Here is a 72,089-nt window from a genome sequence, read left to right as displayed (position 1 = left end):
TTTTGAACTGTGGTGTTGGAGAAGACTCTTGAGAGTCTGTTGGTCTGCCAGAAGATCCAATCAGTCCATTCTGAAGGAGATCAGCCCTGGGTATTCTTTGGAAGGATTTGATGCTGAGCCTAAAACTCCAATACTTTGGCCACCTCATATGAGAAGTTGACTCATTGGAAAAGACTCTGATGCTGGGAGGGATTGGGGGCAGGACGAGAAGGGGACGACAGAGGATGAGATGGCTGGATGGCATCACCGACTCGATGGACATGAGTTTGGGTGAACCCGGGGAGTTGGTGATGGACAGGGAGGCCTGGTGTGCTGCAATTCATGGGGTTGCAAAGATTTGGACACGACTGAGCAACTGAAATGAACTGAACTGAAAGATTGTCCAGGAATATGAATAGTCACTTCTTTTTGAATATGTCTACATTGTTAAGATGATTATGACATCAGATCTCGTTTTTTTTTTTTTTTTCCTTAGAATTCTGGTGTAACTTCTTCAGATCTTATTGAGTAACTTTTATTTGTCCTTTTGTGCATATATGTATATATACATACATATATGGCGTCCCTATATGAAGGGAAAGAGTCGGACACGACTGAGCGACTGAACTAACTGACTGATTGGTTCCCTGGTGGCTCAGAGGATTAAGGGTCTGCCTGCAATGCAGGGACCCGGGCTTGATCCCTGGGTTGGGAAGATTCCCTGGAGAAGGAAATGGCAACCCACTCCAGTATTCTTCCCTGGAGAATCCCATGGACAGAGGAGCCTGGAGGGCTACAGTCCACGGGGTCGCAAAGAGTTGGATACGACTGAGCAACTTCACACACACATATATGTGTATAATATATATAAATATATGTACACTTCTTTAATAATAATAATGTGTATTTTAGAAGTTGGGAATAATAATCTTGATATTTTCAATGCTGTAAGCATTTTATCCTGGGGTCCAGCCCCGGTTGGATCCAGGGATTCCCTCAGGATGACGGCGTTGGCGATTAAGGGATAGCAAAGGCTGAGTGATTATTAGATGCTCAATAATAACTGGTTTACGTGGGAAATCAATAAAGTTCGTGACACCAAACTTGCTCTGACCACGGAGGCCACAGGCACCCTCTCGAATAGCGGAAGGTGCCCCCACCTTAGGCACCTTCTCGAGTGGGTCTTAGAAGCCCAGGCAAATAAGTGGTCACAGAAGACCCCCGTGCTCCAAATTATTTTGGCATGAAGGAAGAACAGAATAGAAAAGGAGGAAAAGGAAACAAGAGAGAATGACAAGGGGAGACCAAGCTTTGGTGAGCAAGGCCCATAGCTTTATTTTCAACAGGGGCTTTTATACCATAAGTTGCACATAGAGGATAATAGGGGGCGTGAAATCATGCAAAGTCAGCAGTCTTTGATCCTTATTGAAACCAGGCTTTCTTTTTTGCAAATTTATCGTATGCAAATAGTTTAGGTGATTTACATCATCTTTTGGCCAGAAGGCCTATTAACATTTTATGACTCTGACAAAGGTTTGTCAACTGTAAGACTTATTTTCTCTAAGAGTAATTATTTTAAGTTTTGGCGCCATCCTCTGAAGGTGTTAGATAAAGTTGCATTCCTATAGGGCAGTGGTGCAGTGGGTTTACAACAAAGGAAAGAATTTATTACCTTAAGGGTCTAAAGTTGCTAACACAAAGGCCACTACTTATTTTTTCTATATACCAACTATATTAATTAATACACATTCAAGGATACAATACAGGGGATGTGGAAACTTGGCAACAAACACTAGCTCATCAATGAAATCTTTTACTAGTTTTATTCTGACAGTTTCTAACTCTCTGAGAGGCTCTAAGCTATTTGAATATCTTAGGCTTCCTGTGCCTCTTGCAGCTGGGAGACTGTAAACAATCGTATGCATAGCTCTAGGAGTCCAGGTAAACTTGTCAGGCAAGTTAGAGAGCTATCTGAGGGGTTTAGATTTAAACACTCCTATTATGCTCAAAAACTTTATTAACTAGAACTGTAAGTTAACTCCTTTTCAGAGAGAGCGAGATGGTGGTGGGGGACAGCCCCCGTAAAGTCAGAGGTGAGAGCAGAAAGCAGTAAAGTAGGCAGACTCTGGTTTTTGGGGGTAGATGCTCGAGAATATCCATGGGGACTCCTGAGGCTGGATCCCGACTTTGGGTATGCTGAGTCTCCTTCCTCATGACCTTTCCCACAGGCGGAGTTCCTCACGCTGGCTCCCGACAGTTTTATCTAGTACTTCTCACAAAACCTTAATTACTTTATATGCTTCCCGTTGAAGATACCAAGGAAGTAACAGTTCCTTAGAGATGTCATTAATCTTTTTTATTAAAAAAAATGAAGTATATCTGCTATAAAATTATTTGTACAAAATGTACTTTTAAGAGGAGAATTTTGAAAAATATAACTCTTTTAACTTGATCCTGACCCTCAAATTTTTATCTGTGCAAACCTGAACAACAGGACTGTCCCACTTCATGTATGTCCAGTGATGAGAATAGATCTCTATAGTTAATATTTCTGGAATTACATGTTACTCATATGTTTGAATATCCTTATAATAAGGAAATATATACCTCCTAAACTTTGTCAGTAAGTCTAAGGTTCAGTATGCGTTTGAAATGTACCAACTGGTGACTCATCTCTCAGGCTATGCTGAACTCAAATTTGCTATATTTTTATCTCTATGACAAAAGAATAAAGTGGTAAGTGTAAACAATAAGAGCAGATAGAGAAAAATTTCAAATTTGGTCAAAATTTTCTCCTTATAATTTTTATTTCCTAATTTTTACTAAGTTAATAATTTTCACTTACTAATTTATGTATTTTAATTTGAAAATAACTTGCATATTTTCAGTCTTTTTTCAAATTTTTCCTTAGTTTAATTCTATCTCTAAAAACTCTTCTTAATGTTCTACTTTTGCATAATGTTTTGCTTTTCCTTTCTCTTTTTTCTACTTCTTAAGCCTTCTACAGTTTCCTGAACACATATTTGCATATTTCTATCTGATCCTATATCCTGCATTCTTATTTTTACTTTTTCTTACATGTACTTTCAGATTTGTAACACAGAAGAAAACATTAGTTTCTTATAACATATATTGAAAATTTCACTGTATTTCTGCTAATTTTGTTTCAGAATTCCAAAAGGGGAATTTTGAGAATGGTAACAGAAATAGAGAAAGTACATGACAATAAGTGCAGCAAATAAGTACATTCCCAATTTATCATATTGACTTATCAGAAGTTGGATTTCATTAGCCATGCAAGTAAAGGAAATGAGTATCAGGCATTTGACTTGATTAATTGATTAAAATGGTATAGATATGTTAGCCCTGTTCATTGATGGTGGCTAGGACCGTGTGTGTGAATGTGTGCATGTGTGTGTGTATGTTAAATGCATAAGAAGGGCTGATATACATGTAATGACAGGTATCATTTTGCTTTAATAATGCAAAGTGTTCAATTAAACAGGTATTGGCATTCATACCAACCCTTGCAATAAAAACAACAGAGGAAAAAGCATTTTTGTATGCTTTAAAATGTGCATTTAAGTTCCCTTCAACTTATTCATGTATTATCAATCAACATGTATTTCCATCATCCAGGCTATTTTAGAATTGTGAATTAAGATTGAATCATCTGTTATAGACGCTGGAAATGCAAACTACCGCTCCTTCTGGCATAACCATTTTTAAAACACAAATGTGAATTGTGTTACTCTATCTGAAACATAATTGTGCTAAATTTTCTTTGAACATTAGTTACCAATATTATTTTTTTCACTTAAACCATTTTCTTTTTTTCCTACATAGAACTGGAAAAGTAGAGGATATTAATGGAAAATTATACAAGAGTGACTGTTTATTCTAGCAGGTTTGACTGATGACCCATGATTGAAAGTCATATTATTTATCTTTCTACTTATCTCCTACTTGCTGAGCATCACTGGCAATACCATCATCATCATACTCATCCTAGTGAATCTTCACCTCAAGATACCCATGCATTTTTTCCTTCAGAATTTTTCCTTCTTAGAAATTTCCTATACTACTGCATGCATCCCTAATTTGCGAGTTATGATGGCAACTGGGGACAAAAACATTTCCTATAGTAGATGTGTTTCTCAAGTATTCTTTGTCTTCCTTCCTGAAGTTTCTGAGTTTTACTTGCTAGCAGCTATATTCTATGACCACTATGTTGCCATCTGTAAGCCCCTGCATTACACAACCATCATAAACAGTAAAATCTGCATTCAGCTTGTCTTCTGTTGTTGGATTGCTGGCTGCTTTACCACCTTTGTGCTTTCCTCTTAGATCTAAAACTATTTTTGGGCCTCCGATGTTGTTGAGCATTTCTACTGTGACACAACTGCCCTCATGCAGATCTCCTGCTCAGACACACATATAATTGAGACAGTGGGATTCATTTCTGATGCAATGACTCTTGTGGTCACATTAGTAATGGTGATAATATCATATACCTATATTGCAAGAGCAAGTCTAAAAATTCCTTCATCGAATCAGAGGAAAAAAGCTTTTACAACATGTTCTGCTCACATGATTGTGATATCTCTTTCCTATGGCAGCTACATTTTCATATATGTAAAACCTTCAGTCCAAGAAAGACTATTTTTTCCCAAGGGAATTGCAGTGCTCAATACCTTTGTTGCCCCACTTTTGAATCCTTTCATCTACAGCTTACAGAACCAAGTGAAAATGGCCTTCATGAATATGATACGCAGGGTTATTTCTTTCTCATAGAAATGAATATTATATTTCACTTTATATAAATGAAATAAAGAGTGGGGTCTATAGTAATAACATTGTATCCAATTATAGCTTCTGATACATGTTTTCTCTTTTATTTCCATTCATCTTTGTACCTTTCAAGCTTTATTTTTTCAAAAATCTTTGTTACAACACAGCTTTTTCCTATGTTCTTCAATAGATTAAAAAAAAATCACTTTCTTTTCTTTTATAAGCTGAAAGACGTATACCTAAGTTTTCAAACCATCTACTTGTCTATGAATTCTATTTAGTCAAGAATACAATAATTTTTATTTAGATTATATTTAATGTAGCATGCAATGTAAATGTTATTGCTATCCTTTATTTGTACTTAGTTATAGCCTACTTAAGCTAATATTTCTTTATATTCCTTTGTAATACTAACAATATATTTGTACATAGTCCATTTAATTTAATGAAAGAAAATTGTTGCAGAGATTAACCTGTAGTGTTGATGGTCAGGCTAGAGATTTTTTTTAAATGATTGTTATTTTAAAATAATTTTCATAGAAACTAGTTGCTTAGTTTGTGTTTGAGAATTGGTAGCATTTACAAGTATTTAAATTGTAGATGAAAATGTATTATTTTACTAGCCTATTTTAAAAGTTAATAATAAAACATAATGAATATAACACATTAATACTATAACAATATATAAAATAAATATAAATAATAATATTAAATAACAACATATTAATAAAACATAATAATAAAACATATTTGGTGTTTCCATATATAAAAAGACACCTTTCAGTAACTTGGGATACTTCTGAAACTTATTGAAAGGTGCATGTAAATAACTGTTAAATAAAGAAAACAACGCTAGCCAATGTATTTTCAGATTATCATAAGTGTCAATATATAGTTACATAGCTATATCTTCTCTCAGGGAAACCAAGATGACAGAATAATGGTTTTTTTTTTAAGGATTTTTGAATTCTTAGTCATAAAGTGAGTGGAATTTGGGGAACTCAAATCAATTTGTGTGTCATGACCAAAGTTTGGAGATATTAAATAGAGTAAAAAGGGTTTTCCCAAGTACACATCATTTTCATGATTTTTTCTAGAAATGTTTGTGCATTTGACTATAATATCTTTTTCATTTCCTTTTAGTATTTTGATTTTGAATAAATTTTTTTGATTTGAATAAAATATGTTTGAAAAATGCTGTCTTATGACAGACCAGAAAAATATATAGCCAGGGAGAAAAATACATATAGTATATAAGTGACAGGACAATTTTACAGGTTTTGGTACAACCAGTTAATGAACTATATCTTAAAAGATATGTGTCAGGAATATGATTTCAGGGATAACATTTTAAAAATTGGTTATCATTTTACTTCATCATTTCATTTTGAGAATATATATCTAATGATCTTGAAACACTATTTAACATTTAGAAATTTTAAGAGCACAGAATATGAAAAAAACATGTAACATATTGGGACAATCTTATACAAGTAAAACCTAAGGCTCTCTCACTGTTCTTTTTAGTTTTGATTCTGTTATGTGTGAGTCAGGAAGAATTTGCTTAAAAAACACTATCCAAGTTAAACCAGTAACTTATCATGGAGCTATTCTGAAATGTTTCACTTATATATTTTTAAATGTCTGTCATTTACTACTTATATTGCACAGATGTTCTACAATTCAGGGTCTAGCACTTCTAAAATACAACTTCCTCATTCCTATTCTGCCCACTCCCAGGAAGATTGGTTATGTTATCTGTCTTCTCTGCCATTTTGCTTAGTCTGTATCATATCGCATTTCTTTATATCTAATAGACCCACAACTGATGGCATCTGAATTTGAATCTCCAGATAGTTTAATAGTGCTTTAAAAAAAAAATCTGTTCTTGAACAAGTAACACAGTTTCTTCAATACAGGGTCAGCTGAGCTTCTACCTGAAGTACTGAAATGCTTTACTTTGAAATGCATTCAGCTTTTCTGCTGGACAGCAAATATGATATTAAAATAAGACCTCTGTTTTGTTGAGAACTCAGTAAAGGCACTGGTAGGGATTTTATATATAATTCTAGAAATAACAATATGGTATAATAGTTAGAATTTCACATAAGAGCAAAAAGATAGTTCAGTAAGTATAAGATAAGTTCATTTTGAAGGGGACAGAGCTAAAAAATAGAACCATACATGTCAATGTATGGGAAAACCCACCACAATATTGTAAAGTAATTAGCCTCCAATTTCAATAAATAAATTAGTTTAAAAAATAAAATAAAAGGTGTTGATGATGGAAAAAAATAGAATCATGAAAACAAATTTAGAAAGATTTTAGTTTTCAGTACTCCTTTAAAGGAGTACTAAATTATGTAATGATTAGTAAGTGATTACTAGTAGTAATGATTAGAAGTAGTGATTAGTGAAAGTTGCTCAGTAATATCTGACTCTTTGCGACCCCATCGACCATACTCCATGGAATTCTCCAGGCCAGAATACTGGACTGACTGAGCCACCAGGCAAGTCCAGTGATTAGTAAGAGGAGAAATATAATACATGGAGGCGGACCAAGAAAAGTGGGAAAATATTACTGAAATTACTTTCCACAGATGCTTAAATTAAGACCTTAGAGAAAACAGTTAAATAAGTACCAGCTTCCCAGGTGGCCCAGTGGTAAAAGAATCCACTTGCTAAGCAGGAGATGTGGATTTGAACCTGGGGTTGGGAAGATCCCCAGGAGAAGGAAATGGCAATCCACTCCAGTATTCTTGCCTGGTAAATCCCATGGACTGAGGAGCTTGGAGGGCTACCACTACATGGGATCACAAAGAGTTGGACACGACTTAGAGACTAAACAAGTACATCATAAAAATACTGGATATAGAGTATCTGTAATAGAAAATCAAGCTGTTAAAAATAACATGAAAATATTCAGTTCAGTTCAGTTAAGTCGCTCAGTCGAGTCCGACTATTTGCGACCCCATGAATCGCAGCATGCCAGGCTTCCCTGTCCATCACCAACTCCCGGAGTTCACTCAAACTCAGGTCCATCGAGTCTGTGATGCCATCCAGCCATCTCATCCTCTGTTGTCCCCTTTTCCTCCTGCCCCCAATCCCTCCCAGCATCAGAGTCTTTTCCAGTGAATCAACTCTTCGCATGAGGTGGCCAGAGTACTGGAGTTTCTGCTTTAGCATCATTCCTTCCAAAGAACACCGAGGGCTGATCTCCTGTAGAATGGACTGGAAAGTATTATGTCTAGTAAAATTGATAACTCAACAGTTTTCAACCATTTTAACTTCCAGGATTTCTCAGTTAAAACATTTAGTAAATGTCTGTGTGAATAAATCTAACCAGTTTATAAATGGCAAAATACTCAAGTGTACAAAACAGTAGAACTAAAGAGTTAAAGGAAATGTAGATATTTCCAAAAATAATACAATAAGGGCCATAAGAAGTTATAGAAGACTGCTGCCTCTTGGAGAAATGACCAACATATTAATGACAAAAAATACCTAACTCAGGTTTCGAAAATCACTTGGATATACAGGCCTACTTCCTATGGTTTGTACAACAATAAATGAGTTGAAGGAATTACAAATTATAAATAGTACACATATTTTCCCATGTATCATAAGGAAGATGATAAAGGAAAGCATTTTTGGTTTCTGTTTCACTCAGTTTTCTTAAAGTTCTGTCCTTTTATATGATACAGATTTTGAAAGCATAAACTCATCAATCGGACTAAAGATAAAACAATATAATAAATATATCTGCAGGCTAATACATTTAGCAAAAAATAAGATACTTATTAAAAAATAATAAATGAGATTTTCTGTGTTAAATAAATGAACACTGTTTGGCGGTTATAAGTTAAATTCAGATACTGATGGAAAAATAAAATGTGAAAAGTATGAAGTGAAGTGAAAGTCGTTTAGTCATTTCCGACTCTTTGCGACCGCATGGACTATGCAGTCCATGGAATTCTCCAGGCCAGAATACTGGAGTGAGTAGCCATTCCCTTCTCCAGGGGATCTTCCCAACCCAGGGATCAAACCCAGGTTTCCCGCATTGCAGGCAGATTCTTTACTAACTGAGCCACCAGGGAAGCCCATGAAAAATATAAATAACTTTGTGTAGAAATATGTGTAGAAATCACATGTATTCCATGTGTAGAAATAACATGGACTTAAAAGTCTATTATTGAGAGGAGCCCTTTGGACCATAGATTATATTTGACTTTACTATTTCAAATGTGCTTCCGTAATTTTTTCCTAGATATCACTATAAGTGACTAACATGTTCTTTAAAATAACTCTTTAAAATATTCATAGAGTAAGGAATCAAATTGCAAACAATAAGGTAATTTATGTATTGGCAACTAGAGCTATACAAGTTCTTAAAGAGGTGAATATCTGTTAGAATATAGCGATCTCTAGGTCTGTCTGTTATATGACTTCAGCTCTTATGTGACATTTTATGCAGGGAAAAATACTGCCTCGTGGCTAAGATTCTGCAAATATGCCTTTCTTTGGTTGTCAACCTCAAAAAAAAAAAAAACACAAAACACACTTCTATTGCCACTTTAATTATCTTTAGTGTGTAGTTTTGTTAAGATTCATAAAAGGGAAATAAGAATCAATCATGGAAATAGAGTTCATTTGACTTGGACTGATAGCTTAAACTTCACTGAAAATTGTTATTTTCCTGTTTCTGTTTCACAAATAAGTGACTGAGAATAATTCTTGAGATAAATCAAGAATTTATCCTCTTTACAATGTTGAATCCCTACCTAAAATTTTTGATGTAATTTTTCGTCCAAAATTCCTCTTTTTGAAATATATATTCCTAAAGTTTTTTTAGTATTTATTTATTTTTTTCCTTTTATTATTATTTTTTTTTTTTTTACTTTACAATATAGTATTGGTTTTGCCATACAATTTGGAAGATCCCCCAAAGTGGGAAAAATTAATTAGCTACACTCTAGGAAATTGTTTAGTCTTTCAACACAGTTAACTACTACTAGAGTTAACTACTGTGATGAAAGACTGAACAATTCCTCAGTTCAGTTCAGTTCAGTTCAGTTCAGTCACTCAGTCATGTCCGACTCTTTGTAACACCATGAATCACAGCATGCAAGGCCTCCCTGTCCATCACCAACTCCTGGAGTTCACTCAGACTCACATCCATCAAGTCAGTGATGCCATCCAGCCATCTCATCCTCTGTCATCCCTTTCTCCTCCTGCCCCCAATCCCTCCCAGCATCAGAGTCTTTTCCAATGAGTCAACTCTTCACATGAGGTGGCCAAAGTACTGGAGCTTCAGCTTTAGCATCATTCCTTCCAAAGAAGTCCCAGGGTTGATCTCCTTCAGAATGGACTGGTTGGATCTGCTTGCAGTCCAAGGGACTCTCAAGAGTCTTCTCCAACACCACAGTTCAAAAGCATCGATTCTTCAGCCCTCAGCATTCTTCACAGTCCAACTCTCACATCCATACATGACCACAGGAAATACCATAGCCTTGACTAGATGGACCTTTGTTGGCAAAGTAATGCCTCTGTTTTTGAATATGCTATCTAGGTTGGTCATAACTTTCCTTCCAAAGAGTAAGCATCTTTTAATTTCATGGCTGCAATCACCATCTGCAGTGATTTTGGAACCCCCCAAAATAAAAAATCTGATGAACAAAGTTAGTGGAGGTGATGGAATTCCAATTGAGCTATTTCAAATCCTGAAAGATGATGCTGTGAAAGTGCTGCACTCAATATGCCAGCAAATTTGGAAAACTCACCAGTGGCCACAGGACTGGAAAAGGGCAGTTTTCATTCCAGTTTCAAAGAAAGGCAATGCCAAAGAATGCTCAAACTACCGCACAATTGCACTCATTTCACATGCTAGTAAAGTAATGCTCAAAATTCTCCAAGCCAGGCTTCAGCAATATGTGAACCGTGAACTTCCTGATGTTTAAGCTGGTTTTAGAAAAGGCAGAGGAACCAGAGATCAAAGTGGCAACATCTGCTAGATCATGGAAAAAGCAAGAGAGTTCCAGAAAAACATCTATTTCTGCTTTATTGACTATGCCAAAGCCTTTGACTGTGTGGATCACAATAAACTGTGAGAAATTCTGAAAGAGATGGGAATACCAGACGACCTGACCTGCCTCTTGAGAAATCTGTATGCAGGTCAGGAAGCAACAGTTAGAACTGGACATGGAACAACAGACTGGTTCCAAATAGGAAAAGGAGTACGTCAAGGCTGTATATTGTCACCCTGCTTATTTAACTTATGTGCAGAGTACATCATGAGAAAATCTGGACTGGAAGAAACACAAGCTGCAATCAAGACTGCTGGGAGAAATATCAATAACCTCAGATATGTGGATGACACCACCCTTATGGCAGAAAGTGAAGAGGAACTGAAAGCCTGTTGATGAAAGTGAAAGTGCGGAGTGAAAAAGCTGGCTTAAAGTTCAACATTCAGAAAATGAAGATCATGGCATCCGGTCCCATCACTTCATGGGAAATAGATGGGGAAACAGTGGAAACAGAGTGTAGCTAATTAATTTCCCCACTTTGGGGGATCTTCCACATTTTATATTCCTATGTTCTATGGCTACTTTGTTGTGATTCAGACTCTTTCATTGCCTGATCAATATGTACAGCAAAATGTGCTATCAGCTTGTACTTGGCTCCTGGGAACTGGATTACTAAATTAATCTTTTGATAATTTGAGCACAGATCATAATTATTTTGATGGTATTTGGGTATCCAGTTTTTCCTGTAGTATTGGGTTGGCCAAACATTTCATTCAGATTTTTCTACTGGATGTAACATCACAGAAATACAGACATATCGAGCCAAAATTTCAGAATCAATTATTCTGGAACTCTGGACACAAGCAAATGTTTCCAACAACCAAGTGAGTGTTGAATAAAGAAAATTCAACTGAAAACCATAGGAGAGATTTGCAGCATTTTTATTTTCCCTTGTTCAGCCCCATCTCTGGGTTTGCATTGGTCCTGATGGTGTCAACCCCATGTTCACTGTGTGGGACCTTGTTTACTAAGTTGAAGTAAAGTAGAACAGACCTTATTCTCACTTCTGCATTTTATGATTTTAATAGCTTAATTAATGTGTGGCTTGCTGTGATTTTCCTTATTCTAAATAACATCCATGTATGTTTCTAATTCCATATTTATGAATTTTGCTCTCAGAATTTTGTTATTGCTGCCTTAAAGAATGGCACTCTAATATTAGGAAGTTCAAATATCCCCCAAACATGTAACTACACGTGGAAAGAGGAGAAAGGTAAAAGTACTCTTCATGTATATGGGGAACAGGCATTTCAATACAAGAGTTGTACATCGAACCTAGAAACAATCCATGCTGACATGGCTGGAAGCAAAAAGTGTTCCAGAACAGATGATGCTGAGGAAAGGGAAAATGAAGATGGAAGATTGCCTAATGTATTTATTATTTTTGAGCATATAGTCGCACTTCTGGATTCTAGACTGAGTTGGGAATACTGAAAAATACGTAAATACTTATGCAATTATTTTAATGTAAATTGATCCCTGTGGGTACAAAATATTGTTAAATAGAGAAAAAGCATGTAGACAAAGATGTTGCTCAGCTTGAAAAATAATTTCATTGTCAAAATAGTGTAAATTAAGATAAAACTGATGATCATTATAAAAGTATGAAAAATATAATAAAAATGAGAAATATTAATAGAAATTATTTTTGTGGTGGTGATTTAGTCTCTACATTGTCTCAGACTCTTTGCAACCCCATGGGCTGTAGCCTGCCAGGCTCCTCTGTCTATGGGATTACCCAGGCAAGAATACTGGGAAGTCTCCTCTGTCTCCTGCATTGCAAGTAGATTATTTACCCACTGAGCCACTGGGGAAGCCAACAAGAATACTGGAGCGAGTTTCCATTTCCTTCTCCAGGGCATGTTCCCAACCTAGGGGAGGAGTAAGGATATAAGAAAATAAATAACTAATTTTTCATACTAGAAATCCAATAGCCTAAACTGAAAATGTCATTTAAGAAACAGTAATAAATATCAAGGGGGACAAAAGCTAATACTGGAAGTCTCCAGAGAATAAGTGTTAATCATAGGTGAGGGATGAAGCAGGAGGCTACTAATTTTCATTGGCAGAGTTCCAGAATTTTTCACTTTTTGAACTTTGCATATATATATCTTTAATTTTTTTTTAAAAAGCAATTTTATTACAGTGGTATTTCAGGTTGAAAAAATAACACAATATTTAAACCACTTTTCAAATATTTTTAAAATTTTATTTATTTATTTGGCTGTACCAAGTCTTAGTGATGGCACGTGGGATCTTTGGTTTTTGTTGTGACATGCAAACACTTGGTTGTACCATGTGAATTTTTTTTTTTTTTTTGAAGCATAGGTCATTACAGAGTATTGAGTAGAATTCGGTGTGCCATCTCCTCTAAATTCTCCCCGTTCTTACTGCCCAGACTTCCTGTTGCTATGTTTGGTCATATGTAGTGAATTTGCCTTATTTTTTGTTCTGTTCTATCTTCATCAAAATTTTTGAATAAACTTCATCAACTCTCCTATCAAGATAATTTCATTTTTTAATTCATCACATATATTAATTCAGTTACTACTTAGTACCAAGGTTATTCCAGATGCTAAAATTATATGGATGAAAAATATAATAGACAAGACTATGATGCAACTGGAATTTTGTAGGAGAACCAGATTTAAAAAGTGAAGAAATGACATGTAGAAATAAATATTGATAGAATTATAAGCAATAAATGTCTATACATAAAATCCATGAGAAGAGAAATGTCTCCTCACAAATGGTCACTTTGCAAATTGATTTTTTGATGGAGATATATTGGGTTGCTCAAAAAGTGGATTCAGGCTTTTCCATGAAAATGTTAAGGAAAAATCTGAATGAACTTTTTGGCCAACCCAAGATAATCTGAGGTCTCGAGTTTGGTGAGGGAGTGAGAGCAGAGGTGGGGAGAGAGGTGACAAAGAGCTCGAGAATGAAATATAAAAAGAAAAGAGTGGAAGAACGTGAAGATAGGACAGGAAGGAAGTGAGGAGTTATACCAAGGATTCTTTGCTGATCTCTGGTACCTTGCCATTCAATTATGTTTCAGGACATAATTTTAGCAAAGATGTGGGATGATATGAATTAAATTTTAGAGAACATATTTTTATCTTCTCTATAGAAAATGGATTGGATGAGGGAAGGAAGCAAAGATTATTTAGACATCTCCTACAGGCTATTATAAAGACTAGGTGGAAGGTAATGGTTTATTGGATTAGAATGGTGGCAGTTGTAGCAGACACCGTCTTCTAATTACAAAATGTTTCCTGCTGGACTGAAAAATAGATAGGTGCATTTCACTTTTCTTTTCTTCTTCTTTTGTTTTTAATGTATATTTGTCATGGACATGTAGGGTAACTTAGTATTTTTTTTTAATTCCTATGGTTTGCAACTTATGAAAATGAGAAGTGAAAGTGTAGTCCCTCAGTTGTGTCCAACTCTTTGTGACCCCATGGGCTGTAGCCCACCAGGCTCCTCTGTCCATGGGTTTCTCCAGGCAAGAATACTGGAGTGGGTTGCCATTCCCTTCTCCAGGAGATCTTCCCAACCCAGGGACTGAACCCTTGTCTTCTGCATTGCAAGTAGGTTCTTTACCATCTGAGCCACCAGGGAAGCCCTCTTACAACTTAGAGCTGCCTTAAAAAAAAAAAAAGGTGTTTTTTTCTTGTTCTATATGGAGCTTATGGATTATAATTTCTGCATTCAGTCATTTTTCATATAGTCTTAACATCTTGTGCAATGTTCTCAGGGAAAACTTTCCTTTAAAAAATTTTTTAAAATCAGTTAATCCTCTTGAGACATGTGACATACTGCTTAATAATAGATGATACCTATAATCTTAAAGCTACAAAATAAACAGCTGAGCTTTCCATGTAAGACAGAACCATTTCAAAATAAAAGGAGCCTGAAATCTTCTCCTTTTATTCATGTTTTTCTTAACTTCTTAAAAAAAGAAAAAAACTATTTGTTTTGCTCTAATCTTGAAAAATATGCTCCAAGTTACATAAAACATAAATTGGAGAATATTTCCTATCTTAAAAAAATGAGAAGAAATGAAACTGAGTTTCTTACTGTGACAGAATCCTTGAATTTACACATTTGAGTGTGTATTACTGAAGCTAACGTTGTTTGAATAAGAATGCAAAATAAAAGTATGGGTTAAAGCAAAATATAAAAACATGGTGGATAGGCAACATTAGAAATTGCCTCTTTCCTGGAACTCATGTCAAAAGAAGCAAGTTAAGAATTAATTGCTACTAAAGACATTAAGGTTGGGGGGAAAAGTCCATTTTTATTTTAATTAGAATAACTTTACTGCATGAAACTGGAAGAAATATTCAACCCCTGCTTATCAGTTGAAATAGGATGGCATGCAATTAGAAATATTTTTCTTTTACAAATAAACATTAAATTGACTTTTAAAACTTACACTGAAGGCATCAATTGTTGTATTGTAATAAGAAATCTGAACTTTTCATTTCCTAGAATCTGGCTTTCAGTAGATATTCTTCTCAGCATTAAACAGAATCTCAGAAATCTCTTTATTAAATGAATGCTGTTTACCTCAGATAATTGTAAATGAGTGTTCCTTTAGTGCACAGAGTCAGTGTAAATAATGTGGATTATGACACTGGACTGAACTTGGGAAATTATTTTTGTATTTATCAAGCAGTCGTATTGAATTTAATAGAATTTAAGCCTTTCAAGAGCTGTCTAATTTTAATATTATAAGAGAATCTCTTATCTTGTACCTGTAAATTGTCAAAGCAGTTACGGAAGCCCTTGGGAATGTGTGCTTATGCTTAGTCGCTCAGTAGTGTCCGACTCTTTGCAACCCCTTGGTTGGTAGCCCACCAGGCTTCTCTGTCCGTGGGGATTCTCCAGGCAAGAATACCAGAGTGGGTTGCCATGCCCTCCTCCAGGGCATCTTCCCAACCCAGGGACTGAACCCAGGTCTCCTGCATTGCAGGCCGATTCTTTACCAGCTGAGCTACCAGGGAAGTCTCCCTGGGACTGTAACAGTAGTTAAACAATGACTATTTTACTTTTACCCAGCAAGAATTTATTTGAGGAATTAGGAAGAAAATAATGTTGTCATGGAGTTTAGAATACTTGTTTAGAATGTTGTAATTTAAGATTAGGCTAGTGTGTGTGCCTAGTTGCTTAGCTGTGTCGACTCTTTGTGACTCCATGGACTGCAGCCTGCCAGGCTCCTCTGTACCTGGGATTCCCCAGGAAGGATACTGGAGTGGGTTGCCATTTCCTTCTCCAGAAGATCTTCCTGACCCAGACACAGAAGCTGGGTCTCCTGCATTGCAGGAAGATTCTATACCATTTGAGCCACCAGGGAAGCCCCTACAAAATAGAGTAACCATTTATGAATCTACCTCTGACAAAATACTCTGGCAGTTTATATAGCTCATCACAATTTATTGATATTTGCCTATACATTTCACCTTTAAAATCAACTAACTTTATATTTCTAAAATCTCACTGAGTATAAATTTTACTTACAATATAAACACATTTAGAAAAAAGGATCCATTGAAGAGGATAGAAAACAAAGGAGGTAAAAGAAGAAAGACAAAAATTTTAGTTGCATTGTATTCATTTATAATCATTTGAGATGTTTGCATATTAAGTCTACAATTGGAATATAGAAATATAATAGGGATAAAATAGTTTCAGATATGACATCATATTATTCTTGAGGAAAATATTTTCATTCTCTAGAAAGAATTTATGACACACTTTAGTGGTGATGAATGTAAGGTGTAAGGATGATTTTGAAGAAGATAAAAAAATAAGAAAAGATGGAGAACAGAATTTCAAATTGTCATGTATTGAACCAGAAAGAAATGACGTTAGAGGTGAATAAATAAGAAGTGGAGCCCATGGCGACAGGGGGAGACACATGGAGCAGTGATGCACCAGGCATGTCTAGATAATCTTTTATTGTTTTAAATACCTTATTCGAGAACCTTGCTCATTACCGCAGATATTTAGTAAGGTGTGCTATATAACACACTCCATTCAGGATGATATACTTTGTATCTGCTTGAGTGAATATCAGAAAAAAGAGCACAGCCAGAGTGAGTAAGATGAAAGTAAATTCTAATCTTCAGGTAGAGTGGAAAAAGCAGAACTAAAAGTTGCCATGAGGATTTAAATATTGAAGTGTACAGAAGTTTGGTAAAAGTAATTCCCACTTTATATAGGCTAGGGATATTTAGGTCAAGTTATGTTAATTTTTAAAGGTGAAAATTTCACCTCAGGTGAAATCTGACTTCCAGAAGTATAAAGTTTACCTTAAACTGTAATAAACACAAAAAGAGATGTTTGGCAGAGTAGAATTAATCATCTTCCTGTAAATTGAAGATAATGACATTTAACCTTTCTTAAGTAAATGGCTTTCTGAAGATCTTTGGAGGCTCTGTGTAGCTTTAGAATCTGTGACCCAAGAAGATAGTTCCATCACTTTGTATTTTCATCCGTATAAACATAATTGATTCTTTTAATAAAGAAAGAAGAAGAAAGTTATGTAAATAATTTAATGTATACTAAATAGATTGGAAACTTTGAAAATACAGAAAATACAAGTTAAGATACTATTTTTTTTCTCTTTGTTTCTATTTTTATAAGATTATCAATGTACTATGTTTTCCTTTGGGAACACATGAATTTATGACACTTAAGGAAACAAACAAAAAAACCTCATGAATTGCACTCAGTGAAATTTTGAATAAAGATTATATGAGTACATTTTTATAGGCTGTTATTCCTTTTTGATTCTTCTTTCTTTCTTTTTTTAAATAGAAGTCAGCGATGAGAAACCACACAACAGTAACAACCTTTATTCTTCTTGGACTAAGCAATGACCCACAATTACAGGTGGTTATTTTTCTTCTCCTTTTTTTCACTTACTTATTGAGCATCACTGGAAATCTAATCATCATCACCCTTACCCTGCTAGATTCACACCTCAAGACAACCATGTATTTCTTTCTTCGAAATTTCTCATTTTTAGAAATCTCATTCACAACTGTCTGCATCCCCAAATTTCTTGTCAGTATGGCAACAGGTGATAAGACCATTTCTTACAACAATTGTGCAGCACGCTGTTTTTTACTATTCTCTTGGGTGCAACCGAATTTTTTCTTCTGGCTGCCATGTCCTATGACCGCTATGAGGCCATCTGCAAACCCCTGCATTACACGACCATCATGAGTGACAGAGTGTGCAACTTACTGGTCTTTGCGTCATGGTTGGCTGGTTTCATAATACTTTTTCCACCACTCCTCATGGGTCTCCAGCTTGATTTCTGTGCAGCCAACACTGTAGATCATTTTGTCTGTGATGTATCTCCTATATTACAACTTTCTTGCACAGACACAGAAAAAGTAGAAATAATGATGCTTCTCTCAGCCATTTTAACTCTCCTGGTTACTCTGGTGTTAGTGATTTTCTCCTACACAAACATCATTAGGACTATTCTGAAGATATCTTCTTTTCAAAAGAGGAGGAAAGCCTTTTCTACATGTTCTTCTCATATGGTGGCTGTGTCCATTTCTTATGGAAGTTGCATCTTCATGTATGTGAAACCCTCTGCCAAGCAAAGAGTGTCTTTAAATAAAGGGATAGCTCTGCTCAGTACTTCTGTTGCACCCATGTTGAATCCTTTTATTTATACACTGAGAAACAGACAAGTGAAATATGCTTTTAAGCTCATGATCAAAATATTGAGGCTTTCTTAATGAAGTGAACAACATTAGTGACATTCTTGAGTTTATAAGTAAAATAAATCAAGAAGTGTGAAGTGTGTTGTACATCTCTTCTATGCTTGTGTTCTACAAAATATCACTATTTTACATGACTTACATGGTTCATTGTGACTTGCCTAAAAATCCCAGTCTAACTTTCACTTCTATTTTCTCCTCATGCTCAGATCACATATACATTTCTTATATATGATCATATTCATTTGCCTTTTGATTTGGTGACTCTGTTGATTTCCTTTAAAAATTCCCTCATAGGAAGACAAAGTGGGACTTCAATTATCCATGTTCCTTTCCACCGTTCAGAAATTTAGAGATTCAGTTTGGTGTATATTCTATGCAGAGTTTAGTACCCCACCTAGATTTGATCACCTAATCAGCTTTTCTGCAGTGGATTCCAAGTTTGAATTCTGAATAGAAATTTGGAACAAACCAATTTAATGCATTTCTTAAACTACACACATTGATAGTTTCAAATTTTCAACCAGGCTTGGACTTCTGGTATATGTTTAGAAACAGATTGAAGAAAATCTAGAGATGTTAAGGAATTACTGCCATGCAATAACCAGATAAATTATTGCTAACATTAACTAATTTTTTACAATGGCCAGGTTTGTGAAATGTACTAGCCTGCATCTTGAAAACAGCATAAGACATGTATTATCATACTCACTTATGAATAACAATCTGTAGCCTATTTAAAGCTTAACTAACTCTCTGGATTAGAATAATTAATGTTGTGAAAGTATCCATAGTACCCAGATTCAATGATTCCCTATTAAAATAGATCAGTTTTCATTCCAGTCCCAAACAAGGACAATGCCAAAGAGTGTTTAAACTACTACACAATCGCACTCATTTCACATCCTAGCATGTAATGCTCAAAACCCTTCAAGCTAGGTTTCAACAGTAGGTGAACTGAGAAGTTCCATATGTACAGGCTGGATTTAGAAAAGGCAGTGGAACCAGGGATCAAATTGCCAACAGCTGTTGGATCTTAGAAAAAGCAATGGAATTTCAGAAAGACATCTGCTTCATTGAATATGCTAAAGCCTTTGACTGTGTGGATCACAACAAACTGTGGAACATTCTGAAAAGAGATGGGAATAGCAGACGACCTTACCTGCCTCCTGAGAAACCTGTACGCAGGTGAAGAAGCAATAGTTAGGACTGGGCATGGAGTAACCAACTGGTTCAAAATTGGGAAAGGAGTACATCAAGGCTGTATATTGTCACCCTGCTTATTTAACTATTATGCAGAGTTCATCATGTGAATGATGGGCTGAATGAATCACAAGCTGGAATCAAGATTGCCAGGAGAAATATCAATAACCTCAGATATGCAGATAACATCACCCTTATGGCAGAAAGTGAAGAAGAACTAAAGAGCCTCTTGATGAAGGTGAAAGAAGAGAGTGAAAAAGCTGGCTTAAAACTCAACATTCAAAACACTAATATCATGTCATTGGGTCCCATCACTTCATGGCAAATAGATGGGGGGAAACAATGGAAACGGTGAGAGATTTTATTTTCTTGGGCTCCAAAATCATTGAGGATGGTGACTGCAGCCATCAAATTAAAAGACATTTCTTCCTTGGAAGAAAAGCTATGAAAACCCAGACAGTGTATTAAAAAGCAGAGACATCACTTTGCTGACAAAGGTCCATCTAGTCAAACTATGGTTTTTTCAGTAGCATGTACGGATATGAGAGTTGGACCATAATGAATGCTGAGTACTAAAGAACTGATGTTTTCAAACTGTGTAGTGGAGAAGCCTCTTGAGAGTCCCTTGAACAGCAAGATCAAACCAGTCAATCTTAAAGAAAGTCAACCCTGAATATTCTTTGGAAGGACTGATGCTGAAGTTGAAGTTTCAATACTTTGGCCACTTGATGCCAAGCGTTGGAAAAGACCCTGATGCTGGGAAAGACTGAGGGCACAGGAGAAAGGGACGCAGAGGATGAGTTGGTTGGATGGCATCATCAACTCAATGGACATGAGTATGAGCAAAGTCCGGGAGATAATGAAGGACAGAAACCTGGCTTGCTGCAATCCATGGGGTCATGAAGAGTTGAACATGACTGAGCAATTGAAAGACAGAATCAAAATATCCGTATTTTTCACAGAACTAGGACAAATAATCTTAACATTTATATGGATCCAAAACAGACCCATAATTGCAAAATGATCCTGAGAAAAAGATCAAAGCTGGAAGTATAACTCTTCCATATTTCAGACAATACTTCAAAGCCACAGTGATGAAAACAATGTGCTATGGACACAAAAACAGACACATAGATCAATGGAACAGAATAAAGAGCCCAGAAATACACTAACTCATCTATGGGCAGTTAGTTGACAACAAAGGAAGGAAGAGGGCTTCTCAGATAACACTGGTGGTAAAAGATTTGCTTGCCAGTGCAGGAGACATAAGAGATGTGGGTTCTCCTGGTGTTGGGAAGTTCCCTTGGAGGAGGGCATGACAACCCACTCCAGTATTCTTGCCTAGAGAATTCCATGGACAGAGGAGCCTGGTGGACTACAGTCTTTGGAGTCATAAAGAGTTGGGTGTGACTGAAGTGACTTAGACTGCAGGCACACATGCACAAAGGAAGGAAGAAGGTACAATGAAGAAATGACCATCTCTTCGTTAAGTTTTGAATATCCATTCATCCGTGATGGTCATACCTTGGTGGTGGCAAATTATGCTGTAGTTTACATGGGGGCCCTTATATCTTTTTGAATAAAAGTTAATTTTCTTCAGATAAATGCCAAGAAGTGGAATTTCTAGATCATATAGTAGTTCCATTTTTAATTTCTTTGTGAACTTTATAGTATTTCCTGTAGTGGCTACATCATTTACATTCCCACCAATAATTCACAATTGTTCTTTCTCCACATCACTTGTTATTCGTTGTCCTTTTTTATAATAGTCACTTTAAAATACAATTATGTAAAGTTTGAGAATAGAATAAAATTAATTTAAAAAAAATAAATAAATAAAAACGAAGTTTAAGAAGACTGTTAAAAAAATAAATAAATAAATAAATTAAAACAAAAAAAATAAATTAAAATGTGTGAATTGATATCTCATTGCAGTATTAGTTTGCATTTCTCCAATGATCAAAATTTTGAGTTATCTTTTCATGTGTCAGTTGTCCATCTGCATGCCTTTTTTGAAAAATGTCTATTCAGCATTTCCACATATTTTGCCAATATTTCAAGTTAGGGATCAGTTGGTTGCATCTACACTATTTTGGTTCTATATACTAATCTCTGTCAAGTGTTCAGCTCTTCAGAGAAACTGAAATTTGACCACATTTATTGGGCAAACTGATGAGCAAAAGTCAGATTTCATCTCTCTCATCTCTTCCTGATCCCTGGGACCTAGTTAAAGGATGTAGTCACTGAATCCAACTGTTTCCAGAAAGGAGTTATCTCCTTTCATTTCTTCTTGGTAGTGATCTGAATAAGGGGTATTGGGGATAAAGAGATACACACATCTACTTGGAAAACCCAAGATTCCATCTAGATTATTCTTGGGAATGATATTTTACTTTACCCTAATTACATCCCCTAGTCAGTCTGATTGGCACGACTTCCAGGTGGCAACAACTTCACAGAGGAGGACCTTATGGATTTGCACTTAATTCTGGTCCAGTTCAGTTCAGTTCAGTCACTCAGTCATGTCTGACTGTTTGCAACCCCATGGACTACAGCACGCCAGACCTCCCTGTCCATCACCAACTCCCAGAGTTTACTCAAACTCATGTGCATTGAGTCAGTAATGCCCCAACCATCTCATCCTTTGTCATCCCCTTCTTCTCCTGCCTTCAGTCTTTCCCAGCACCAGGGTCTTTTCAAATGAGTCAGTTCTTCAGATCAGATGGCCAAAGTATTGGAGTTTCAGTTTCAGCATCAGTCCTTCCAATGAATATTCAGTACTGATTTCCTTTACGATGAACTGGTTGGATCTCCTTGCAGTCCAAGGGACTCTCAAGAGTCTTCTCCAACACTACAGTACAAAAGTATCAATTCTTCCGTGCTTGGCTTTCTTTATAGTCCAACTCTCACATCCATACATGAGTACTGGAAAAACCATAACTTTGACTGGACAGACTTTGTTGGAAAGTAATGTCTCTGCTTTTTAATATGCTGTCTACGTTGGTCATAACTTTTCCAAGGAGCAAGTGTCTTTTAATTTCATGACTGCAGTCACCATCTGCAGTGATTTTGGAGTCCCCAAAATAAAGTCTGTCACTGTTTCCCCTGTTTCCGCATCTATTTGCCATGAAGTGATGGGACCAGATGCCATGATCTTAGTTTTCTGAATGTTGAGTTTTAAGCCAGTTTTTTCACTCTCCTATTTCACTTTCATGGAGAAGGCAATGGCACCCCACTCCAGTACTCTTGCCTGGAGAATCCCATGGATGGAGGAGCCTGGTGGGCTGTAGTCCATGGAGTTGCTATGAGTCTGACACGACTGAGCAACTTCACTTTCACTTTTCACTTTCATGCACTGGAGAAGGAAATGGCAACCCACTCCAGTGTTCTTGCCTGGAGAATCCCAGGGATGGGGGAGCCTCGTGGGCTGCCATCTATGGGGTCACACAGAATCAGAAATGACTGAATCGACTTAGCAGCATTTCACTTTCAAGAGGCTCTTTAGTTCTTCACTTTCTGCCATAAAGGTTGTGTCATCTGCATATCTGAGGTTATTGATATTTCTCCTGCAAACTTGATTCCAGCTTGTGCTTCATCCAACCCAGTGTTTCTTGTGATGTACTCTGCATATAAGTTGAATAAGCAGGGTGACGATATACAGCCTTGACCTGCTTCTTTCCCTATTTGTAACCAGTCTGTTGTTGCATGTTCAGTTCTACCTGTTGCTTTCTGACCTCCATCAGATTTCTCAAGAAGCAGGTCAGGTGGTCTGGTATTCCCATCTCTTTCAGAATTTTCCACAGTTTGTTGTGATCCACACAATCAAAAGCTTTAGCATAGTCAATAAAGCAGAACTAGATGCTTTTCTGGAACTCTCTTTCTTTTTCGATGATCCAGTGGATGTTTGCAATTTGATCTCTAGTTCCTCTGCCTTTTCTAAATCCAGCTTGAACATCTGGAAGTTCACAGTTCACGTATTGCTGAACCTGGCTTGGAGAATTTTGAGCATTAATTTACTAATTGTGAGATCAGTGCAATTATGTGGTAGTTTGAGCATTCTTTGGCATTGCCTTTCTTTGGGATTGGAATGAAAACTGACCTTTTCCAATTCTGGTTAAGTTTCATTAAAAGGGGCTTGTCATTGAGTCACTTGACTCTTCTAAAAAAAAAGTCTGAGTGTAAGTAGGTGATGTTGGAAACACTGATGAAATTATACTAACTGAAAAGGAACACCAATTTTCCTGGAATTGCAGGGACAGAATATCCTAGCATTTAGTGAGAAAATACCTTCAGTTCAGTTCAGTTCAGTCACTCAGTCATGTCCAACTCTTTGCAACCCCATGAATTGCAGCACGTCAGGCCTCCCTGTCCATTATCAACTCCCGGAGTTTACTCAGACTCACATCCATCAAGTTGGTGATGCCATCCAGCCATCTCATCCTCTGCAGTCCCTTTCTCCCCCTGTCCCCAGTCCCTCCCAACATCAGGGTCTTTTCCAGTGAGTCAGCTCTTCTCATGAGGTGGCTAAAGTATTGGAGTTTCAGCTTTAGCATCATTCCTTCCAAAGAAATCCCAGGGCTGATCTTCTTTAGAATGGACTGGTTGGATCTCCTTGCAGTCCATGGGACTCTCAAGAGTCTTCTCCAACACCACAGTTCAAAAACATCAATTCTTCAGCACTCAGCTTTCTTCACAGTCCAACTCTCACATCCATACATGACTACTGGAAAAACCATAGCCTTGACTAGATAGACCTTTGTTGGCAAAATAATGTCTCTGCTTTTGAATACCTTAGGCCTTAGCAACCATGAGTTGGAACAAACATTTTTGATCTTTTTCAGTAAGAACTATCCCTGGAGCCTCTCTCCAGAAGAAAAACACTCCACTGCAGATCTCTTGAACAGTTGCAAACAACTTAAGCTTACATGACGGTTGGTCTTGCAATTCTCACTCAGAAAGATTATCAAGATAAAAGACACAATAGGGGAGATCACTAGCAGCACCCCCCACCCCCATCCTAAGGCAAAATATTTCTTGATGCTTTTCCTACCTCTACTCTCAGCCAGTGAGTAAGGGTGAAAAATACCACATGTCTGATGGTATGAACAAATAGGACAGATTGGATTGATTTAGGATTAAATTGGATTAAATTAAATAGGAAAGACTGAATTAAAACATTCCATCCACAACCAAGTTACAGGATGGGATCCCTGAGGCCTACCAGCCAAGTGGAAGGCTATGCTGGTGAAATAAGATTTTAGTCTGGGTGCCTCTTGCAGCAAAAATTGTAAACACTTTCTTTTTAAGAAACCTCATGCACACCTGGGTTTGTATTTCTTGTGTGAAGACTAAGCATTGGGCTGACTCTTCTGAAATATTTGTGACTTGCACCTTAGGAGCAAGAGAAAAGTCCTCCAGTTTAATTTGAGAGCTCACAAGAATGATGTACTTAGGAGAAATTTCAACAGAAGTCAAAATGCTTTAGAAATGAGGGGTGGCTTTATTTGTATATATGTCTGTACCTCTTGTGGTCAGTCTTGTCCTGGACTGCCTTCTCAAGAATGTTTTACAGCTTTGGCAGATTTTTCATTTCCTTCAGAAAATTAAAGACATTGTCTTCTAATTGGACAAATTTAGGCAGTTTTTCCCTTTAAAAAGTTGAGAATTAACTAACCTTGGGGTTCCTCTAAGGTTATTGTTGATAGAGGAGCATATTGTAAACAACACCCACTAGGGGTTCTCATGGAATGTAGAGGAAAAGGGGAAACGTGAGAACATGAAGCTCATGCTTTCACCTATGTAGTAGATAATAAAATTTCCACCTCTGTGGCAGTAGGCTGTGTTCTTTTGTCAATACTTGTGAAGTGGTGATGGGCTAACCTGTTTGACTCTTAAGTGGAATAAAACTTCATACCGTTCTTAGATTTGTATAATATCCTGTATTTGGTAGAGTATGAGAAAGATAAATATCACAGTGATTTAAAAATTGCTTATTTTTGGCTTGCTTCACTCTGTATAATAGGCTCCAGTTTCATTCACCTCATTAAAACTGATTCAAGTGTATTCATTTTAATGCCTGAGTAATACTCCATTGTGTGGAGCCCATTATACAGAGTGAAGTAAGCCAGAAAGAAAAACACCAATACTGTATACTAATTCATATATATGGAATTTATAAAGATGGTAATGACATACCCTGTATGTGAGACAGCAAAAGAGACAGAGATGTATAGAACAATCTTTTGGACTCTGTGGGGCGGGGGGGTGTGATTTGGGAGAATGGCATTGAAACATGTATAATATAATATAAGAAACGAATTTCCAGTCCAGCTTTGATGCATGATACAGGAAGCTTGGGGCTGGTGCACTGGGATGACCCAGATGGATGGTATGGGGAGGGAGGTGGGAGCAAGGGTTCAGGATTGGGAACGTGTGTACACCCGTGGCAGATGCATGTTGATGTATGTCAAAATCAATACAATATTGTAAAGTAAAAAAAATAAAATAAAATAAATAATAATAAATAAAATATTTAAAAGATTAAAAAACAAAAATAAATGGAAAGTTTCAAAAAAATTGCTTATTTTTATCTCATTTAAATATTCAGGCTGGTATGATGAAAACTCTTCATTAAGTCATCGTGTTTCTATGCTGATGTAGCCTATGATCGGCTCAGGAACCTGGGTGTGTTCTGTCTTGTTAATTCACCATTCCTACTGAGATTTTGAATACTCATGGCTCAGAATACTTCCATCCCAACTGCATTCGAACAGTGGGGGCGAGGGGAGAGAAAGAGGAGAACAAACCCCTTCTATCAAAGGATATGCCTGAAAGTTGCACAAAGTATCTCCATTTACATCTTTTGAATAGAATTTAGTCAAATAACCACAACAAGTTGCAAGAAAGCCTAGCTACATGTACACATAGATGAATATTCTATTTATAGTGAAGAAATGGAGAATGCTCAGTTATTGTGAACTATTAATTTGCATTCTACTAGACAATATCACAGACACTATTTGGAAAACAAAAAAGAACAACTTTTCTTTGGGCATGCCTGAATTGTTAATAATTACGTATTTAGCCTAAGATACAATGTTTTCTATAACAAGCTATGTTCTCCATCTAATGTTCTTACTATTTATTACTAATTAAAATAATTTTTTTTCTTTCTCCTTTCAAAGCTTTATCTTTGTATCTGGGATTTCAAAACATGAATGTGTGGAAGGGCAATAATATATTAGACAAATTATACTTAATTCTTTGAAAATACATTAAAAGCAGTTATATCTATATATATATTAAATTATTTAGTGCCTAGAGAGAACACTTTATAATATACAAATTTGTCGTCCATTGGGAAATAGTGTTCACGAATCTCATCCTCCTGAGAATTCTCCATCATCTTTAGATATTTTCCTTCGGGGCACAGAAGGTATAAACACCACATGTGGTCAAGAGTTTATTAATTTGTATGGCACTCTGGGTAGTACATAGAAAAGTATTCAGTATATAATCGGGACTTTAAAGTAGTAGCCTAAAAACTGTGTTAAAAGTTCTAATCAAATTGTTTCAAACTTTGCAATATATGTAAAAAACTATAATCAAAGATTATGAAGTGGAGTGAAATGTATTTGGAGAGGAATGAAATATCAGTACCCTGTTCCTCATGATGACAAAAACTAAATATTGAAGCAAAGATATGTCACATAAATCAATATGCATTATGTCTTCTGTAAAGAAGATGTTGTATTTTTAAATGTTTTTGGCAGAATGATTTAGGACTCAACATATGAAAAGAATTGGTATGTTTTAAAATGTAAAGATAATATTTTCTTTTGTGTATATATGTGTGTGTATATGTATATACACATTAGTTCTATTTTACTTTATTTTTGTTAACCTTTTAAATTTTGATTTAGGGGAAAACAGTGAAAGAAGTGTAATGCAACATAACAAAAATTTAGTCTTGAAATTCTTTTTTCTTTTTGTAATTTAGCTGGTATTCACAGCATCTAACACAGCTAACCCTAACTGTGTTCATAGACCTTCTTTCTAACGGTTTGTAATGTAAATTTTTTATAGTCTCTGTTGGGGAACTGTTACTGTGATATGATTGGTGAAGCTGGACAAAGGAATGATGCGACATGATAAAATTCTTATAAGATTATTTAGATATATGCATTCTACAATCATTGCCTTTATGATAAATTGTGTAAATGAGAAAAAAATTATAACAGATTGCTGCACAATTTTCTGAATGTCCAAGAAAAATGGCATCTCTTTTCGTTCTTAAATTTCTATATATTTATATGTATGGTTTTGATACATGAATTTGAGCAAATACACTATATTCTGGCTTTTAATTATTCATAAAAATGTTTTAGTACTAAGGGGACAGCTTTAGAGAGAACACACTTTCAATTAATCTTCATGTCCACTTTTACTGGCTGTGCAAACCTGAATAATCTGTCTCACTCATTATATGCCAGTGAGGGGAGTAGTTGTAAATAGACAATATTTCTTTAATTGCACATTACCCAGACACTTAATATCCTTACAATAGGGACATATGTGTCTCTTAATATTTGTGTCACCCTATTATGTGATTCATTATGTACTGAAATTTACCAGTTAATCGTCTTTTTTAGACTATGCTACTCTCAAAATTGTTCATATTTTCAGTCTGTATTTTAGAGAACAAAAAGGTAAGTATAAAAATATAAGCAGATGGAGAGAAATTTCAGTCATAAAAATTTCCTCCTTTAATATATACATATTTTAACCTTACTTTAATTTTTCCTTCAAACTCACTACCCTATCCCCGAAAACCTTTTCTTACCTCTCTTGATTTACATAGAGCTTTACCATTATGTTTATATTTCTCTTATCTTAACTTCCTCCACTTCATACAATCTCATGGTGCCATATTTATATTTCTCTCTTTGCCTCTGTATCCCTTATCCTTATTTTTCACTTTATTCTACCTATCCATTCTCAGAATCATAACCTGCAGAGGAAAACTGCAATTTCTCAATACACACATTGACTTTACAGACTGTACTTGCAGATGTTGTTTTAGCATACAAAATGGGAAGGATAGGTTACATCAGAGACTAAGGAGATGGAAATACTATAAAGAACAAAAAATAAGACTATAAAAACATTCTATTTATTTAGCTAGTTATTTTTGGCTGGGCTTCCCCAGTGGCTTACATGGTAATGCAGGAGACCTGGGTTGGATCGCTGGGTTGGGAAGATACCCTGGAAAAAGGAATGGCAACCTACTCCAGTATTCTTGCCTGGAGAATCCCATGGTCAGAGGAACCTGGCAGCCAGTCCATGGGGTAGCAAAGAGTCGGACACAACTGAGCGACTAACACGTGCACATTTTTGGCTACTCTGGGTCTTCGTTGCTGTGCGGGCTTTCTCTAGTTCCTGGAAGTGTGGTCTACTCTGTATAGTTGTAGTGTACGGGCTTTTCATTGGAGTGGCTTCTCTTGTTGAAGAGCACAGGCTCTAGAGTGCAGGCTCAGTAGTTGTGATGCAAGAGCCTACTCACTGTGCAGCATATGAGATTCTCTTGAACCCGAAGTCCAACTGGTGTCCCCTTCATTGCATGGCGAACTCTCAACCACTGGGCCACCAGGGAAACCCAAGAACAGAAAATAAGACTATTTCCAGTGCCCCATATTAATTTATATGAAATCCGATCAGGATAGCTATGAAGATAAATGAGTCTAAAATCAGGCATTTGAGTTTGGTTAATTGAGTAAAATGGAAAAGATGTACTGCTGCTGCTGCCGCTAAGTGGCTTCAGTCGTGTCCGACTCTGGGCGACCCCACAGACGGCAACCTACCAGGCTTCTCTGTCCCTGGGATTCTCCAGGCAACAACACTGGAGTGGGTTGCCATTTCCTTCTCCAGTGCATGAAAGTTCAAAGTGAAAGTGAAGTCACTCAGTCGTGTCCGACTCTTCGAGATCTCATGGACTGTAGCCCACCAGGCACCTCCATCCATGGGATTTACCAGGCAAGAGTACTACAGTGGGGTGCCATTGCTTTCTCCTAGCTCTGTTTATTGAGGATGAATAGTGTGTGTGTGTATGAAACCGGGGCTTCAATGATAGATATAATTTTGGTTCTAGTCTGAGAACTTAATTGAACAGGAAATGGCATATATCCAAACTCATGGATGATATAAAGAGAGTAAAAGCATTTATTATACTTTAAAAGTTCTTTATATCTCTGATTGCCTTACATAAAAACTATCAACAATTACTACTGTTATATAGATGATTCTCTAAAAGAACTACAAGCTGAACTTTTAATTAATCTATCCAGACATTTTGCACATGCATCTATTACTATCTCTAAAAAAAAAAAAAAAAACACACTTTTAAAACATGAATGAGCATTGTTTTGCTGTACATGAAAAATTGCTTTGCTGCTGCTGCTGCTAAGTTGCTTCAGTCGTGTCCGACTCTGTGTGACCCCATAGACGGCAGCACACCAGGCTTCCCCATCCCTGGGATTCTCCAGGCAAGAACACCGGAGTGGGTTGCCATTTCCTTCTCCAATGCATGAAAGTGAAAAGTGAAAGTGAAGTCACTCAATCGTGTCTCATTCTTAGCAACACCATGGAGCCTACCAGGCTCCTCCATCCATGGGATTCTCCAGCAGGAGTACTGGAGTGGGTTGTCATTACCTAACTTTACCTTAAATAGTGATTATTCCTGTTATGTCTCCCTTGGTTTCATTTTTTTTTTTTTCTTTTTCTTCTATTCAGACAGAGCAATTGTCAGAAAACTGGAATGGGAAATCATACAAGGGTGGTAATGTTTATTCTAGCAGGTTTAACAAGTGACCCACAAACAAAAATTGTTTTATTTATCTTCCTACTACTCACCTACATGCTAAGCATCACTTGCAATCTTATTATCATCACGCTCACCCTGGTAGATACACACCTGAAGACCCCCATGTACTTTTTCCTTCGAAATTTTTCCTTTTTAGAAATTTCGTATACTACTACATGCATCCCTAAATTGCTGGTTATGATGGCAATAGGAGACAAAACCATTTCCTATAACAGTTGTATGACTCAACTGTTTTTTGCCTTTCTTTTTGGAGCATCTGAATGTTATTTACTGGCAGCAATGTCCTATGACCGCTATGTTGCCATCTGTAAGCCCTTGCATTACACAACCATCATGAACAGTAAAATCTGCATGCAGCTTGTCCTCAGTTGTTGGGTTGCTGGATTCTTTGTCATCTTTCCACCACTCCTCTATGGCCTAAACCTTGACTTCTGTGCCTCCAACGTTGTTGATCATTTCTATTGCGACTCCACTCCCCTCCTACAAATCTCCTGCTCAGATACAAAGTTAATCGAGATGATGGGATTCATCTCAGCTGTGGTGACACTGGTGATCACACTGGTAATGGTGATTATATCATATACCTGTATTGCCTTGACCATTCTAAGAATTCCCTCAGCTAGTCATAGGAGAAAGGCTTTTTCAACGTGTTCTTCTCACATGATTGTGATATCCCTTACTTTCGGCAGCGGCATCTTTATATATGTTAAACCTTCAGTCAAACAAAGAATATCTTTTTCCAAAGGAATTTCAGTGCTCAACACCTCTGTTGTTCCATTTTTGAACCCTTTCATTTATACCTTAAGGAACCAACAAGTGAAGAAAGCCTTCATGAATACGATACATAGAGTTGTTTCTTTCTCAAAGGAATGAATATGATTTGCACTATACATAAAGAAGATAAGCAAAAGGGCATCAATCAACAACAGCATATCCAATGTAGTTCTAATACACATTTCCTCTGCTTTTCCTTTCATTTCTACAACATTAATCTTTATTTAAAGCTTTATTTTTACACAAATTTTGTGCTAGAATTTAATTTTATTTATAGTCTTCTATAGAGATTTATTTTGAATCTCACCTTCTTTGTACATGTGAAAGAAATTGAGACACATTTTAAATTTGTTTCTTTATCTCTCAGTTCTAGTTAGTCAAGCCTAAAAGTATCCTTACATTTAAACTATATTTAAAGCAGCTTGTGATGTCATGTTATTACTATCTTTTAGTTGTTATCACTTAATACCTACTTAAATCTAATATCCATTTATATTTTTCATACTACTAATTTATTAATGTATATTCTATTTAAAATAATAGAAAATTAAAACATAAATTAATACAATGTTCATATTCATATTTTAAATGTTTATTAAAATATAGTTGTTTTAATACATTCTTTAGAAATTAGTTCTTTATAAGAAAGTATATTTGAATACTATCTTATGAGCAGAATAAATGATAGGCAGGAAGAAAACTACATATAATATGTAACTGACCAGAGAATTTTATATGTTTATTTAAAAACCATAAAATGAACTATACTTTAAAGGCTATTTGGGTCTTAAACATAATTGTTGGGAAAATGTGTATTTAAACAAATTATTACATTTTTGGTGATAATTTAAGTATCATTTTTATCCATTTTGTGAAAGTAGAGCTAATGACTCTGAAGCATTATTAAACTTTTAGAAATTTTAAGAACACAAAAGTTGAAGAAGATACATATATACATTTTGAGACAATCTAATTAAAATAAGACAAGGCTCTCTAAATTCCTGACTAATTTTGATTCTGCTATGTGCTAATTGGGAGGAATGTCCTTTAAAAACATAAGTTTGAGTTAAACCACTACTTTATCATTGAGCTATTCTGAAATATATATATTTTAAAGATCTATCATCTACACTGTACTTAACATAGAGCATGTACTGAAACTCTTGATAAGGATCCAGCAGTTTTAAACTAAAATGTCCCAATTACTATTTCTTCCTGTACCAAGGTAGATTAAAGTTATATCATCTGTCATCTTCATTATTTCAGTTTGTATATGAAATATCAATTTGATTATTTCTAATCATGCTGGTACCATCACCTAGGAATCCTGAATCCTCAGAGAATTTTCTACTACTTTTTGTTTGTTTTTGATTAAAATAGATCTCTAACACAACTTTTAAATAGAAGTACAACTTACTTCTTAAGAAATCTTCCGTGTGAAATGCTAAAATACTTTATCCTTAAATGCTTTCACCTTTTCAGCTCTACTGAAGTAGACTGAACAACAAATATAGAATTAGAGATAAGAACTCAGTTTATTGACTACTCCATAAATGACAGAAACTGGTAGGTGTTTTATGCAAATCATATAATTTTAGAAACAACCGTGTGATATAAAAATTATTGTCATTATGCATAAGAGCAAAAGATAGCTCAGTGAAGCTACTAGAAAGAAATATCAAGAAGACAATCCTATTAATAATTGCATCAAAAAGAATAAATTGCTCTAGAAGAAATTTAACCAGGGTTGTGAAATATTTCTATTCTGAAAGTATAAAACATTGATGAAAGGCATTGAGTATGATGCAGATATATGGAAAGATATCTGGTGTTTATGGATTAAAAGAATTAATTATGTTGTTAATATATCCACACTACCCAAAGTTATCTATAGATTTAATGAAATCCCTGTTAAGATCCCTATGACATTTTTCACAAAACTAGAACAAATAATCCTAAAATTTTATGGAATCACAATAGATCCCAAATAGTCAATGAAATTTTAAGAAAAAACAACAGTGCTGGAGATCTCACACTCCCTTACTTCAGACCACACTATAAAGTTACAGTCATTAAATCAGTATAGTCTTGCAAAAAAAAAAAAAAGACAGAGAGGTCAATGGAACAGAATAGAAAGCCCAGAAACAGTGCATGATGGCTAAGTCACTTCAGTCATGTCCAACTCTTTGTGACCCTATGGACTGTAGCCCACCAGGCTCCTCTGTCCATGAGATTCTCCAGGTAAGAATACTGGACTGAGTTGCCATTCCTTAGCAAACAACTCAATTAAAAATTGGACAGAGGGCCTGAATAGACATTTTTTGTCCCCAAAGAAGACATACAGATGGCCCACAGGCCCATGAAAAGGTGCTCTACATCCCTGATCATCAGGAAAAAGCCAAGCAAAACCACAATGAGATACCATGTCAAACCTATCAGCATGCCTATCATCAAAAAGACAGTAAATAATACGTGTTGGTGAGAATGTGGGAGAAAGGCAGCCCTGGTGCACTGTTGATGTGAATTTAAACTGATGTAGCCATTGTGGAGAATATCATGGTGATTACTCAAAAATTAAAAATAGAACTACCATACAATCCAGCCATTCCACTCCTGAATATTTGTCTAAAGAAAGCAAAAACACTAATTTGAAAAAAAAAATAGGTGCACCCCAATGTCCATAGTAGCATTATTTATAGTAGCCAAGATATGGAAGTAACCTAAAGTCCATCAAGAGATGAATAGATAAGGAAGAAGGGGTGCCTGTATATAGGCAATTGAGTATTACTCAACCACGAAATGAAATGAAATTTTGTCATTTGTGGAAACATGATGAAGCTGAAGGGTATTATGCTTAAGGAAGTAAGTCAGACAGAGAAAGACAAATGCCAAATGTTTCACTTATATGTGGAATCAAAAATAAAATAAATTTAACAGAACAGAAAGAGACTAACAGATACAGAGAAGAAACTAGGGATTACCAAAGGGAAGAGGAGTTGGTGGAGGGTTAAAATAGGTGAAGGGGATTAAAAGATATGAAGCAATATTTTTAAAACAAATTACTTAGGGAGATGAAAATGTCAGAGTAGGAAGATGCTGAGCTCACCTCCCCCAATGAATACATCGAAAACACATATACCTATGGAACAATTCTCACTGAAAACAAATTGGAGACTGCCAGAAAGATTGCTATACAACTAAAGGTGTAAAGAAAGATCCCCTCAGAGTCAGGTAGGAAGGAAAAAGAAGCAATCCGGTAGGGAACTGCACCCTTAGGAGGGGACACTGAAGAGGGGAGAGGTTACATGGACTCAGAAGTCCTCTCTGGGGAGTGAGCAGTTTGAACCACATATCCACCACAGTCCTAGAGTCTAACACTGGGAAAACAAGTTTCCTTGGCTGACTTGAAAACCCATGGGGCTTGCAGCAGGGCTTCGGGAAACTTATACTCTGTGAAGAGCATATATACTTGCTTGCTCCTGAAACAAGGTGGAAGAAGCAGATTGAGACTGCCTGGGACTCTGGTCATTTTCCCATACTGGCCACATGTGTGCCCTGGCCAATGTCAAGTGTTCACTTCAGCCCCTCTTGCTCCATGGTGCAACTCCCAACTAGGGCAAGGGGATAAAGTCAATTTAGATCTGGCACTATATCTGAACAAGGTAGGGGTGGCCTTTGCTGGTGGTACTCATAGAGGTAGCATATCAGGTCCAGTCTTGAATACTAGTGTGCCAGAGCCCCCCAAGAACACACCCTGGCTTGCAACAGGTGCCCATTCTGGCCCCTCTTACTCCAGCTCTAGCCCCTTCTGGATAAAGGTGTTGATGATGAGAGGCAGGGAGAGCACACACTTAAACAGAACAGGAAATCAGATATAACCTGACCCTCAGTGCTTCTTCTTCAGCACCAAGGGACAGTCCATATATTGATGGGGCTGTGTTGGCCTCTGACCATAGAAAAAGCCCCAGCTTACATCTGGCTCTGATTCTAGCCCCTTCATCTCCAACTGCCATCCCACCAAGTTGATAGCCGCCAGCACAGTCCAGGGGAAATAGGATTTGTACTCACTTCTGATCCAGATCTCTGACCAAAGTCACTAGGCACACACAGACTGTCTAGTGATGCACCCACACAAGACAGCCTTCAAGACAGGGATAGATATGACTGTTTCACCGGATTTCATAAAGACAGAAATTTAAGCCACAAGAAGATGGAGTAATTTGTTTCAAATCAAACAAAAGAAATTTGAACAAACAACTAGTGAAATGAAAAAAATAATTTAACAGATAAACAGTTCAAAATATTAGTAATGAAAATGTTAACTGAACTAGGGGAAACAATAGATGAACAGAGTGATAATTTTAACAAGGAACTAGAAAATATGAAAAAAGAAAACTATCAGAGTTGGCTCTTGTTCAGTTGCTCAGTTGTGTCTGACTCTTTGGACTGCAGCATGCCAAGTTTCCCTGTTCTTCATTATCTCCTGGAGTTTGCTCAGACTCATGCCCATTAAGTGTGTGATAATATCAAATCATCTTATCCTCTGTCATCCCCTTCTCCTGCCTTCAGTCTTTCCCAGCATCAGGCTTTTTGCCAATCAGTCAGCTCTTCACATCAGGTGCCCAAAGTATTGGAGCTTCAATTTCAGCATCAGTCCTTCCAATGAATATTCAGGACTGATTTCCTTAAGGGTTGACAGGTTTGATCTCCTTGCTGACCAAGGGACTCTCAAGAATGTTCTCCAAAAACATAGTTTGAAAGCATCAGTTCTTTGGCATTCTGCCTTCTTTATGATTCAGCACTCACATCCATACATGACTACTGGAAAAATTATAGCTTTGACTATATGGATTCTTGTTAGCAAAGTGATGTCTCTGTCTATGTTTTTCTTAGCTTTTCTTCCAAGGAGCAAATGTCTTTTAATTTAATGGCTGCACTCACCTTCCACAGTGATTTTGGAGCCCAAGAAAATAAAGTCTGCTACTGCTTCCACTTTTTCCCTATCTGTTTGCCATGAAGTGATGTGACCCAATGCCATAATCTTAGTTTTTGAATGTTGAGTTTTAAGCCAGCTTTTTCACTCTCTTCTTTCACTTTCATGATGAAGCTCTTTAGTTCCTCTTTGCTTTCTGCCATTAAAGTGGTATCATCTGCATATCTGAGGTTGCTGATATTTCTCCTGGAAATCTTGATTCCAGCTTGTGAGTCATACAGTGCAGCATTTCATATGATGTACTCTGCATATAAGTTAAAAGGCAGAGTGACAATATACAGCCTTGGCATACTCCTTTTTGAATTTTGAACCAGTACATTGTTCATGTGCAGTTCTAAATATTGCTTCTTGAACTGCATACAGGTCTCTCAGGAGGCAGGTATTCCATTCCTGGGGGTCTGGTATTCCATCTATAAGAATTTTCCACAGTTTTTTTTTGTGATCCACACAGTCAAAGGCTTTAGCATAGTCAATGAAGCAAAAATCGATGTTTCTCTGGAATTGTCTTATTTTTTTCTATGATCCAGTCTATGCTGGCAATTTAATCCCTGGTTCCTCTGCCTTTTCTAAATCTAGCTTGCACATCTGGAATTCTCAACTCAAGTACTGTTGAAACCTTTTTTGAAGGATTTTGAGCATAATCTTGCTAGCATGTGAAATAAGAGAAATTTAAAGGTACTTTAAATACTGGTATTGCTTTTCTTTGGGATTGGAATCAAAAATGCCCTTTTCCAGTCCTGTGACCATTGCTGGATTTTCCAAATTTGCTGGTATAATGAGTGCAGCACTTCAACAGTATCATCTTTTAGGGCTTGAAATAGCTCAGCTGGAATTCCATCACCTGTACTAGTTTTGTTTGTAGTAATGCTTCCTAAGGCCCACTTGAGCCACGCACAGGATGTCTGGCTCTAGGTGAGTTACCACACGATCATGGTTATCTGAGTCATTAAGAGCTTTTTTGTACAGTTCTTCTTTATATTCTTGCTACCTCTTGTTAATATCTTCTGCTTCTGTTAGGTCTTTCCATTTTTTGTCCTTTATTGTGCCCATCTTTGCATGAAATGTTCCCTCGATATCTCCAACTTTCTTAAAGAGATCTCTAGTCTTTCACATTCTATAGTTTTCCTCTATTTCTTTTCATTGTTCGCTTAAGAAGGCTTTCTTATATCCCCTTGCTGTTCTTTGAGCCCTGCATTCAGTTGGGTATATCTTTCCCTTGCCTTTCACTTCTTTACTCAGTTATTTGTAAGGCCTCCTCAGACAACTATTTTGACTTCTTCCATTTCTTTTTCTTGGGGATGGTTTTGTTCACCGCCTCCTTTACAATGTCATGAACCTCTATCTATAGATTGTAAAGCACCCTAACAGGTCTAATCCCTTGAATCTATTCATCACTTCCATCGTGTAATCATAAGAGATTTGATTTAGGTCATACCTGAATTACCTAGTGGTTTTCCCTACCATGTTCAATTTAAATCTGAATATTGCAATAATTGATGATCTGAGCCATAGTCAGCTCCAGGTCTTGTTTTTGCTGACTGTATAGAGCCTCTCCATCTTTGGCTGCAAAGAATATGATCAATTGGATTTTGGTATTAAACATCTGGTGATGTTCATGTGTAGAGTTGTCTTTTGTGTTGTTGGAAGAGGGTGTTTGATATAACCAGTGTGTTCCCTTGGCAAAGCTCTGTTAGGCTTTGCCCTGTTTCATTTTCTACTCCAAGGCCAAACTTACCTGTAAGGATTAAAGTCATACATATCCATTAATTATAATCATAAAATAAAGGATCATGAGAGAAGACACACAGACAGAGTAAACAAGTTAAACAAATATGAAATATCAGTCCAAGTAAACAGGTTTTGAAAATATATATTTTATATAGTATGAGAAAAATAGCATAGCATGTAAAGCAAAAAATAATTTATTTCTATCTTTAATAGTCATGCTGTGAAAGGTTATTGCTGAGCCATGAAAGATACCAGAATTCTTGGCCGCTGGAAGAGAGGAATTCAATCCAGGGCCAATGATAGCCCTTGATTGCTCAGAGCTTTTGTGTAATCAAGTTTTATTAAAGTATAAAAGAGATTGAGAAAGCTTCTGACATAGACATCAGAAGCAGGCAGAAAGAGTGCCCCCCTGCTTGTCTTTAGCAGAAAGTTATGGTGTTGGACGGGAGGCCTGGTGTGCTGCAATTCATGGGGTTGCAAAAGTTGGACACGACTGAGTGACTGAACTGAACTGAACCATATACCTACTAGCAGGCTGCTAATTAGAGAAAGCAAATATCTCAAAACTCAGAGAGAGGCAAAAGCCCTCTCACCTACAACATGCATTTTGAGACAACATTGGCTAAAGGTGAGTCATCCTGGGCCATAAAACGATTCACATGAATCTTGAAGAAAGGCAGGTTTCCAAGGAAATACATAATCTTAATAACACAGATTAGGAGAATAATTGTATGAGTAAAGCATACTGGTTTGTTGAGCCATTATCGGTTCTAGTCTTAGTTGGGACAGACTTGAAGAGAGACAGTTCAGTTCAGTTCAGTTCAGTCGCTCAATCGTGTCTGACTCTTTGCGACTCCATGGACTGCAGCACACCAGCCTCCCTGTCCATCACCAACTCCTGGAGATTACTCAAACTCATATCCATTGAATTGGTGATGCCATCCAATCATTTCACCCCCTGTCATCCCCTTCTCCTCTCACCTTCAATCTTTTCCAGCATCAGGGTCTTTTCAAATGAGTCAGCTCTTCGCATCAGGTGGCTAAAGTATTGGAGTTTCAGCTTCAGCATCAGTCCTTCCAATAAATATTCAGGACGATTTCCTTTAGGATGGACTGGTTGGATCTCCTTTGTAGTCCAAGGGACTCTCAAGAGTCTTCTCCAACACCACAGTTCAAAAGAATCAATTCTTCGGTGCTCAGCTTTCTTTACAGTCCAATTCTCACATCCATACATGGCTACTGGAAAAACCATAGCCTTGACTAGATGGACCTTTGTTGGCAAAGTAATGTCTCTGCTATTTAATATGCCATCTAGGTTGGTCATAACTTTTCTTCCAAGGAGTAAGCGTCTTTTAATTTCATGGCTGCAGTCATCATCTGCAGTGATTTTGGGGTCCCCCTAAAAATAAAGTCTGCCACTGTTTACACTGTTTCTCCATCTATTTGTCATGAAGTGATGGGACCAGATGCCATGATCTTTGTTTTCTGAATGTTGAGCTTTAAGCCAACTTTTTCACTCTCCTCTTTTACTTTCATCAAGAGACTCTTTAGTTCCTTCTCACTTTCTGCCATAAGGGTGGTGTCATCTGCATATCTGAGGTTATTGATATTTCTCCCAGCAATCTTGATTCCAGCTTGTGCTTCCTCAAGCCCAGCGTTTCTCATGAGTACTCTGCATATAAGTTAAATAAGCAGGGTGACAATATACAGCCTTGATGTACTCCTTTCCTGATTTGGAACCAGTCTGTTTTCCATGTCCAGTTCTAACTGATGCTTCCTGACCTGCATACCGATTTCTCAATAGTTGAGTTTGGTGGTCTGGTGTCTAGGGTAAATACCTAGTTCATTAACATAGCTTAAGGAAAACATTTCCATAAGGAAAATGCATTGGTTAGCTCAAGGTTTGAGAAAAGTTAAGTTCAGGTGGAACCGGGTGTCATCATTGCAACGCAGAATTTTTTTAAAATCTTTTTAATTTTCTATCAGTTCAGTTCCGTTCATTTCAGTTGCTCAATCGTGTCTGACTCTTTATGACCCCATGAATCGCAGCATGCCAGGCCTCCCTGTCCATCACCAACTCCCAGAGTTCACTCAGACTCACGTCCATCGAATCGGTGATGCCATCCAGCCATCTCATCCTCTGTCGTCCCCTCCTCCTCCTGCCCCCAAACCCTCCCAGCATCAGAGTCTTTTCCAATGAGTCAAGTCTTTGCATGAGCTTGCCAAAGTACTGGAGTGAGAAGGGGAAAAAAATCTGAACTTGTAATTTGTTTCCTCCTTTTGCTTAAGAAAGATATAAAAAATGCCTTGACACTTGCAGCCTATTTTCTCCGGCCTCTAGCCTTCTTTGCCTGTTACCCTCTCAGCTGGTATGCTAAAACTCCTCCATAATGTGATTCTGTCTTTATGTTGGTATGGTCTACAGTCCTGTCAGGAACCTATGTGTGTTCTATCTTGTTTATTCATCATTTCTACTGTAATTGATCATAGCCACGGCTCCAAATGGCTTGCCATCACATCTGCATTTCAGCAGTAAGGGGGATCAAGAGGAAGAGGAGTGAAAATTCCATTTTTCAGAGTATGATCCCTGGAAGTTGCACAGATATCTCCATTTACATCCTTTGGACAGAATTTTGGCACATGGCTGCAACATGTTGCATGATTGGCAAGGTATAGACATACATAAAGGGTTTAAAACTATAGAAGTGGAGAATTCTTACTTATTATGAATCTTTAGCTGAAGATCAAATAAAAAAATATCACAAAGACTATTTGGATAAAAAATGGTTTTTGAAAAAGAAACTGAGGGCATATGGGACATGAAATGCTAGGTGTGTCTGAAGAATTAATGATAATGCATTTATACTGAGATATAATGTTTCCTGGACAGGCTAATCATCTTATATTGTTACTTCTTGTTATCAACATAAGCAATGTTTTCTTTTCCTGCTTCCAGATCCTACCTATGTGTCTGGGATTTCAAAACATGAGTGTGTGGAATAAACATTCTTGTTGGAGACATTTATACTGAGATCTCTGGGGACATAGTTAAAGGTGTGTATATATATATATATATATATATATATATATATATAATACATATATATGTATTATATATATACATATATATAACATATAATTTCACTGTTAAAAATATTTAGTGCCTGGGGAGAACATTTGAATAATAAATGTTTGATCTTTGCAATTGGTGTTCTTAGATTTCCTATCCTCCTGAGAATAATTCACAAATTTTAGATATCTTCCTACAGAGCACAGAAAGCATAAATACTCCATGGGTCAAGTGTTGGTTTATTTTATGGCATTTTGGGTGATACTTAAAAAAATATTCAATACATAAATATGTATTTATTTGTGTACCTTTCTAAGAATTTGTCCATTTCTTCTAGATTGTTAATTTATTTTATTTTTTTTAAATATGAAAAATGTATTTATTTTAATTGGAGGTGAATTACTTTACAATATTGTATTGGTTTTGCCAGACATCAACATGAATCACCCACAGGTATACACGTGTTCCACATCCTGAACCCCCCACCCTCCTCCCTCCACGTACCATCCCTCTGGGTCGTCCCAGTGCACCAGCCCCAAGCAACCAGTATCATGCATCGAACTTGGACTGGCGATTCATTTCATATATGATATTATACATGATTCAATGCCATTCTCCCAAATCATCCAACCCACTTCCTCTCCCACAGAGTCCAAAAGACTGTTCTCTACATCTGTGTCTCTTTTGCTGTCTTGCATACAAGGTTATCATTACCATCTTTCTAAATTCCATATATATGCATTAGTATACTGTATTGGTGTTTTTCTTTCTGGCTTACTTCATGCTGTGTAACAAGCTCCAGTTTCATCCACCTCATTAGAACCGATTCAAATGTATTCTTTACAATGGCTGAATAATACTCCATTATTTATATGTACCAGTGCTTTCTTATCCATTCATTTGCTGATGGACATCTAGGTTGCTTCCATGTCCTGGCTATTATAAACAGTGCTGCGATGAACACTGGGGTACATGTGTCTCTTTCAATTCTGGTTTCCTCAGTGTGTATGCCCAGCAGTGGGATTGCTGGGTCAGAAGGGAGTTCTATTTCTAGTTTTTTAAGGAATCTCCACACTGTTTTCCATAGTGGCTGTACTAGTTTGCATTCCCACTAACAGTGTAAGAGGTTTCCCTTGTCTCCACACCCTCTCCTGCATTTATTGCTTGTAGACTTTTGGATCGCAGCCATTCTGACTGGCGTGAAATGGTACCTCATCATGGTTTTGATTTGCATTTCTCTGATAATGAGTTATGTTGAGCATCTTTTCATATGTTTGTTAGCCATCTGTATGTCTTCTTTGAAGAAATGTCTATTTAGTTCTTTGGCCCATTTTTTGATTGGGTCGTTTATTTTTCTGGAATAGAGCTGCAGGAGTTGCTTGTATGTTTTTGAGATTAGTTGTTTGTCAGTTGCTTCATTTGCTATTTTTTTCTCCCATTCTGAAGGCTGTCTTTTCACCTTGCTTATAGGTTCCTTTGTTGTAGCAGAAGCTTTTAAGTTTAATATTGGAAATAAAAGCAAAATTAAACAAATGGGATCTAATTAGGCTGTTCATTTAGTAATGGAAAAATTTAATACAGTAATCAAAAAACCTGAAGAAAAACAAAGTGCTAATCAAAACATGCACAAAGTTGCCATAAAATGATCTGAGAGAAGAATCGTATGTTGAGGAGTTGAGTGAGATCTGTTCAGAGAAGAATGGAATATCAGTGTGCTCTGTTCAGCATGATGACAAAAGTATTAACTACTGGGCAGAGATGATTTTGTCTGAATAAATCTGTGTATATATCTTCTTAAAAATTGTTTGAAATTTTAAGTATTTTGGGGAGACTGATTTAGCACTGAAAAACATGATAAGAATTGGTATGTGAAAAATTTTAAATTTAAAAACTGGATTTCCTTTTAGATATGTTTTAATTCACTTTTGTTCTATTTTTATCATTAAACTTTAACCTCACTTTTCCAATCGTTTAAACATTGTTTTAGGAAAGGCATATGGAATACACAGGTGATTTATTATTGAGAAGCTTTTCCTTTTCAAATATATTTCACTTTCATAATAGCTAATACAACTAAACACTATTGCATTCATAGGCTGACTTCTAATGGTTTTGTAATTGGACTTTATTTTTTTTTTTTTTTTACAGTGTGTGTTGGGGAAAGTTTCTGTGTTAAATTGTTTAAGTTGAAGAAAGATAATTTGACATGGCAAAGTTTGATTTAGGTGTTTAGTATATGCATTCCTACAATTTTTGTCATTGAGTCATTTGTGTAAATAAACATTTATTATTGATTGCTCCATAATTATTTGCATATAAAGTGAATGTCCAGGAAAAATAATAGTCTCTTCCTTTACCCATATTTATCTACATTATTAACTTCATGATTTCGACAGCAGATCTTATTTCCTCATCTTCAGATCAGATCAGATCAGTTGCTCGGTCGTGTCCGACTCTATGCGACCCCATGAATCGCAGCACGCCAGGCCTCCATGTCCATCACCAACTTCTTTATCTTAGAATTCTCCTATAAATCCCTCTGGATATTACTGAAAACAACTTTCATTTGTCCATATATGATTATTTTTATTTTTATTGCTCTATTTTAAATAATAGCATATGTTTCAGAGATTAGAAATAAACCTGGATATTCTAAATAGAGAAAACATTATCTTCTCTATCTCCCATAACAAAAGCTTGATCATTTTATGTGTTTGATGAGGAAGATACCAAGGAAGTAACATTTCCCTAGAGATATCATTAATCATTTTTTGTTTAAGAAATATGCTATATTTGGTCTAAAACTATTTATACAAACTTTGACTTGTCTAAGAAGACAATTTTAGAAAATACACTCTTTCAGCTCTTCATCCCATTTCCCAGTTGTTAGCTATACAACCCTGAACGATTCACCCTCACTTGAAATATGCCTGTCATTGAAAATAGTTATATCTAGGTAATGTTTCATAACTTACATGTTAGCCATCCATTTTAATATTTTTATGATATAGAAATGTATGCTTCATAAACTTTTGTCAATAATTCTGAGATTTATTATGTGTTTGAATTTTACCAAATACTTACTCCTCATCTCTTAGGCGTGTTGATCTCAAAACTGGTCACCGTTTTTAGTCTGTGCTTTAGACAAAGAATAAAATGGCAAGTGTAAATAACAAGTAGATGGAGAGAAATTTCATTGGTACCTACTATCTTCTTGTAAATTTTATTTATTAATTTTATATACTAAGTTGCACATTTTTAATAATATGTACAGTTTTAATTTTCTTAAATTTTACTTATTATTTACACATTTTAATAGCTTTTCTCAAATTCACTGTCTTATCACTAAAAACCCAACTTACCTTTCTAGGTTTCCATAAACTTCGTCTTTATCTTTCTCTTGCTTTTAATTCTGACACCTCATATAATTTCGTGAGTACATAGTTATGCATTTCTATCCACTCCTAAATCCTGCTTTTTTTTTTTTTTTTCATTTTCACTTTAGCTGACCTACACTTAGAGTCAAACCATGTAGAGGAAAAGTTTTCTTGTTATATATTCAGGTCATCAGAATATTCTTGCTTATATTTTTTTCAGAACACAAACTGGAAAGGATAAGGATGGTGATAGATATCAAGGGAATGTAAATACCAGTAAGGACACCAAATAAGTATATTCCTGATGTCTCATATTCATACACGTAAAACTGGATCTCATTTGCCATGAAAGTAAATGAAACATTAGTCAGAAATTTGAATTTGATTGAGTAAAATGGCAAAAGTGTATTAGTCCTATTTACTGATGATAGCTATGGGTGTGCGTGTGCATGTGCATGTGCATGTGTGTGTGTGTGTGTGTGTGTGTGTGTTTGTGTTAAATACAAAACATGAAGTGATGATGTGTATTCAGGTGCTCTTATGAAAAACAGAAAATGACATCTATCATAATTCTTCCCCAAAATTAAGAGTGGAAAAGCAAGCATGTCTCTATGCTTTAACAGTCTGCTTAATTTTCCTTGAATTTATTCACTTAAAATCAACCAAAAATTAATATGATCACATATATTATTCAGTGGTGAAATTAGAAGGGAAACTTTGAATCAACTGTCCAGATATCCTGGAAATGCAAAGGATTGTTTTTCATGGCATTAACCATTTTTATAACATGAAGGATCAGTGTGTTACCCATCTGAAATTTCAATTTGCTAACTCTACCTTAGACACTAGTTATCTCCCTTGTCATTTTCCCATTGGGAACATTGTTTTCTTCCTTTCCATTTTTTTTTTCCTATGTAGACCTCGTAAAGTAGAGGGCATTAATGGGAAATCACACAAGAGTGACAGTGTTTATCTGGCAGGTTTGACCAATGACCCACAAATGAAAATTGTATTATTTATCTTCCTACTTCTCACCTACTTGTTAAGCATCACTGGTAACCTCACCATCATCACTCTCTCCATGGTGGATTCTCACCTCAAGACCCCCATATACTTTTTTTTCTTCAGAATTTTTCCTTTTTAGAAATATTCTTTACTACTGCTGCTGCTGCTAAGTCGCTTCAGTCGTGTCCGAATCTGTGCGACCCCATAGACGGCCTCCCACCAGGCTACTCTGTCCCTGGGATTCTCCAGGCAAAAACCCTGGAGTGAGTTGCCATTTCCTTCTCCAAAGCATGAAAGTGGAAAGTGAAAGTGAAAGTGACGTCGCTTAGTTGTGTCCAACTCGTAGCGACCTCATGGACTGCAGCCCACCAGGCTCCTCCATCCATAGGATTTTCCAGGCAAGAGTACTGGAGTGGGGTGCCATTGCCTTCTCCGACTACTACTACTACATGCATCTCTAAATTCCTAGGTATTATGGAAATGGAGGACAAAACTATTTCCTATAATGGTTGTATTGCACAGTTGTTTTTTAGCTTATTACTTGGAGCATTTGAATTTTACTTTCTGGCAGCTATGTCCCATGACTGCTATGTTGCCATCCATAAGCCCCTGCATTATACAGCCATCATGAACAGTAAAATCTGCACACTTCTTGTCTTCTGTTGTTGGATTGCTGGCTTTTTGATCATCTTTGTACCTCTCTTTTTAACCTTAAGCCTTGGCTTTTGTGCTTCTAACATTGTTGATCATTTCATGTGTGACCCAGCTACCTTCCTGCAGATCTCCTGCTCAGACACACAGCTCGCTGAAACAATGGGATTCATTTCTGCTTTGATGACTCTTGTGGTCCCATTGTCAATGGTATTCACATCACGTACCTATAATGCATTAACAATTCTGAAAATCCCTTCAACTAATGAGAGGAAAAAAGCGTTTTCAACATGTTCTTCTCACATGATTGTGATATTCTTTTCTAATTGCAGCTGCATCCTCATGTATGTTAAACCATCAGTCAAAGCGAATCTTTTTAAAAGGGAATAGCACTACTCAATACCTCCATTGCCCCACTTTTGAATCCTTTCATCTATAGCTTACAGAACCAACAAGTGAAAAAAGCCTTAGTGAATATAATACACACAGTTGTTTCTTTTTCAAACAAGTGAATATGTTATTGCATGATGTATTAAGGAAATAAATGAAGGTGTCAATAATAATAATAATAATAGTGTATATAATTGTAGTTTCCTCCCTTTTATTATATTTGATAATCATCTTTCTCTCTTTTCACAGTTATTTTTACAAAAGCCTTGTTTCAATGAAGCTAATTTTCTTCATGTTCTTCAATAGAAACTTTTTTCTCATCTCTCTTCCTTTTCCTCTGATTATACGAAAGTAGTTATACCAGTTTTCAAAGTGTTTCTTTTCTCTTTGAGTTTTAGTTATCAGGAATATAAACTAGTTTTATGTAAGTTATATTTAATGTAGCAAGCAATGTAAATATTATATCACATTTGGATTTAGGTTCAGTTCAGTTCAGTCACTCAGTCATCTCTGACTCTTGGCAACCCCATGAACTGCAGCATGCCAGGCTTCCCTATCCATCACCAACTCCCTGATTTACTCAAACTCATGTCCATAGAGTTGGTGATGCTATCCAACCATCTCATCCTCTTGTTGTCCTCTTCTCCTCCTGCCTTCAATCTTTCCCAGCATCAGGGTCTTTTCTACTGAGTCAGGTCTTCGCATCAGGTGGCCAAAGTTTTAGCTTCTACATCAGTGCTTCCAATGAATATTCAGGACTGATTTCCTTTGGGATTGACTGGCTTGATTTCCTTGCAGTCCAAGAGACTCTCAAGAGTCTTCTCCAACACTACAGTTCAAAAGCATCAATTCTTTGGCTCTCAGCTTTCTTTATAGTCCAACTCTCACATCCATACATGACTACTGGAAAAACCATAGCTTTGACTAGATGGACCTTTGTTGGCAAAGTAATGTCTCTGCTTTTTAATATGCTGTCTAGGTTGGTCATAACTTTTCTTCCAAGGAGCAAGTGTCTTAATTTCATGGCTACAGTCACCATCTGCAGTGATTTTGGAGCCCCTCAAAATAAAGTCTGTTACTGTTTCCATTGTTTCCTTGTCTATTTGCCATGAAGTGATGGGATCAGATGCCACAGTCTTAGTTTTCTGAATGTTGAGATTTAAGCCAACTTTTTCACTCAGAAGAGTGAGGCTCTTTAGTTCTTCTTTGCTTTCTACCATAAGTGTGGTGTCATCTGCATATCTGAGGTTAAATAGTAATATTAATTTACATTTGTAATACTACCAATCTATTCATGCATAATCTACTTAATGAGCTGAGAGAAACGTGTAGCAGAGATGAAACATTAATGCTATTGTTCAAATTAGGAAATATTTTAAGAAATGATTGCTATGTGACTTTCTATAGGAACTAGTTGTTGTTTCTATTTGAGAATTGTTAAGTTTTATTAGTGGTTCAATTATGAAAGAAAAGTGCATTATCTTGCTGGTTTTTCTTTTTCCTTGTGTATTAGTTTTATTTTTTTTAATTTAAATTTATTTATTTTAATTGGAGGCTAATTACTTTAAAATATTATATTGATTTTGCCATACATCAACATGAATCTGCCATGGGTATACATGTGTTCCCAATCCTGAAACCCCCTCCCACCTCCCTCCCCATACCATCCCTCTGGGTCATAATAGCCAGGACATGGAAACAACCTAGATGACCACCAGCAGATGAATGGATAAGAAAGCTGTGGTACATATACACAATGGAATATTACTCGGTCATTAAAAAGAATACATTTGAATCTGTTCTAATGAGGTGGATGAAACTGGAGCTTGTTACACAGCGTGAAGTAAGCCAGAAAGAAAAACATCAATACAGTATACTAATGCATATATATGGGATTTAGAAAGATGGTAATGATAACCTTGTATGCAAGACAGCAAAAGAGACACAGACGTATAGAACAGTCTTTTGGACTCTGTGGGAGAGAGAGGATATGGGATTTAGAAAGATGGTAATGATAACCTTGTATGCAAGACAGCAAAAGAGACACAGACGTATAGAACAGTCTTTTGGACTCTGTGGGAGAGAGAGGTGGGGGATTATTTGGGAGAATTGCTGGTTTATTTTAAAAATTAAAATTAAAAATGAAATACAATGTTTACATACCCAGTAAGCACCCCCTTCAATAACTTGCAACACTTCTGAAGCTAATTGGAGAGTGATTGTAAATATCTGTTAAATGAAAGAGAACAATGCTAACAAAATGTATTCATTCCTTCAGAGTGTCATACATATGGACATAGAAATATATGCTGATATGTCCTAACAATGAAACCAAATTAGTAGAATAAGCTGAATTTTTCCTTCCTTAAGTAATTTTGAAATTCCTATACTTAATATTCCTATTATACCTTTGTTGGTAATAATCTGGATTTTATTCATCAAAGGAATTTCTATGTTTGACCAAAATTTTAAAATATGAAATATGATTAAAACATTTTCACAGAGGCTGATTCATGTCAGTCTATGGCAAAAACCACCACAATATTGTAGAGTAATTAGCCAATTAAAATAAATTAATTAATTAAAAAATTTTCACAGGTACACAGTATGTTTCATGATTTTTTGCCAGAAACATATAAGCATTAAACCATAATATATTTTTTACTTCTTTTTTACTTTACCTATGGGTCATGATTTGAATACTATCTAAAAGAATAGAATAAAATGTAGTCAGGGAGAAATATACATATATTATGTAATTGATTGGATTATTTTACAGATTTCTGTTCAGCTTGGTAATGAGGTGAACATTAAAAGAAATTTCACTCATAAATAGTGTTTTTGAAAGAGTAAAATAATTGCATTTTCTCTTGATTATTTGTATATCTACATCTTCCATTTTGAGAAAATAGATATAATGATCATGGAGCATTATATAACTTCTGTAAGTTTTAAGAGCATGTAAGTGAAAATAATATATATATATATATATATGGTATATATATGTATGCATGTTCCATATTGAGACTGTCTAACATAGGAAAAGCTTAAGAATCTCAATATTCTCAAGTTATGATTCTGTTATGTGTTAACCAAGATAGAGTTTGGTTAAAAATACATCGCCTTCCAGTTAAGCCATTAATTTTTCATTAGAGTACTCTGAAATGCTTCATTTAAATATTTTCAATAGTTACTTGCCATAAAAGATACACTCACACTACTAATAAGGACCTAGCATTATTGAACAGGCATCCTCACTCCCACTCTTCTCTTCCCAGTTCCAGGAAGATTAAAGTTATACTCTCAATCTTTACTGCTTCTAATAGTCTATGATATATCACTTCCCATTAGCACTGACCTCTGAATTCTGATTCCTCAGTAGTTTAATAGTATTATTGTTGTTTTTAATTGTCTTGAATATGTAGCACAGCTTGTCAAATTTAGGTAGAGCTTCTTAAGAGAAAGTAGGACTCTTTGTGCCCCCATGGACTAGAGTCCATGGGAATTTTCCAGGCCAGAATTCTGGAGTGGCTAGCCTTTCCCTTCGCCAGGGGATCTTCCCAACCCAGGGATCGAACCCAGGTCTCCTGCATTGCAGGCAGATACTTTACCAGCTGAGCCACAAACATTTAGAATATATTGGTGGTGGTTTAGTCACTAAGTTGTGTCTGACTATCGCGACCCCATGGACTGTAGCCTGCCAGGCTCCTCTGTCCATAGGATTCTCTGGGCAAGAATGATGGAGTGGGTTGCCATTTCCTTCTCCAGGGGATCTTCCTGACCCAAGAATTGAACTCAGGTCTTCTGCATTGGAGGCAGATTCTTTATCAACTAAGCTACCAGGGAAGCTCTTTAGAATATATTACAACTATTCTTTTAATATCATGAGAAAGTATAATTCAAAAGTCATACACCTTGATTCTTTAAAACATTCATATTGTAGGAGTCACACTGGAAATATTTTAAAAAATGTGTTTTGACAAATAGGAACTAAACAAATTATTTAACAGGAAAGAAGTCTTATAATATCATGATCTCAAAAGCAGTTTGCTACATGACTGTATCATATGATACTTACGCAGAAAAAATAGGTGCTCATGAATAGGATTCTGAAAAAGTTTCTTTCTTTGCTTGTCAATTTAATATTACCTTTCACTAGTTATCATGTGGTTTCAGTAAATACATAAAAGAAAATTGAGAACCAATGACTGGAGATAGAGTTCATTCAGCTTAGACTGACAGATTCACCATACTGTAAATTGTTATTTTCCTGTTTCTATTTTGCAAGAGTAATAATGTAGACTATGACTGAGAGGTTATCCTCTTGATCCTGCTGAATTTTTTCCTAAACATTTTACTATATTTTTTCCTCTGAAATTTCTCCTTCTAAAGAATCTCATCCCCACTGGTCTATAAATTCCTGATAACCACTGTGAAGTGAAGTGAAGTGAAAGTCAGTCAGTCCTGTCCAACTCTGTGACCCCTTGGAATACAGTCCATGGCATTCTCCAGGCCAGAATACTGGAGTGGGTAGCTGTTCCCTTCAATGTTTCATATTGTCTTCTTTCATGAACCTTTATTCCTCTACTTCTAATTATTGGCTAAGTATTCCTTGGACTCTTCATACCAATTATTTTACATTGGTAATTAGCTCTTTATTGAAATTATTTCTCATTATTTTCAAACTGTAAGGTAAATATGTATGGATATTCTTGAGTTTCTTTTTATTTCTGTTATTTTCATGGCTTCTGTTCTCTGAATCTCCCTCTGGTATGATTATGAATTTTCTTTCTTTTCTTTTACTGCATACTCAAAACTGTATGCAAATGTTGAGGGCTCTGGATGATGATTAACACTACAAATAAGATGTAATCTATGATTGTCCACAGTTAAGGCAGGAAATCTTAACCAAAATAAGGGATGAGATTATTCAAACCTTGTTTCACTTATTTTTTGAGAAATGGTGGATTCATTGTGCTTCTTAGGGAATAAGATTTCAGTGCTCTGAGCTAAACACCTAAGTTCTGACCCAGAATTTTCCAATTTGACAAAGCTTAAATGTTAAATTTTGGCTTCAGAAATGAAGAGACAGCAGGAATTTCTTGAGATTCTTCATAAGTAGGTGCTTTTTTTTTTTTTTTTTGTAAGAGTATTTTTTGGTAACAGTTTATTTGTGCATACACTATCCAATGAAATTAAAACTAATTGTAGCAGAGATTAACCATTATTGTTATTGCTCAAATTAGAGTATGTTTAGTTTAAAAATCATTGTTTAAAGCATTTTCCATAGAAACTAGTTGTCGGTACCTATAAAGGAACTTTTAACATTACAAATATTTCAATTACAGATGAAAAATGCCTTCTATTGGGGGCTTATTTTATTTGCATTAAAGTATAATTCCTTTACAATTTTGTGTTAATTTCTGCTGTACAAAGAAGTGAATCAACTACATGTATACATATATCCTCTGTTCCTTAAGCCACCCTCCCACTGTCCCCATCCCACCTCTCTAGGTCATCACAGGGTACCAAGTTGTGCTATACAGTAGCTTCCCACTAGCTCTCTGTTTGATATATGGTAGTGTATATGTGTCAATCCTCTCCCAATTCATATCACCCTGCCCTACCTCCAGAGAAGGCAATGGCACCCCACTCCAGTACTCCTACCTGGAAAATCCCATGGACGGAGGAGCCTGGTAGGCTGCAGTCCATGGGGTCGCTAAGAGTCGGACACGACTGAGTGACTTCACTTTCACTTCCATGCACTGGAGAAAGAAATGGCAACCCACTCCAGTATTCTTTCCTGGAGAATCCCAGGGATGGAGGAGCCTGGTGGGCTGCCGTCTATGGGGTCGCACGGAGTTGGACATGACTGAAGCGACTTAGCAGCAGCAGCAGCTTGAAAGAAAAGTTATGACCAATCTAGACAGCATATTAAAAAGCAGAGACATTACTTTGTCAGCAAAAGTCCATCTAGTCAAGGCTATGGTTTTTCCAGTAGTCATATAAGGATGTGAGAGTTGAACTATAAAGAAAGCTGAGCACTGAAGGATTGATGCTTTTGAACTGTGGTGTTGGAGAAGACTCTTGAGCATCCCTTGGACTGCAAGGAGATCTAACCAGTCCATCCTAAAGGAAATCAGTCCTGAATAATCATTGGAAAGACTGATGCTGAAGCTGAAACTCCAATACTTTGGCCATCTGATGCGAAGAACTGACTCATTTGAAAAGACCCTAATGCTGGGAAAGATTGCAGGCGGGAGAAGGGGACGACAGAGGATGAAGTGATTGGAGGGCATCACTGACTCAATGCACATAAGTTTGAGTAAACTTCAGGAGTTGGTGCTGGACAGGGAGGCCTGGTCTGCTGCAGTCCGTGGGGTCTCAAAGAGTCTGACACGACTGAGTGACTGAACTGAACTGAATAATAGCTTTTATTTTAAAATAGGAAAAAAGAAAAAGAAAGTTTTTTGAATAATGCCTGCCAGTTATAAAAACTAGTCAAGAAAAAGTCTCTAGTATAAATAATATAGTTAAAAAAAGACATTTTAATTAATGACTATGAAACATTGCTGTGTGCTTCACTGGGGCTCACATGGTAAAGAATCTGCCTACAATGCAGGAGCCCGGGTTCCATCCCTGCCTTGTGAAGATCGCCTGGAGAAGAAAATAACAACCCACTCCAATATTCTCTCCTGGAGAATTCCATGGACAGTGGATCATGGCAGGCTACAGTCCATGGGGTTGCAAAGAATCAGACACAACTGAGCAACTTACACACACACACACATACGCACACACACATGAAATACTGCTGTAGCACCAGTCAGTGAGAAAAATTGTACTTAAAAATCATTTTATATACAAATGAATATATAAGGCTTCTTAATGTACCTGCAGACTATTAAGGAAAGTAATATAAGTTTATTATAAACTGAATAAAATAAAAGCAAGATTAAAATATAGAAATACTAATTTTAGTTTTTCTGTATTTTTTCCTTAGTCATATAGATTTAAGAGATTGTTAATGACTGAGAATTTTCTCATGCGGAATTTATAGTGTTAGTCACTCACTCGTGTCCGACTGTTTGGTATCCCCTGGAGTGTAGTCGGCCATGTTCCTCTGTCTATGGAATTTCCCAGGCAAGAATACTGGAGTGAGTCTCCATTCCCTTCTCCTGGGGATCTTCCTGACCCAAGGATGGAACCCAGGTCTCCTCTGTTGCAGGCAGATTCTTTATGGGCTGAGTCACCAAGGAAGCCCTGTTAATAAAGTATATGGAGAGACAAGCAAATGGAGGTAAAGAAAATGCACTCTCTGTGCTCAGTCATGTCTGAGTCTCTGCGACCCCATGGGCTGTAACCCGCAAGGGTCCTCTGTCCATGAGATTTTCCTAGCAAGAATACTGGAGTGAGTTGCCATTTCATCCTCCAGGGGATCGTCCCCACCCAGGGATCAAACCAGTGTCTCTTGAGTCTCCTGCATTGGTAGGTGGATTCTTTACTTGTGACCCAATAGGGAAGACTGTTTAGAAAATAACTGAAAGAAGTTAATAACAAAATACATAAGAAAGAAATAGAAATGGATAAAAGATATAAAAATGATGAGATATTTTCTAGATTCAGAAAACAGAAAATATGAACATATAAATAATATGTTAGGATAAGGTCTTTCAAAGGTGGCTCAATGATTGACACTGAATTGCAGAGAAAAATTTCAAATAATTTAGTCTTCTATTAATGGTAAGTAGGACTTCTGTCAAGGAGAAAATCTCATATTTATATAAGTGATTGACATTGACCAACATATTCATTTTGATGGAATCAAAGTAGACTTGAGAAAATATTTGCACAGAGGTATGTTTCTGAATATGGAACATTCTATGGCTGAGAATGAAGAAAACTCTTTTCTAACTTGTAACTTAGTTTTTGTTTCCTTTAGCTTTGATAAGAGGGGGGAAATGAAGAACCATTCAGTGGAAATAGACTTCCTACTCCTAGGACTGACAGATGACCCACAATTGCAAATTGTGATTTTCCTGTTTCTATTTTTCAACTACATCCTGAGTGTAAGGGGGAATTTAATCATTATCCTCCTCACCTTTCTGGATCTCTGTCTCAGGACTCCAATGTATTTCTTCCTTCGAAATTTCTCTTTCTTGGAGATTTCATTCACAACTGCCTGCATTCCAAAATTCTTGATCAGCCTTTTGACTGGAGACAAAACTATTTCTTACAGTGGCTGTGTAACACAATTGTTATTTTTTCTTCTATTAGGAGCTACAGAATTTTATCTTTTGGCTGCCATATCCTATGACTGCTATGCTGCCATCTGTAAGCCATTGTATTACCCAATCATTATGAATAGAAAAGTGTGCCATCAGTTTATACTCAGCTCTTGGATAACTGGCTTCCTAATTATATTTCCTCCTTTGGTCTTAGAACTTAAGCTGGGTTTCTATGCTTCCAAAATAATTGACCAGTTCCTCTGTGACACTTCCCCTATCCTTCAGCTCTCTGACACAGACACACATATCCCAGAATTGATGGCTTTTGTCTTAGTTGTGGTGACACTTATAGTCACTCTGTTGTTGGTGGTCCTCTCCTACACATACATCTTAAAAACTCATTCTAAAATTCCCTTCTGTTCAAGTACCAACAAAAGCCTTTTCCACCTGTTACTCACACATGGTTGTTGGGTCTATCACTTATGGGAGTTGTATTTTTACATATATGAAATCATCAGCTAAGAAAAGTGTGACTTTAACTAAAGTTGTAGCTGTGCTCAGCACCTCTGTTGGTCCTTTACTAAACCCCTTCATTTACACCTTAAGGAACCAGCAGGTGAAAGAAGCTCTCAAAGATGTGCTTCACAGGTTTTGTTATTTTCAAAACAATGAGCAAAAATGTAGATATCAGTAAGATGTTGTTGAAGTATGAATGAAGGAATTGAAAACAGTTTTCAATTCAGCAGTTCATAGCTATGACATTTCTCTGCTCATTGATTCGTTTCACATTGGGTTTACTCAACCTTATGAATCTCTGCATTTTTTTTTCTTTCTGAGTAGATAATTTTATTCTTTAATAGTAAACTGCTTTCTTCCATGCAGAAGATTAAATTCTACCTCTGACTAGAAATATCTCTTCTCATCAATGATGTTATCATGTGCTGACTGCTTTCTAAAAATGAACTTTATTGTATATTCTTATTTTTTGTTTGAACAAGTGTTTTATTTTTTATTTTTACTTTACAATATTGTATTGATTTTGTCTTAACTACTTCAACATCTGTGCTAATTGATAAGCATTGCATCTGCTCTTTTTTTTATGGTGTATTTTTCTTTTATTTTCTTAAATATAAATTTATTTTAATTGGAGGTTAATTACTTTAAAATATTGTATTGGTTTTGCCATACATCAGCATGAATCCACCACAGGTATACATGTATTCCCCATCCCGAACTCCCCTCCCTCCTCCTTCCCTATACCATCCCTCTGGGTTGTCCCAGTGCACCAGCCCCAAGCAACCAGTATCATGCATCAAACTGCATCTGCTCTTAATATTTTGTTCTGCTAAAAATGTGAGACAAACTCAAACCCTGATCATTATTGCTGCTGCTGCTGCTGCTGCTAAGTTGCTTCAGTCGTGTCCGACTCTGTGCGACCCCATAGACGGCAGCCCACCAGGCTCCCCCGTCCCTGGGATTCTCCAGGCAAGAACACTGGAGTGGGTTGCCATTTCCTTCTCCAATGCATGAAAGTGAAAAGTGAAAGTGAAGTCACTCAGTCCTGTCCAACTCCTAGCGACCCCTTGGACTGCAGCCTACCAGGCTTCTCCATCCATGGGATTTTCCAGGCAAGAGTACTGGAGTGGGGTGCCATTGCCTTCTCCGCTGATCATTATTACCTTACATAATTGACATTGTGATGGAAATCAGGTAGAAATCAGATTAATTTTAAAGATCAAAATGCCCTTCTATGAAAAATGTTTATTGATTTCAACCTTGAAAGATGAATAAGGAATAAATATTTCAAAAGAACTGTAACCAGAGGCATAAAGGAACTGTGCCGGGAGCCAGCGTGAAGAACTCCGCCCATGGCAAATGTCATGAGGAAGGAGGCTCAGCATACGCAAAGCTGGGATCGAGCCTCAGGAGTCCCCCTGGAAATTCTCGAGCATCTACCCCCAAAACCAGAGTCTGCGTACTTTACTGCTTTGTGCTCTCACCTACACCTCTGACTTTACGGGGGGCTGTCCCCCACCACCTCTCTCTGAAAAAGAGTTAACTTAGGGCTCCATTTAATAAAAATTCCTGGGCGTGACAAGAGTCTTTCAACCTACAAAATCCTCTGAAGGTTCTCTAGCCTGCCTGACAGGCTTGTCCGGCCACATGTGATTATTCACAGCTTCCCAACTGTGAGAGGCACGAGATGCTCTAAACTTTCTAAAAACAGATTATTTTGAGAAGTTAGGAAATTATTACTGTAGTCCAGTGGGCTGATTAGAAATTGTATTGGTGAAGGGTTTTTCATTTGTTGAGCCAATGTTTGTTGCTAAGTCTCCACATCCCCTGCCCTTATACACATTAATGAATACATAGAAGAAATAAGTATTAATCTTTGATATTAATCACATTAGACCTTAGGCTAAGCAAATTCTTTCCTTAATTAAAACCCACTGCACCCTCACCCTATAGGAATGTAACTTTATCTGGTACCTTTGGAAGGTGGCGTCTGTTTTAAGATAATCACCCCTGGAAAAATAAGTGTTCTGGTTGACTGACTGCTGTCACAAGGAGAGGGTCATAAATTGTCAGCAGGCCCCCTGGCCAGAAGATGATGTAACACCCCTAAGACCTCTGTATACATTTGTATGAAGCACCTGACTTTAATAAAAGTCAGGACTGCTGACCCTACGTGACTTTTGTATAACATCTCAGTGTATAAAAACAGACCCTGGAAAATAAAAAATGGGATAAGTTCCTCGAAAGACTGGTCTCCTTATGTAATTCTGTATTTCACCTTCTGGCTGAATTCCCATCTGGAGAGCGGAGGCCCGCCAAGCCTACTAATTTTGCCTGGGCTTCTAAGATCTGACCGGGGAGGCCTTAGTGTCTCCTTTCCCTCGGGAGAACGGGAAGACGCCTGTGGCCTACGTGGGTGGTGCAAACTTCTTGTCTTGAAGTTTTATTGGTTTTCCACATAAACCAAGTTATTCAGCCTCTTTTCTCCACTGAATTTCCCTGCTGAGCTATCCTCACTTAACCACTCTATAAGCCTCTAGTTAATATTTAATCTATCAGTTGTTTCCTGATCGAAGCTGATGCCATCTCTCTTTCGAGTTTCCCTGGATCCACCAGGGCTGGACCCCAGCAGAACTGAGATTCTACTAAATAAGTTTCACCTAGAGAGCTAAAATATTTTAAAATATGGTATCAATATTTGTATAAATTATCATTATTTTGTATAAAAGTAATTAAACTCCATGCTTTGGTTAAAATTGCTTATATTCAATATAACAATATAGTCTTACTCCTACAATGATAGTAAGCTGTGAAACAAATTCAAGGTAACTGATTTATATCTGGATTTTGGGATCTTTCTACATATTTTAAAAACATTTGTAAATTATAAATATCCTAAGCCATGCTGCTATATCAATTTAATCAAATTTATTAAGTACACCATACATACAAGCACACACTTTCATTTTAGATTTTTTAATTGGCATCTAATTGCTTTACAGTATTGTGTGAGTTTCTGTTACACAAAAGAGCTTACATATACCTATAAGCCCTCCCTCCTGAGCCACCCCATCCTACTCCTCTTGGTCATCACAGAGCACTGAATGAGCTCCCTGTGTTATACAGCAGCTTCCTGCTAGCTATTTTATACATGATAGTGTATATATAAAATCAGTGGATTTGAACAAATATTGAGACCCATGCAACAATAAAAATAGAGATCATTTACATCTTGCTAGGAATTCCCTTTGCTGCTTCACAGCCATCACCCCACCCCATTCCACCATTAACATCATTTAAATCACTATAAATGAGTTATAGCTTTTTGTAACTTCTTATTTTTTTTTTAAAAAAAGTATGTACTGTAAGCTTCACTTACTCATCATAAAGGTTTTGAGGTTGACGCAAGCTGATGCTTGCATCCTTAGTTCATTCCTTTTTCTGATATAATTTAGCAGAATCTCTAGGGTGTTCCCCCCCCCCCCCCCACAGCTTGTATACTGTCTCCTATTCTTAGGCCTTGGTATTGTTACTCTGAGGAACCTTCATCAGTACTGAATCACTTATAACAACCAGTTGAAAAATCAGCACATACCACATTTTAAAATGCCATTCACTGAAAAAAATCTATTGTCTCATAATGTCCTTTGAAATAATTGTCTACCAGAAGGAATTTGATTGAAAGGGGTTGCTCCTCTGTATCTTGGTGACTCTACTGATCACTTCCTATTCTCCAAAGCAGTGGAAGCAACAGAAAGTGTCGCTAAAGAGAAAGAGAATGATACAACACCATTGATCATCTGGTTGTTCATTTACAAGTCCATCTCAATTCCAAATTAGTTTACTAGTTTATTTTAATGCAACAGGTTCCAAGACTCAACCTGAGTTTTTAAAAGTTAGGAAAACCAGTGTGCTTATGTTGGCTAGAGTCATATTGAGAAAACTAATATGAAAGATCTCGGATTGCAGCCGTGTAGAGTGGTTCAGGAAATCTTGTGGGAAAAGGCAGTAGCTCTCAGTAAATTCTGAGAAATTACTTATTAACAGCCTTAGCAGTAAAGTTTGTAGTTCTCCCTTACTAAGAATTGACATGGATCTTGCCTCTGCTCACCTGTCTGGCCACAGATACTTCTGGAGAATAATAGCCACTGCTTCTCTTCCAATTTCCGACTTTTGTACCAGTACCTCTCACAGACAAACTGAAGTAAGCAACATAAGGGGAAAAATCTCTGGAAAAAGGCATCCTGGTTTCTCCATCACACTTAGAAAGCTCGCAGAAAGTCATACATGATGATTTGGCCACAGAAAATTCAATGCAGATAATTTGAAAACAACCAGAAATATGGGCTTAGAATTGCAGGTTTTGCTTTTATCACTAGCTCTGCCTGAAAAATGATGTCATTATTAGAAAAAATTAGAACATCTGAGAATTTTTTTGCACGTTTTTGCTCAACTCACCCTCATTATATAGAAGAGTACTTAAAGATTTTGTTTTTTCAGTTCAGTTCAGTCACTCAGTCATGTCCGACTCTTTGCAACCCCATGAATCGCAGCACTCCAGGCCTCCCTGTCCATCACCAACTCCCAGAGTTTACACAAACTCACGTCCATCAAGTCGTTAATGCCATCCAGCCATCTCATCCTCTGTCGTCCCCTTCTCCTCCTGCCCCCAATCCCTCCCAGCATCAGAGTCTTTTCCAATGAGTCAGCTCTTCGCATGAGGTGGCCAAAGTACTGGAGTTTCAGCTTTAGCATCATTCATTCCAAAGAAATCCCAGGGCTGATCTCCTTCAGAATGGACTGGTTGATCTCCTTGCAGTCCAAGGGACTCTCAAGAGTCTTCTCCAACACCACAGTTCAAAAGCATCAAATCTTTGGTGCTCAACTTTCTTCACAGTCCAACTCTCACATCCATACATGACTACTGGAAAAATCATAGCCTTGACTAGACGGACCTTTGTTGGCAAAGTAATGTCTCTGCTTTTGAATATGCTATCTAGGTTGGTCATAACTTTCCTTCCAAGGAGGAAGCGTCTTTTAATTTCATGGCTGCAGTCACCATCTGTAGTGATTTTGGAGCCCCAAAAATAAAGTCTGACACTGTTTTCACTGTTTCTCCATCTATTTCCCATGAAGTGGTGGGACTGGATGCAATGATCTTCATTTTCTGAATGTTGGGCTTTAAGCCAACTTTTTCACTCTCCACTTTCACTTTCATCAAGAGGCTTTTTAGTTCCTCTTCACTTTCTGCCATAAGGGTGGTGTCATCTGCATATCTGAGGTTATTGATATTTCTCTCGGCAATCTTGATTCCAGCTTGTGTTTCTTCCAGTCCAGTGTTTCTCATGATCTACTCTGCATATAAGTTAAATAAGCAGGGTGACAATATACAGCCTTGATGTAATCCTTTTCCTATTTGGAACCAGTCTGTAGTTCCATGTCCAGTTCTAACTGTTGCTTCCTGACCTGCATACAGATTTCTCAAGAGGCAGATCAGGTGGTCTGGTATTGAGGTAATCTTTCAAATTATTTCAAACACCTTTGACACCCTGATTTAAAGTCATGTTTCTACAGGATATGGTAGATGGGGTTTCTGATGAAGGGAAGAATCAAGAAAAGAGTGATAAAAGTTAAAAAAATATATATTGCTTTTAAAGTAATTTAAGTTTCCCATGTGGCTCATACAAGTCTAGATAGAAGAATGTCCAAAGGAGAGCAAGACCTACAAGATCTAGGATAAATTATTTGTTAAAAAAATTAAAGATTATTATTCATGAGAATCATTTTTAAAATATTTATTGAATTTGTTGCAATATTGTTTCTGTTTTATGTTTTGGATTTTTGCCAGGAGGCATGTGGGATTTTAGCTCCTCAATCAGAGATTGAACCCACACGCCCTGCATTGGAAGGCGAAATCTTAACCACTGGAAGGGAAATATGGGAAGTCCCGTAGGATAAATTCTGTATATTCAGCAAATCGCTGAAAAGAGAATGGTGCTTGTTTTTCACTCATTATTGCAACAAATCTAAAAACTTCAAGTTGTAGAAGAGTACATGCAAGACATAGTTCTTGACACTGAATGTTTATAATTTGATTACACAGAATGAGGTTAACTGAATAAAAGTGTCTTAATATAAGAATTTCATTTGTGTCTTAAACCACAGATAGAAGGTTTTAAGTGTTCTTTGTGTTGAAAGTATTTCCATTAATAAATGTTCTTCTGCATAGTCATTACCTCTTATAGAAGTAAAACTGACAAAATACATTAACCATAATAAATTTGATTTGCAAATATTAAAAGCTTAAAGAATCTTGCTAGTCTAGTAGGGCATTGTTAGCACCATGTAGACTTGAAATACCAAGCAAATGTTTGTCTCTCCAAACTCTAGAGACTTTCCTTAACATTATTTGTATATGTTGCAAATATATATGTATTCTTACATATATGTAAGAAGAGATGGCAAGAATACACAGAAGAACTGTACGAAAAAGATCTTCATGACCCAGATAATCACGATGGTGTGATCACTCAACTAGAGCCAGACATCCTGGAATGTGAAGTCAAGTGGGTCTTAGAAAGCATCACTACGAATAAAGCTAGTGGAGGTGATGGAATTCCAGTTGAGCTCTTCCAAATCCTGAAAGATGATGCTGTGAAAGTGCTGCCCTCAATATGCCAGCAAATTTGGAAAACTCAGCAGTGGCCACAGGACTGGAAAAGATCAGTTTTCATTCCAATCCCAAATAAAGGCAATGCCAAAGAATGCTCAAACTACCACACAATTGCAATCATCTCACACACTAGTAAAGTAATGCTCAAAATTCTCCAAGCCAGGTTTCAGCAATATGTGAACCGTGAACTTCCTGATGTTCAAGCTGGTTTTAGAAAAGGCAGAGGAACCAGAGATCAAATTGCCAACATCCTCTGGATCATGGAAAAAGCAAGAGAGTTCCAGAAAAACATCTATTTCTGCTTTATTGACTATGCCAAATCCTTTGACTGTGTGCATCACAATAAACTGGAAAATTCTGAAAGAGATGGGAATACCAGACCACCTGATCTGCCTCTTGAGAAATTTGTGTGCAGGTCAGGAAGCAACAGTTAGAACTGGACATGGAACTACAGACTGGTTCCAAATAGGAAAAGGAGTATGTCAAGGCTGTATATTGTCACCCTGCTTATTTAACTTATATGCAGAGTAGATCATGAGAAACACTGGACTGGAAGAAACACAAGCTGGAATCAAGATTGCCGAGAGAAATATCAATAACCTCAGATATGCAGATGACACCACCCTTATGGCAGAAAGTGAAGAGGAATTCAAAAGGCTCTTGATGAAAGTGAAAGTGGAGAGTGAAAAAGTTGGCTTAAAGCTCAACATTCAGAAAATGAAGATCATGGCATCCGGTCCCACCACTTCATGGGAAATAGATGGGGAAACAGTGGAAACAGTGTTGACTTTATTTTTCTGGGCTCCAAAATCACTACAGATGGTGACTGTAGCCATGAAATTAAAAGATGCTTACTCCTTGGAAGGAAAGTTATGTCCAACCTAGATAGCATATTCAAAAGCAGAGACATTACTTTGCCAACAAAGGTCCGTCTAGTCAAGGCTATGGTTTTTCCTATGGTCATGTAGGGATATGAGAGTTGGACTGTGAAGAAGGCTGAGCGCCAAAGAATTGATGCTTTCGAACTGTGGTGTTGGAGAAGACTCTTGAGAGTCCCTTGGACTGCAAGGAGATCCAACCAGTCCATTCTGAAGGAGATCAGCCCTGGGATTTCTTTGGAAGGAATGATGCTAAAGCTGAAACTCCAGTACTTTGGCCACCTCATGTGAAGAGTTGACTCATTGGAAAAGAGTCTTATGCTGGGAGGGATTGGGGGCAGGAGGAGAAGGGGACGACAGAGGATGAGATGGCTGGATGGCATCACTGACTCGAAGGATGTGAGTCTGAGTGAACTCCGGGAGTTGGTGATGGACAGGGAGGCCTGGGGTCCTGTGATTCACAGGGTCGCAAAGAGTCAGACATGAAAGAGCGACTGATCTGACCTAATATGTATATATATACACACACACACACAAACACACACACATATACATGTACATGTATATATACATATTTCAACAAATTGAATACAGTGGTCTTTATTAGTGAATAAAATGATTCAATTTTGGGTTATATCTTATTACTCGATAGTTGAAATATATAACAAAAATGCTTTCAGAAGAAAATAAAAATAGGTATCATTTATTGCATTATTCATTATATATTGACTCTTTTTTAAATTTCTTCTTGGTCCTTCTTAAACCTTTCTAGCATCTTCTCGACCCTTGTCTCCAGGCTACGTATTTGTAAATCCAATTTGTTTTCAAGATTTTGAATCATTTTCACTATCATTATTTGGAATTCTTTATCAGGTAGATTCCCTATCTCTTCCTCTTTGTTTTGGTTTGGTGGGCATTTATCCTGTTCCTTTATCTGCTGGGTATTTCTCTGCCTTTCACCTTGTTTATATTGCTGTGTTTGGGATGGCCTTTCTGTATTCTAGCAGTTTGTGGTTCTTCTTTTTTGTGGAGGTTCCTTGCTGTGGATGGGGTGGATGGGTAGCTTGTCAAGGTTTTCTCGTTAGGGAAGCTTGTGTCAGTGTTCTGGTGGGTGAATCTCTATTTCTTCTTTCTGGAGGGCAATGATATGTCCAGTAATAAGTTTTGAGATGTCAATGGGTTTGAAGTGACTTTGGTTAGCCTGTATATTGAGGCTCAGGGTTATGTTCCTGTGTTGCTGGAGAATTTGCATGGTATGTTTTGCTCTGGAGCTAGTTGGCCCTTGGGTGGTGCTTGGTTTCAGTGTAGTATGGAGGCATTTGACGAGCTTCTATCGATGAATGTTCCCTGGAGTCAGGAGTTCTCTGGTGTTCTCAGGATTTGGACTTAAGCCTCCTGCCTCTAGTTTTCAGTCTTATTCTTACAGTAGCCTCAAGACTTCTCCATCTATACAGCATCAATGATAAAAATTCTAGGTTAATGATGAAAAGTTTCTCCACAGTGAGGGACACCCAGAGAGGTACACAGAGTTACATGGAGAAGAGAAGAGGGAAGAGGGAGATAGAGATGATCAGGAGGAGGAGAGGGGGAATCAAAAGGTGAGAGAGCATGCTAGCCAGTAATCACTTCCCTATATGCTCTCCACAGTCTGGATCCCTCAGAGATGTTCACGGCGTTACACAGAGAAGTGATGAGGGAGGAAGGAGACAGAGGTGGCCAGGAAGATAAAAGGGGGGAATCAAAAGGAGAGAGGCAGATCCAGCCAGTAATCAGTTCCCTGTGTTATCCACAGCCCAGAACACACAAAGAGATTCACCAAGTTGGGTAGAGAAGAAAATGGGGAGGGGGGAGATAGAGGCAACCTGGTGGAGAAAAAGGAGATTCAAAAGGGGGATACAGCAATCAGGCCAGTGATCTTGCTCCCAAGTAAAAATTGATACTGAAGATTGGGTTCTTAAAGGTACAAAGTTAATAACAAGTACCAAAAACCAAAGATGAAAAATCTTGAGTAGAGGTTAGCTTCTCAAAAAGGGAGGAGGATTCAGGATGGGGAACACATGTATACCAGTGGTGGATTCATTTTGATATTTGGCAAAACAAATACAATATTGTAAAGTTTAAAAATAAAATAAAATTAAAAAAAAATTGAAAGCATTTCCCCTAAAGTCAAGAACAAGACAAGGGTGCCCACTCTCACCACTACTATTAAACATAGTTTTTAAAGTTTTGGCCATAGCAATCAGAGCAGAAAAAGAAATAAAAGGAATCCAAATTGGAAAAGAAGTAAAACTCTCACTGTTTGTAGATGACATGATCCTCTACGTAGAAAACCCTAAAGACTCCACCAGAATATTACTAGAGCTAATCAATGAATATAGCAAAGTTGCAGGATATAAAATTAACACACAGAAATCCCCTGCATTCCTATACACTAACAATGAGAAAGCAGAAAGAGAAATTAAGGAAACAATTCCATTCACCATTGCAATGGAAAGAATAAAATACTTAGGAATATATCTACCTAAAGAAACTAAAGACCTATATATAGAAAAGTATAAAACACTGGTGAAAGAAATCAAAGGGGACACTAATAGATGCAGAAATATACCATGTTCATGGATAGGAAGAATCAATGTACTGAAAAAGAGCATACTACTAAAAGTAATCTATAGATTCATTGCAATCCCTATCAAGCTACCAACGGTATTCTTCACAGAGCTAGAACAAATAATGTCACAATTTGTATGGAAATACAAAAAACCTCGAATAGCCAAAGCAATCTTGAGAAAGAAGAATGGAACTGGAGGAATCAACCTGCCTGACTTCAGGCTCTACTACAAAGCCATAGTCATCAAGAGAGTATGGTACTGGCACAAAGACAGAAATATAGATCAATGGAACAAAATAGAAATCCTAGAGATAAACCCATGCACCTATGGACACCTTATCTTTGACAAAGGCAAGAATATACAATGGAGAGAAATGCAAATCAAAACCACTATGAGGTACCATTTCACACCAGTCAGAATGGCTGCGATCCAAAAGTCTACAAGCAATAAATGTTGGAGAGGGTGTGGAGAAAAGGGAACCCTCTTACACTGTTGGTGGGAATGCAAACTAGTACAGCCACTATGGAGAACAGTGTGGAGATTCCTTAAAAAACTGGAAATAAAACTGCCTTATGACCCACCAATCCCACTGCTGGGCATATACACTGAGGAAACCAGAATTGAAAGAGACACGTGTACCCCAATGTTCATTGCAGCACTGTTTATAATAGCCAGGACATGGAAACAACCTAGATGTCCATCAGCAGATGAATGGATAAGAAAGCTGTGGTACATATACACAGTGGAGTATTACTCAGCCATTAAAAATAATACATTTGAATCGGTTCTAATGAAGCAGATGAAACTGGAGCCAATTATAGAGAGCCAAGTAAGCCAGAAAGAAAAACACCAATACAGTATACTAATGCATATATATGGAATTTAGAAAGATGGTAACAATAACCCTGTATATGAGACAGCAAAAATGTATAGAATAGTCTTGTGAACTCTGTAGGAGAGGGAGAGGGTGGGATGATTGGGAGAATGGCATTGAAACATGTATAATATCATATATGAAACAAGTCGCCAGTCCAGGTTCGATGCACGATACTGGATGCTTGAGGCTGGTGTACTGGGATGACCCAGAGGGATGGTACGGGGAGGGAGGAGGGTTCAGGATGTGGAACACGTGTATACCTGTGCCAGATTCATGTTGATATATGGCAAAACCAATCCAATATTGTAAAGTTAAAAAAAAAAAGAAAAAAAAAACAATAAACAAAAACAGATTTTGGACATCTTAAAAAAAATAAAAAATCTATCAAAGAACAAAAAAAGAATTATACTATTATACTGACCAAAGAGAGATTTTACTAAGTGAATATCAATGTAGAAAAAAGGAAAATATAAAAATGCAACATAGGACAGAAAGCAGAATATACACACACATATAGAGAGAATAATAATATTTAGATGGCAGAGATTTTGAAGAAAAAAATGTTCTCTGAAAGATAATGTTTTATGTTTGATGTTAAATATTCATACAATTTAGTTTCCTTAGCCAATGACACAGATCCAGTCTATGAAAAATCCACTCTGCCTCTTCTGTACTCTGGAGTCTCTACACAAGTTTCCCAGCTTTTGGTACCAGGGATCAGTTTAGTAGATGACAACTTTTCCAAGGACCTGGGTGGAGGTGGTTATAGGATGTTTCAAGCTCATTTTGTGTATTGTGCACTTTATTTCTATTATTATTATTATATCTTTGTCACATCAAATCATCAGACATTAGATTTCAGAGTTCAGACCCTGGCTCCAATACTCGAGATGGTCACAATAGTGAATCCATTAGGTGTGATTCAGATAAGGAGTCAGAAGTTAGGAAGGTGGATGTGAGTCAGAGTGAGAACTTAGAAATCTTTCATATTGTGAAAGATTTAAGTCCAATGACTCATTTTGGAGACAGACCCATTTGAGTGACCTTTTCCCTGACATATTTGGTTTTTCTAAATTAACTAGAAAAATAATAACATAAGAAATCTGATAAAAGATTAGGAAATAATGCAATCTAACTGAATTTGAAGAAAAGATGAGGAATTTCCCATTGGGAAAGAAATATTTTAGGAAATTATTTAAAAGATCAACAGATAGCATTTCCATTCCAGTATTTCAAATACATAGAAAAGCCTAGGTTAATAAACCTGATCTTCGCATTTAGAGTATGTGATTTCGATAAAAATTTTAAGTATATTTTTAACCCCATTTCAATCAGTGAAATAGTTATTTTAAAAGAAATGTTCTATGAAAAATATGCCCTGGCATATAGTAAAAAAAAAAAAAAAAATTAAAGATAAGTTTTTTCAAAGATTTCCCAAGTTAAATTAGTATGGCATAGTCCTTCCAGAAATAAATTCCAGTGCTATCTGTGAATAGTTTCCTTTTCTTTAAGTCTCTTTGCGTTTTACCACTGAAGGATACTCAAAAGAAGAAGAAAAGGAGAATCTACATAGAAATAAAAGAGTTTATCCTTCTGGGACTGTCAGATCCACAACTTCACGTTGTGAGCTGTGTCTTTCTACTCACCATCTACATGCTCAGCATCACTGGAAACCTGACCATTAATCACCCTAACCCTGCTGGATGCCCACCTACAGACCCTCATGTATTTCTTCCTCAGAAATTTCTCCATATTAGAGGTGTCATCCACAACTGTCACTATACCCAAGTTCCTTATCACCATTATTAGAGGAGATAAAACTTTTCTTTTACTGATTGTATGACTCATTTTTCTTTTTTCTTTTTCATTCTCTTGGGAGTCATTGAGTTTTGCCTACTGGCTACTAAGTCTTCTGACCATTACATTTCCATCTGCAAATAGCTGCATTACATGAACATCATGAATCACAGAGACTGCACACTACTTGTCTTGGCTTCTTGGCTGGCTTCATCCTTAATCATTTTTTCATCACTCATGCTGTTCAGACAACTTGATTATGCCATTGATCATTTTAATTGTGATTATTTCACACATTTCTTGTTTAGACACCAAACTGCTAGAGATGATGGGCTTTCCCACTGCTGTGTTTACCCTAATGTTCACTTTGGTATTAATAATTCTGTCTTATCCATATATCATCAGAACAATTTTGAGGATCTCTTCCACCACTCAGAGGACAAGGGGCTTTTCCACGTGTTCTTCCCACAAATTGTCATCTCCATCTCTTATGGCAGCTACATTTTCATGTACATGAAACCATCAGTAAAGGACAGGGTGTCTTTGAGCAAGAGAGTGGCTGTGCTAACCACCTCAGTAATCCCCAGGCTGAACTCCTTTATTTACACCCTAAGGAATCTGAAAGTCAAGTGATCCTTCATGGACGTGGCCAGGAAGACTGTACTCTTCTCAAGGAAATGAAAAATTAAAAGCCTTGTTTTATAAATTAGAGGCATAACAATGAGCAATCAAATAAAAACCAGGGCTTTCAAAGTCTATTGATTTTCACATAGTCTTCCTGGAAGTATTTTCCAGTGCTCATACTTCTATTGACAGCATCTTACCAAATATGAGTACAGTTGTGCAGTAGTTTGAACATTCTTTGGCATTGCCTTTCTTTGGGATTGGAATGAAAACTGACATATCTAGTGCAACATTTTAACAGCATCATCTTTTAGGAATTGAAAGAATTCCACTGGATTTCCATCACCTCCACTAGTTTTGTTCATAGTGATGCTTCCTAAGGCTAACCTGACTTCAGACTCCAGCATGTCTGGCTCTAGCTGAGTGATCACATCATCATGGTTATCTGGGTGATTAAGATCTTTTTTGTATAGTTCTTCTGTGTATTCTAGCCAGCTCTTCTTAATATCTTCTGCTTCTATTAGGTCCATACCATTTATGTACTTTATTGTTACCATCTTTGCATGATATGTTCCTTTGGCATCTCTAATTTTATTGATGAGATGTCTAGTCTTTCCCATTCTATGGTTTTCCTCAATTTCCTTGCATTGTTCACTGAGGAAGGCTTTCTTACCTCTGCTTGCTATTCTTGGGAACTTTGCATTCAAATGGACATATGTTTCCTTTTCTCCTTTGCCTTTTGCTTCTCTACTTTTCTCAGCTATTCGTAAGACCTCCTCAGACAACCATTTTGCCTTTTTGCATTTCTTTTCCTTGAGGATGGTCTTGGTCACTGCTTCCCGTAGAATGTCACGAACCTCCATCCATAGTTCTTCAGGCACTTTATCAGATCTATTACCTTGAATCTATTTTTCACTTCCACTGAATAATCATAAAGGATTTGATTTCTATGAGGTCACACAGAGTCGGACACGACTGAAGTGACTTTGCAGTAGCAGCAGCATACCTGAATGGTCTAGTGATTTTCCCTACTTTCTTCAGTTTAAGTCTGAATTTGGCAGTAAGGAACTCATGATCCAAGCCATAGTCAGCTCCCAGGCTTGTTTTTGCTGACTGCATAGAGCTTCCCCATCTTCAGCTGCAAATAATATAATTAATTTGATTTCAGTATTGACCATCTGGATATGTCCATGTGTAGAGTCTTCTCTTGTGTTGTTGGAAGAGGGTGTTTGCTATGAGCAGTGTGTTGTCTTGGCAAAACTCGATTAGTCTTTGCCCTGCTTCATTCTGTATTCCAAATCTGCCTATTATTCCAGGTATTTCTTGACTTTCTACTTTTGCATTCCAGTCCCCTATGATGAAAAGGACATCTTTTTGGGGTGTCAGTTCTAGAAGGTCTTGTAGGTCTTCATAGAGCCGTTCAACTTCAGCTTCTTCAGCATTACTGGTTGGGGCATAGACTTGGATTACTGTGATATTGAATGGTTTGCCTTGCAAACAAACAGAGTTCATTCTGTCATTTTTGAGATTGCACCCAAGTACTGCCTTTCAGACTCCTTTGTTGACTATGAGGGCTGATCCATTTCTTCTACTTCTTACCCACAGTAGTAGATATAAAAGTCCTCTGAGTTAAATTCTCCCATTCCAGTCCATTTTAGTCCCCTGATTCTAAAATGTTGACTTTCACTCTTGCCATCTCCTATTTGACCACTTCTGATTTACCTTTTAATGGGGTTGCAAAGAGTCAGACACGACTGAGAGACTGAACTAAACTGATTTACCTTAATTCATGGACCTAACATTCCAGGTTCCTATGCAATATTATTCTTTACAGCATCAGACTTTACTTACATCACCAGTCACATCCAAACTGGGCATTGTTTTCACTTTTGTTCCATCTCTTCATTCTTTTTGGAGTTATTTCTCCACTCTTGTGCAGTAGCCTATTGGGCACCTACCAACCAGGGGAGTTCATCTTTTGGTGTCATATTTTTTTGCATTTTCATATTGTTCCTGGGATTCTCAAGGCAAGAGTACTGAAGTGGTTTCCATTCCCTTCTCCAGTGGACCACGTTTTGTCAGAACTCTCCACCATGAAGAATGTCCAAACTACCACACAATTGCACTTATCTCACACTCTAGCAAAGTAATGGTCAAATTCTCCAAGTGAGGCTTCAACGGTACATTAACCGAGAACTTCCAGATGTTACAACTGGATTTAGAAAAGGTGAAGGAATGAGGGATCAAATTGCCAACATCTGTTGGGCCATAGAAAATTCAACAAAGTTCCAGAAAAACATCTACTTCTCCTTTATTGACTATGCCAAAGCCTTTGACTGTGTGGTTCACAACAAACTGTGGAAAATTCTTAAAGAGATGAGAATACCAGATCACCTTACCTACATCCTGAGAAATCTGTATGCCATTCCAGAAGCAGCAGTTAGAACTGGACATAGAACAACGGACTGGTACCAAATTGAGAAAGGAGTATGCTAAGGCTGTATATTGTCACCCTGCTCATTTAACTTATATGCAGCGTACATCATGCAAAATACCAGGCAGGATGAAGCACAAGCTGGAATCAAGATTGCTGAAATATCAATAACCTAGATAAGCAGATGTCACAATCCTTTGGGCAGAAAGTGAAGAGGAACTAAAGAGCCACTTGATGAAAGTGAAAGAAGAGAGTGAAAAAGCTGGCTTGAACCTCAGCATTAAAAAAAAACTAAGATCATGGCATCTAGTTCCATCACTTCATGGCATATACATGGGGAAACAGTGGAAACAGTGACAAACTTTAATTTCTTGGGCTCCAAAATCATTGCAGATGATGAGTGCAGGCATGATATTAAAAGACACTTGCATCTTGGAAGAAAAGCTATGACCAAACTAGACAGCATATTAAAAATCAGGCATTACTTTGTCAACACAGATGCATCTAGTTAAAGCTATGGTTTTTTTCATTAGTCATGTATGGATGTGAGAGTTGGACCACAAAGAATACTGAGTGCCAAAGAATTGATGCTCTTGAACTGTGGTATTGGACAAGACTCTTGAGAGTTTTTTGGGCTGCAAGGAGATCCACCAGTCAATCCCAAAGAAAATCAATCCTGAATATTCATTGGAAGGGCTAATGCTGAACCTGAAGCTCCAATTCTTTGGCCACTTGATGCAAGGAACTGATTAATTGGAAAAGACCCTGATGCTGAGAAAGAGTGA

General features: G+C 36.9%; 1 protein-coding gene and 5 pseudogenes across 1 annotated transcript; all 6 read left to right on the top strand.

Annotated features, from left to right (window-relative positions):
- Positions 1–3,848: 3,848 nt before the first annotated feature.
- Positions 3,849–4,773, top strand: LOC147372203 (olfactory receptor 6C74-like; annotated as a pseudogene).
- A 12,914-nt stretch (positions 4,774–17,687) lies between these two features.
- Positions 17,688–18,624, top strand: LOC147372202 (olfactory receptor 6C74-like; annotated as a pseudogene).
- Positions 18,625–30,614: 11,990 nt separating this feature from the next.
- LOC147372201 (olfactory receptor 6C74-like) lies at positions 30,615–31,553 on the top strand. Its single transcript, XM_086403629.1, has one exon. The coding sequence runs from the start codon at positions 30,615–30,617 to the stop codon at positions 31,551–31,553; it is 939 nt and encodes a 312-aa protein (XP_086259755.1).
- A 14,010-nt stretch (positions 31,554–45,563) lies between these two features.
- Positions 45,564–46,790, top strand: LOC147372200 (olfactory receptor 6C3-like; annotated as a pseudogene).
- Positions 46,791–54,596: 7,806 nt separating this feature from the next.
- On the top strand, positions 54,597–55,590 carry LOC147372199 (olfactory receptor 6C6-like; annotated as a pseudogene).
- Positions 55,591–66,371: 10,781 nt separating this feature from the next.
- LOC147372198 (olfactory receptor 6C1-like) lies at positions 66,372–68,879 on the top strand (annotated as a pseudogene).
- Positions 68,880–72,089: the final 3,210 nt, after the last annotated feature.

Source organism: Bos grunniens, chromosome 5 (assembly GCF_055505025.1).
Source record: "Bos grunniens cultivar Pamir isolate PY7600 chromosome 5, Bosgru_T2T1.0, whole genome shotgun sequence".
Lineage (NCBI taxonomy): Eukaryota > Metazoa > Chordata > Mammalia > Artiodactyla > Bovidae > Bos > Bos grunniens.
Note: the sequence above shows the minus strand (reverse complement) of the source record. Positions and strands in the feature narration are given on the sequence as shown.

Excerpts from the sequence above, each read along its gene's own strand:
- LOC147372201 (XM_086403629.1), top strand. The coding sequence starts at position 30,615 with ATGGGAAATCATACAAGGGTGGTAATGTTTATTCTAGCAGGTTTAACA.